Source organism: Falco rusticolus, chromosome 1, assembly GCF_015220075.1.
Source record: "Falco rusticolus isolate bFalRus1 chromosome 1, bFalRus1.pri, whole genome shotgun sequence".
In the NCBI taxonomy this organism is placed as follows: Eukaryota; Metazoa; Chordata; class Aves; order Falconiformes; family Falconidae; genus Falco; species Falco rusticolus.
The window spans coordinates 85,559,344-85,631,432 of record NC_051187.1 but is presented as its reverse complement, the minus strand read 5'-3'; positions in this window follow the sequence as shown (position 1 = coordinate 85,631,432).

Here is a 72,089-nt window from a genome sequence, read left to right as displayed (position 1 = left end):
TGTTGCCACATTTAAAAAACTAAAAAATTAACTCACCCCAAACAGTTTGTTTAAAATCTTGATGATTCAGCTTTGCCTTTTTTTTCTGAAACACCTTGTGTTATTAGTGACTGGGAGTTAGTTTCATACTGTTTCTCTCTAGCTCTGATAGGAAAGACAATAGTACCTGACCTTAATGGTGAACTTGATGGCCCTTGGTTAATGTCACCTGCTCTTTCAGACTGTGCTTCCAAACTCTCTGCAGCAGCATCCCTGACTGCAGTGAGTTTGCTCTCAGAGCAGACAATGAAGTCCACCACTGGATCAGGGTTTGGTTTTTTTTTTAGCAAATATCAAGTGAAGCTTTGAGTTCTTTATGTTCCTCCTCGAGACGAAGGTTTTGATAATCTGCCCACATGTATTTCTTGGTTTCTTGGTGCACAGTTCCTTGCTGTTTTAATACAGGCACCCTTCACAGCTCGGCAGACGCCTGAAATATGCTAGGCATGAAAGTTGCTGTCTATGAATCACTCTAGCATCGTCCTTGCTCGAGACCACCACCACATTCTTGTTAGATTGCAGATCAATTGCCAGGTGGAAAAACAGGGATATTGTGTCTCATTATTTGACCTCAGCTTTAAGATTTACAACTTTGAGATACTTACTTTGAGATTTACTTCTGTACGCTCCTTCCACCAGTCTAGATCAGCCATAACATTTTGATAGGCATCTTCAATGACACTGATTATGTGTTGGTCAAAACCTTTCCTTTCTAACAGCCAGGAGAGACATTCATACGTTAGGAAGTCAAAAACAACACAACCAATAGTTTTTTGTTTTTCCTTGGCATGTTGCTTAGTGTGCTGCAAGATCTTTATTTTCTGATCAACTGGAGAGCCATATAATCCCTCTTTGTCAAAAGTTAATGGGGCATGTCTTTGCTGGCCTAATAGAAAGTATCCGTGCGACTATTTGCAGCATTCTCTATTTAGTGGCGATTGGCTTCTAGTAATTAATATATTTTATTTTTTCAGCACCCTTTGTTTAGGGGATCAGCACCCTTTAGTGTTGTAAGTGTGCACAGTGATTGTAATCGGCATATATTGAATAGACATGCTAACACTGCCTTTAGGGTCCTCTTAACACGGATTCTTTTAAGGTGGCTCTGTCCTGAATGCTTACCAATTTCTCCCATAATTTGCTGTAATTATAGATTTGATTCCTGAATTGTCAACTACATTGTCACTTGAAAACAATTTTTTGCCTTGAAATGTTATTGCTCTCTCTCAATTTTGATTCTATTTTATAAATTTATTTATATGATACTGAAGAAACTCCTTTCAGAGGCAGTGGCATTTGTTGTGTACCCCCCCAGTGGTACTGGGGAATCCACAGCCACCATAGGTGCTGGGTCATTACATGCGCCCTTCCGTCCTCTGGGAGAGCTCTTTGCAACATTTGGCACGAACATGATGAATTTGGCTTGAATAGTTATAGATAGGTGGCTCGGGTTTTTTCCCCCTTTTTATTTTCATGTCAAACCTTCTCCTCGGTGGGGATGCAGCATCAGTATAATTGAAGAGGGGTATATGGCCATGTATTTTTGGTATGAATAAGCTATTTTCTATAGCAACTGAGGCCACCATTTCTGTGCGAGCAGTCTCACTTAAAAATAATGGCAATATGTTTAATCAAAATAGTTGTGGTCTTATGTCCAAGTAATTTACCTGATCCTTCAGCTGAAAATATCTCCATCCCTATCAAAGGTTTAGTTACCTATTTAAGAAGGTACTGGCAAACATTCTTAATTTTAAATTTAGACAGAAATTTATGTGTATTATCTTAAGACTGTGAAAAATACTGCTCTGTCTCAGTGGCCCAGCTGTCTTTGTTCCAGTCTGTCCGGCCACTGCTGACAACACTGGCAAAGACTCCTTTCTTGGAACGTGTGCCAATGGTTTTTGAACAAACAATGTTCTTTTGAACCATTATTTGAATTCAGAATTCTTTGCCCAATTCTGAGCAGCTGCTAAGGCCATTATCAGGGGAAGAAGGGTTATTCTTCATCTACCACAAGATTTGATACACCTACCATACATAATCCAGATTTAATTAAAGTATATACTCATATGCTCACAACTTAACAGTGGCATGCTAACGTGGCACTTTGCCTGGTGCCGTTTATGTCTAAGATGAACCTTAAGCAACTGTTTTGCTGGGCAATACACAAGTTTGTATGTATATGACTGTCTTTGTCCCAGAAAGCTTGCATAAAACAAAGCAAAATATGCTGCAAAATACTCAACGGGAACAGTAAAAGAAAACTCATACTTTTGCTATAATAAAATATAACAATTGTAATGCAGCAATGGACTCACCCCATTGAGTTTGTTTCCTTCTTCTCTGAGCATTTTGAGAGCCGGATTTAGAGGACAGCAAGGTGACTGTGTGGATATTTACTGAGTTCTTCCCACTCTTGAGGGCAGCGTGGGAGAAAGCATGACAGCTGCTGGGAATTTTGAAGAGCAGGTCTGCGAAAGGGCAGCCAACCAAGCCAATTCCACCTATGACTAATCAGCTGTGACTCATCAGACGCTTTGATTTCTTTTATTAAGGCTTTTCAAATCCTCAACATCCTAGGAAACATATAGGCAATACACAGGTACGATTAAATCAGAGCAATCCACAGGTTTACAGGTTATTACAAGAAATAACACCATTAATTCTCCTAAGTGCTTGTATACAGAAATAGCAAAGGAAGATGAGTAACTCCAAGAGCTGCATAACCCCAGGTAGAATGGCATCATGTTGTCTCAAAAAAGCCCTGGTATCCTAGCACCAAGCTCCCTTCCTTGCTAGTAAAGACCATTTTCTGGCAACTCTTAGACCACAGTGCTTCTCATTGGCGTCACTATTGACAGACCAGATTTGAAAGTGAGGACTGAAGAAAGCACACAGGCTTGACCAATGGATGATTTTTTTCTTTCTGCTTTCTACAAAATCACTTTTGAAAGTCCACCCAATAATTTTTAGTTTGATTTCCAAAGTTTTAGACGATCTCATGCTGTAGTTCCAGACTCTGTTGCGTCAGCATATAGAATAAAGCCTTTTTCATCAGAAAACAACAGCTTCTCCCTCATCCCTGTACACATACCTCTCTACTCAGACAAATTCAGCAATTCTTTCACAATTCAGTCCAGTACTGGAAAAGTAAATGTTCAAAGGGACAAAAGCACTCTGACAGGTAACCTGTTGTCCTGGTTTCAGCTGGGATAGAGTTAATTTTCTTCTTAGCATCTAGCACAGTGCTGTGTTTTGGCTGTTTGTCTTATAAACAACGTTTATAGGACACTGATGGTTTTAGTTGTTGCTGGGTGATGTTTATACTAAATCAAGGACTTTTCAGTTCCTTGGGCCCTGCCAGTGAGAGGGCTGGAGGGGCACAGAAAATTGGGAGGGGACACAGCCAGGACAGGTGACCCAAGCTGGCCATAGAGGTATTCCATACCATATGACATCATGCTGAGTATATAAACTGGGGGAAGAAGAAGGAAGGGGGACACATTTGGCATTATGGTGTTTGTCTGCCCGAGTAACCATTACATGTGATGGAGCCCGGCTTTCCTGGGGATGGCCGAACACCTGCCTGCCCTTGGGAAGTGGTGAATGAATTCCTTGCTTTGCTTTGCTTGTGTGCACGGCTTTTGCTTTACCTATTAAATTGTTATTCTCTCAACCCCTGAGTTTTACATTCCTTTCCAATCCTCCTTCCCATCCCTCTGGATGAAGAGTGAGCAACCGGCTGCGTGGTACTTGGTTGCCGGCCAGGGTTAAACCACGACACCTGTGCTTTTTAGAAGTGTGACACTTGGCAGCTTTTATAGCTTCCTACAACCTGCCATCCCCAGCACCTTTTTCTGCTTGCAGCTCCCTTTAGCTCGCAAAAGATTAGCTCCAGCATTTTGAGCTACCATTGCAGACTCTGCAGACCACGCAGTCAGGGAAAGATCAGCCCATGTTCCTCACCTCATTTAGCTATGTGGTTTTGGCAGACTGAGTCTGGTCTCTGAAGACCCCCAATAATTTGCAGGATGAAACTGAGGTTTTTTGCACATCATTTGAAGTTGTGATCATAACTGAGATACTGAAAGAAAAGACACATAACACAGAAGGAAGAAAGCCCTGTTACTGCTGGCTTGAAGCTGCTACTGATCTTTGGATATGAGAAGGTATTGAGCACATCTGCTGGTGTCTGGATTCCTGTATCCTTACCAGAGATAATCCATACAGGACTCAACAGATATCCTTCTGTCTAGTGTCTGCACATGCTAGTTACTCTTCTAAAACTCTGCTTTTGACAAGAAGTCGTCAAGCTCTTGGAGAAATGCCTAATGGAGAAATTCCTAACAGCCGAACATCTGTTTCCATCTGTAGAGCAAGGTGCTCACTCTGCCAGTGAGGGGCTGGAGAAGCCAACCCTAGCATCTGAGGGAGTGACAAGTTGGTGTACCTGGTAATTTGGGATATTTTACCACTAACATTGAACTATGAATCTTAACAACATTTCCCTTTCCAGTATGTGAGACTTATTCATGTAGGATGTGAGAAAAATCTCACATCAAGATGTTTCCTCAGGATTCCCAGAGTCATTCTTTACACTCAGACGCCTTAGAACTGATTAAATGAAGCCTCTTCTTTATTCCTTGTTTGCTCTTGAATGGTAATTAGCGTTAGGTGAAGAATAAGGCCTGACTGTCATGGGTCATTCAAAAAGACACAGTGTGGGCTCTGCCTTCGGGAAGAAGAAATGTAATGGGTTCTTGGCTGTAGGAGGCAGTGCATTAATAATGAGGAATTTTTGGGAAAGAATGTTCCTAATTTCATAACATTAAGTTGTATATGCTTAATGAATAAAATGGATAGTCCCATTGGATTCTAAATTCACTTGAAACACCAAGCAAATATGGCCTTAAAAAGACACCAATTTAGTAGTTTCAAGAATACAGATCTTTTCACTAATATACACAGTGTTCCAAACTGCTGCTTGGATTCAAAGAAAAAACAAGTTGTCTTATATCTTCTTCATGAACCAATCAAATTTTCTTGGGAATGTCTATGCTTTGTTGTGATATTACTGCAGTCTGACTGTACAGTCAACTAATACATATTTTTGACTAGTGGAAGGAATTGCTCTCCTCAGTATATTCCTAATTAATTTTAAACTTCCTTCATTCTTTTATGCTTTGAACAAAACCTGAAGGAGAAATACAAAAAGATACTGGTAAACTATCTTCCTTGGAATTTAAACATCTGCTTGGGTTTTTATCAGATGATGGGTTATCATACGTTTTTGGGAAACATAGGTGTTTCTAGGACTAAGGAATAAAGATGATAGGATGTTTTTTTAGTCTAGAGAACTTGGAATTGAGAAGATCAGCAGTAAATGTGTGAATGTGCTGCTATCACATCAAATTCCTGGTCACAGGTGCCAAGGACTTGAAACAACCCTCAGATTCATTCTGGCATCTGGGGCATCAAAGTGCCTAATCAGTGTTTTGATAGAAGTGCCTATCTTACTGTCATTTGTTAAAGAAGCTTCTATAAAATGAGAAATGCCACCATCTTACATGGTTGTAGTGGAGAAAAGCTCTTTAGTTCAGGACAAATGATTGAGGAGATAACCACTGATCAAAAGGTTTTGTTAAAGCCGTGTTCATGATAACATTTCATTAACTGAGTTATAAGTAGATTAGCTCTTTTGAGGCAGTCTTGCCAATATTTTTTCCTACCCTTAACGATGTGAACTGTCTATCCAATACAAGAACCATCTTCTTGTTTTTCTAGTGTGTTCTAATGTTTTCTCTGTGAAGGTGGAGCTCCCACACACCAATGAAGCTGAGAAAATGTGTAAACACGCTGAAACACCTGCAATCTCAGTTCCAAGCCTTCTAAAGCCAGCATCTGAGTCCCTATGACCAAGCACTCATTGCCGTTTTGGAAATGATTGGATCTAATTTGTTAGAATTTGCTGATAATTCTATAGAAGCCCTGGGTTATTTTTCAGAAACTGTATACTGTGCAGAGTAGATAGGGTCTGCACACTCTCCTGGATCTTCTGCTTGAAGCTTGAGCCAAAAACCAACAAAATAGTATTGATCCTTCTCTACATGCTGCTTAGCCTGCAAAACAGACTTTTTTCACTTCTATATAAATTTCTTATAATCAGATTTTATTTGCTATTGTGGGAGAAGCTTGGTAGTGATAGTCAGCTATCTGAGCTAGCTGATTAAAATCTTGGAGCAAGCCTAAATTGGTGGTGAGTAATTGTTGTTGGCTAGTAAAGTCTCTTTTACTGTTTAAAGCTAATACAACACAAGCTGAAGATTCTGATAACAACCTACTTCCTTTCTGAGTTGGGGAGTTTTAGACTACCTATGCTCAACACCTCCGAGGTGTTGAAACTGGAGAAATCCGTGTCCTACCCATACGTTCAATGGGAACTCAGGGAGCAGACAAGGAAATTCTTCTGTCACAATAAGGAAAATTACTGTGCCTTCCACCCCTCTTCAAAGACAATACTTCAGTGATTTACCACTCAAGGTATTTTCTGTAAACTGGATTGGCTACACAGGAGGGAGAGGAATGCTTCTATGGAGGAACTTTTGCTTAATTTCTGGAAGAAAGAGCTTCTCCTTGCAAGTGACCAGAGAGTAAAATATAAAAAACCCACATGTTTTCCCTCCTCAATAGTCTCACAACTGCCTTCTCTTCAGTCCTTTCCACAAAACATGAACATTTGGGAGGTGAGAATCTCAGCTTTGCGATCAGTCTCCTGCTAAAGGAAGGACACAAACTCTACGTGGACAGGTGAAATGCAAAAGTTTACATCAGAGCTAATGACTGTAGGATTCCTTAGCAGCTGGTGGGAATCAAGTAGGTATACTGAAATGAATCTGGAGGATGAGTCAGTTCATGGTGCAGGTGTGTAAAGTAGGTCTGATGATTCATGATTTAAAATTGCCTAGTTCTCTCCTTTAATTCTTAAGAGCCTTGGGTGACTAGATCATGTATGACTGTCTGGGAAGAAAAAAAAAATTAAAGGTTAAACCAGATTAATTCTGTCTGGAGACCTTGGCTTTTTTTACCGCTCCCCCCCACCCCCACCCTTATTATTTAAACAGAGATTTGTGATGCTGCCTTCAGTAACTTCTCAGTGATCAATGTGTGATGAGAACAGGTTAGACAAACACATTGTTTCCTTGGATGTTTAAAGTCAGTTAACAGAGGCAAAAATAAATTTTTAAAAGGAAAAACAAAAATAGGTTTACAAATGAAAACCATCATGATTTCTGACACTTTTAGTAGATTATAATCACTAATCACACAAAAGGATGCCTCATCTGTGTTGCTGGGCAGGAAGAGTGGTCAACTGTCTCTGCTGCATGTATTCTAGACTTCTACAAATTTATTTTTGTTTTGCGTGAAACCATCCCACGTTATCTTACATTTCAGAAGAAACCTGCCACTGTAGTCTGCAGGTCCTCATTTTGACGTTGAAAAAATAGTCTTTTCTATTAATATAATTATAGGGTGAAGGCACTGGGCTAATTAGGGACACGTTTGGGATTCTCAGATCTTGAAAACCAGCAATTATGAACCCAGGGATCTCTGTTAGCAAGGGAGTGTAAACTGACAATTGCCTGTGAGCACAGAGGAGCCTGTGAATGTTCTGAAGTATTTGCCATGCTTGCCTTTCCTGCTTTAAGCTACCCTGTTATATAGCATTTCCTGTAGTGTATTGCAAATTTTGGTAACAGACTTGCAACCTAGTTCTCCATAGAGACTACCTGTTTAGCATGCTGAATGAAGGAGTTTTGTCAGAAATTCTAGGAAAAGAGCCTCTTTTATGTTGAAGTTTTTCAGCAAGATTTAGAAGCTCTAAGCTTGTAATGTGAGCTTGTGTCTACCTGTATTTGTGAGTCAGTGATTCTGAAAGCACTCAACAAGGAAATCAGTTTCTAAGTCTAGACTCTGAATTCGGTCTTACAGGATCCACAGAAACAGGCAATCTGCTGCAGAAACCTCCAGACATTGTTACAGCAGCTAAAGTCTTGCCGTTTTCATGATGTGGTACTGCCTCCTCTAAATCCTTCTTCCCAGCTCTCTAAGAAAATACATGCTTTGCAAGATTTCCCCACTGCAACCTGGAGCAAACTAGCTGAAGTTTAAACAGGAGAGATCAATTATCTGTGGCTGACACCACCAGTTAGTATTGGCACTGTGTGAAAGAGAACACAATGAAAAAGAATGATCCAAACTGACATTAAGCCAATCGAATATGAAGTACCTAAGCTAAAAACCTACCTTATAAATGTAAATTGGTATGATGGCTGACAAAGCAGTACAGATCTTACTGCTCAGACCCAATATGAACACAGCTTTGGACAGCTACTTGCCTTCTCAAGTCAGATACTCCCTGGCTTCTGTCAAACCCCTCCTTGTCTCAGCTTCTTGGTGTAAGATATCCTTCAGCACTGAAAACTAAACCCTTGATTGGAAAATCAGTACAGACAATGGTGTGCTTACAGAGTTGGGCTGTGGCTTCAGCTCTGAGCTCATCGTTGCCTTCAGTGTCCTTTCACTTCCTAAACAGACTCATCCAACTAATGTGACATCTGCTATCACTCCATTGTTTATTCTATTTGCAATTTCAATCCTTTCTTTTCTCTCTGTGTTACCTTTATTTAGGTATCATCTCTTTGCAATAAGGATTGTACCTACCACAGCGAGACTATGGATGTAGTTGGTCCTTAGGCACTACCATACTGACCGTGGTTAGGATGCCTCTGACCCTCAGGAAATCCATAACCCAACCCCTGCTAAGATTTTTGCCTTTCATATGACCATGGAAGGAGCAATGAAGCTATGGAGGGAAAAATTAATCAGTTTTATTCACTGTAGGGAGGTACGTATTTTTTCCTCAGGATCTCTGAATAATGTATTGGGAATGCATCAAGAAAATAAAAATTTCCTGGTTAGAAGCAGCAGCAGGATTTTGTTCACTAGTTCCCAAGTTATGTCACTTTGAGGCGATACAACCCATGCTGGCCTGCTGTGTGCAGTACTTGCGTTAGTAACAGTTAGTAACTCTACACATGATAGCTAGTAGGGATAGGACAACATCAGGTCAGCCAACATTCACATTCCTAAAAAATCCTGCATGTAGCTCCTAGAAGGGAGGTTACAATGGAGGAAAAATTCAGACTGCCTATATTCATTACCCAAGGAGCAGCTATTCCTGCTTCTATGTGCATCAAAAGTGAGAGGCTCAGTTGAAGGGAGCAGTTGCTTAGCTAATTCAGGAAAAACGGAAATAAAGAAGCTGTAATTCTTTTCTGCAGTTCACAAGGCAGTTTGTCTTGAGAACATTTCACATGCTTGTTAGTAGCAGTTTTGAATACCTTTGCAGTTTAATTAGCAGTACTAGTATGGATCAGCATCTAAAAGAGACATGCAAAATCAGAAGGAAATATTTGTCTCTGTGAGCCTAACAGCTGCACTTGAAGGTGCAAATGGGAAGAAAAAACATGTTTGACATTTTTAACATTTGAAACACCTCCAGCGCCAGGAATCAGGATTCCATACTTCAAGAAGATATTTTCATAACTACTTATAGCTTGATATTATGCAGGTAGGATAAAACCCATTAAACAATTAATTTCTGCATTTAGGGTCATGTTCTTTCTCTTCAGACAAAAGTAAATCAACTGTCTTGAACAACAGCTGAAAGACTTTATCATATTTCTGTAGCTGTTAGATGAGTGTTAAAATCATCAGACTATGCAAGACTGCCCCAAATCATTAGTCGTACAATTAGTGAGCAACATGCTATGAACTCCAAAAGAGATTGCCTAGTTAATACTTAGAGTACAAAATAAATAAATATAATAAAACTAGGGAAAAGCTTGACATTGTGTCTTCATCTGAAATCAGCAGGGCAAGGATAAGGGGAGTTATGACTCCTTGAGTAAGCAACGTCTTAATGTGAAATGAAATATGTTTTGTTCTTCTTAGACTATTCCACACTATGTAAAATTAATTTTGCAGTTTCTTGGTTATTTAAGGTATGAAGAAAGAATGATAATGAAGAAAATGATTCTGTTATTTGCTGGGTTGGACACTAACACTTGCCATCTTCAGGCAATCAGAAAAACTTTATTGTAGGTATGGTGAAATAGCAGTATTTGCTGTTCTGTTAGCACTTGGTCTGTGACTAAAAACCACTGTGTTTTACAAAAAGAGTCTCAGCATCTCACACCTATTCGCATTCTTTCCAAACATCAGGTTCACTCGATATAGTATTCAAAACAATGAGAGAAAATGATGAAAACAATGTGTAAGTTTTTGAACAAGGCAGATGTTTTTTTCATTGTCATGCTTTCACTCATTTTGATTGAGAAGGACAGATCCACCTCAGAAATGGAACATTTCTTCACCTAGATTTCAAAGTGTTTTTCGTCAAGGCTTCCGAATTGCTTTAATACGAATTTTCAGGTCAAAATGTGATCAAAAGATTATTGAAGTTTTGTAGTTTCTCCCCTGTACTTCTACCTTCTTGCAAATCAAATTCCTTTAACCTTGTTCTTCTTAGTTATTTCTCTGTTAGACGTATCCAGCTTTTACAGATCAAAGGCCTGGAAAATACAATGAAAAATCATTATTGATCACAAACTTTCAGAGACTACTCAGTTTAGGATTTAACTTACTTTAATTAGTATTACAGGGTTATAAAAAAATATAGATATATGTGAATATTTTCTTTAAAAAATGGCGTTTCTCATTGTTCAGCAATACTTGTTCCAAATTCTTTTTGTGTATCACAGGACACTGACTTTTGTCACTTTTAAGACTTAAATATTTCTTGGAGCTTTACTTTATTCATAGTAAGTTTACTATAGCACCTGTTTCATGTGCTTTGTACTTGGATTTGCCTGTATTTAAGGGCTGCAAAGCGAATCCATAGAAGCCAGTGAGATACTAACAGGCCTGAAGTTGGACAGCTGCCTTTCGGCAAAACATTTGAGACTGACATTTTCTCTCTGGCTGAAAGGAGTTCTGGAAGACAACGGATTGAAGCCTGGAGGTTTTCATTCTAAATCTGTTTCTGCTGAGCGCTTGTCTAAAGCCCCTATTAATCTCCTTCAGCACTGTAAACCTTAACCAGAAATCTAATTTGAGGTCTTTTTGACTGGGGATTTTGAAATTAATACCATTTTCTTGAAGGAAATCTTTGAATGGTTCCATCATGTTATGTTCCATTGTTTGCTACTGCATTGCTGTTTGAATTAGCTTTTGCTGCTGGAGGAAAGTGCATCACTTCTCCCATTGGTAGAACAGCCAGGGATATAGAAGCCCAAAAACCATTTTGCAGAAAATAGGAAAAAATTGGATGACCCAAATATAGATGTGTCTCTCTACCAAACAAAAGGCAGTCTAAAATTTACAGGGAGCCTACCAGTTTGCAGAGAGGTTTCTGCTATTCACCCATACAAAATCCCACGTTGCTCAGCTACTTAAAATGGACAATTCCCTTATTCTTTGCAAGTCAAAGTTTCAAAGCATCTGTGATGCAGGGGCTGTCCAGGAAAACTCTTTCCTTTGACCTGTGATCAGATTTATTTAACTGTCTGTGATTTTAGTGTTCTTATAGTGATATGAAAAATGATGGAATTATAACTACAGTGTAAGTTCTGACAACCTAATTTCAGTGACGGTTTTTAAAATGTTTGGGGTTCTTTTTTGAGCTTTACAGAGCTGCTCTAATCCTTGTATTACTCATGTGGTTGGTGCTTTTTACTTAGAAGTCTGGTGACCTCTGCAAAAGGTAAGTAAAAGCCCCACTTGATGATCAAAGATGCTAATGCAGCTTTTACACTGATCAGGGCCCAGGTTTGGTTTTTAGAGTGTCATGAAGTCCAGTCCTACTTGGTTCCCTCTGGAATAATTAACACCAGTGAGAGCTCATCCTGTGAAGTCTCCAAGTCCAGAAACTCCATTGTAATGTTAGCTTTCCTCCCAAGCAGGTAGGTTGAAGAGTTGACAAGTGCCATGCCATTCTGTGATAAGGAGCCTTAACCACAGCTGATTGCCCAAGAAGGAGAAAGATACATCCAGAAAGTCTCTGAAAGAGAGATTTCAAGTTAAACTAAATTGTGGAATCATATAATTGCATCAGTGGAACTAGACACCACTTTTTTTTCTGTGAATCTTTACTGTAGAGCATGTTTGTGAGTAGCAGCTGACCGGACCATCATCACAGTGTCTCCTATGAAGATGTTCCCAGGTTTATAATAAATAAAAACATTAATTGTGGCAACTCCCGTCAATACCAAAGAAGTCTAATCATAAGCTACCTCACCTGCCACCAACCCCCCAATGCCAAATTATTAGATTAGAGGCTTTAAAGCTTTTTTTTCTAGAGGATCTAAAGCACCTGGAAAGAGGTGTGTGGTGTTTCAGGTTCCTGTCATCACACTCTTTCAGCGCTGTGTGTTGAGATTGAAACCTTACGTTCATGGCTTTTTTCATCAATTAATTCTCTTCCTTCAGGTGAAAAGTGTTCAGTTCCTAAGAGTTTATGAAATAATCATACAGCCTGGAAAGGGGTTTTTACTGGTAAATGTATTGTGAAAATTGAGGCCAGAAAGCACTTCTTTCTCTTTACTGTCAACAGAGGGAGCCTGGAAGGACTATCTCCTGTGTGAATACCTACTTTGGAGCAAGAGGAGTTTCCTTTCTCCTTTCGTACATCCAGTGTTGGATCTAAAACCTTTGGACTCATTAGTTGCTTATCCCAGTCAATCCCTTGTGCTTCAATGTCACATGCTTCTAATGCTCAAAAGTCAAAAGAAAAAAAAAAAAAGAAAAAAGAAAAAGAGGAATAACAGAATAACAGTGTGGAAATGGAGGATGATCCACTACCAGCATTCATTGGCATACTACTTTGTGACACTACTGGATAGGTTTTATTCAGTCAGTCATGCTGTCACCGCTGACTGCCTTCAACTCAAAACCTAAACAAAACTTCACTGACTGCAAATTCACCAGTGACAGAAAAGACTGACCTGAGAACACGAGGCTGGTGCAACAAATAGTGGGTATGGCTGTTGGCATCTCCAGGCACAGCCTGTCCCCGAGCCTTGCACCCAGGCAAGATGCTGCCTGCCTGTGCATGCTGGGGGTTTCTTGCCCATGGGTGAGGCGGGAGTTGAGCTCTACCATCTGACTGCAGCTCATTCATAAGTTGCCATATGTTGGTTTGGTATCTCCTCTGCCCTGCTGTGCAAAGGCGGGCTATTCTCAGGTCATGAGTTTTGTTATTTTTGTGTCTCTTTTACAACTGACTTGGGAAGTGATGCTGTGAAATAAGTTTAATCTGTTTGTAAAAATATTTCTGGTGCTCAATTGAATCTTTACATCCATTTTGTTTTTTTGAGGTAATAGCCTCTTCCCTTCCTTATCGTCTCAACAGTTCTTAGACATGAAACCCGCATTTAGTTTCTTTGCAGAGCTCCATTTTTCACTCATTTTTACAGTTTTGGCCAACAAATTTGGCATAGTCCTGGTCCTGGAAAACTAGAACACACACAAGTCACCCAGAACTGTGCTGAAGTCCTTTTAGGTGCATAATTTGGTCATTCTTCATCATCAAACTGGAGCTGACTGGAAATGAAAACTTCCAAACTAGGACTGGAAAACACAATTGTAAGTGCTTGAAATAGTGCCCACCTCACAAAGTACATTTGTAACCACAAAACGAAAGTCAACTGCACTATTTAGAAAAGGAAGCCAGATGGAATCGCTCCCTATATTCACATTGTTCCCAGCACACACTGCAATTTCAGAAAGCTAAGCTAGAAGTTCTCCTGTACCATTAGCAAAGGTGCATTCTGCTCACACAAGAACTCAGCAAGAGAAAACATGCCATTAACTTAAACGGATGAATGAATGAAGCTATCACCTGAGATGTCTAAGCATTTGGAGCTCTTTAAAATAATGAAGCATTTTAAGCATGTTACATCCTGTACTTCAGATCTTCAGAACAACACAATTTTATTTTGTGCTATGCCCTGCAATCTGTCAAGCCAAAGGCTTTCTTTCTGACACATTGTTTGCAAATTGTGTCTTATTTTGGTGGTCTATACAGTTAAGAAATGAAGGAATAAATCTAAAATATTCTTGCTTTCCTCCTCCTTCTACAAAAATCTCAGAGTAAGTTGTCAAAAAGTGAAGGCTGGGAGGTTTTCTTAATTTAAATAAGTCAGTTTTATAATGTTCTTAATTAGGAGGTGTGCGTGTTTTGTCAGCCATGGCTGGTACAGCTTGGATAATAGTGGGAAGTTTTGACACAATCTGTACAGTTTTTCTGTAATTAGACAGATACACAGAACATCCTTCAGAGTAGAAAATGACTGGTAAAATATAGAATTTGCTGACAGGCTTTAAAAATCTCATGTCATCTGACAACATCTATTCTGTCTGTCACATAAGCTCACTGTAAAGTCCGTTAAGAGCAACACATCCCTGAAAATGACCTCCCAACATATTGCTTCTTGACAGCATTAGATCGTGGCTGATTCCACAGTCTTTTGTGAGTAAGGAAACTGTTAACAGCATAGATTAAGCAGAATCACAAAGACAGATTGCTGATCCACTTGAATAAGATCCTGTTTCTGGTTTAGAATTGAGAACAAATCGGACTGAGGGTTAACTGCAATTTAAAATATTTTTGAACAGATTTAAAGATGTGTAGCAAATCTGTCAGTTTATTGCTCCAGTATTGAATTCATGGCTCTAGTATGGAGTTCCTGCCTGTGGGGGAAACGATATGTATGTTTGCATGGCTGTCCTCTTTTAAGAAAAGTAAGGAGCAGATGTCCTGTGCCTGGAACAGTGCAGGACTGCTGAAAGTACACTGCAGAAATCTTCTCACTGGCTCAGTCATCTCTGCTGGTAGTCTTCCATGAGATACCACTTCACAGAAGAGGCTGACTTAATTCATGTCCAGTGGCCAGATTCATGACAGCTTGCTGGTGTGGTGTCACACTGCAGACCTATGAGTGTTTAAGAGTTCCTGTCCCTTCTTTGCAGGGATCCAATGGCAGTGTCTTGGTGGTCCCTTGTGTGCTTGCCAGTGCACTGTTCTACAGTTGACTCAGTGGATATTATCTGAATATCCACTTGCTGCACTTTAGGCAAATCAGCAGGGCAGCAAGAAACCTCTCATTGGCAGCTGTAACATCAAATTGCTACCAACGAGTCATAGGTCTAGCCAAAAAAAGTTTAGCTGTTGACTTCATCTTTGATTCTGTATAAACTGTTTAGATCTCCACTTAATTCCAGATGCCCATCTTACTCTAAGATCATCACATACTGCAGCACTCATCAGTTGCCTTAATTGTCTCTTCATTCAGGGAAACTTTTGGATAATCATGAGGGTACATGTGGAAGTCTCACGTGGAAATTTTTACATGTGGAAATATCAGCTCTGAAAATCTCCTGCTCATTCAGTGGGAGAGAACAGAATTAATCACTGCTCCTCTTTTGTACTTTGGGATTGGGATCTGTTGCTTCCTCATTTGAATGTATCTTGCTGAAAGGCTTTGTACAAGACCACGGAGACACAAAAGTAAAGGCATAGTTTGTACACTAGGAATTTAAAAAATATACCCTCATTTATTCTATATTCTTTGGTCTGAAAGCTGTAGTCTTTTAATCTAGTTTTCTGAACAGGGATGTGAAATGTTAAAATTACAATGATGTTGAGTATGTATTTGAAAGAAGAAAATGAAGTATTTGTGATGACAAATTTGTCTCTGAAGCATAGGTCAGACTGAGCTTGCCTGCGTAGGCAATACTGGTTCTCTGTCTCCTTGAGGTCTCTCTAGCAATATTAAAATGAATATGCTTTACATATAAATCTGTAAGAGTTTATCACTGGAGCCAGAGAGGAATTTGAGTCAAAGATTTAAAAAAGGACATTTAATAAGTACTGTTCAAGCCATTTGTACTTATCGACTTACCTCTATGTAAGCCACTGTCTCTGTTTAATTACTTACCCAGCTATGCAGGTCTTTCATTTCAGGACTGTCAGACTTATAGTGGCATCATAACTCCGACACTGTGTGCTGGAAGACAGCTGGTGAAATAGGGGGGCGTGTACCACACCTACACTGAAGAACTCTGCTTCTGCTCATGTTTGGGGAAAAATCAGAGAAAATCAGGCCAACTAGAAGGTTGGTGTGAAATAAGGAGATTCTTATCACTTTCATGAGTTGCACTTCTCAGTTTAAAGGCAATTAAGACCTGAGTATCTTCATTCATACCTTGCTTTGAGTACTCTTTTATTCCCAGCATCCAAACCATTTTTCTTCTTGCAGCTGTACTTGGCTTTAACCATCTCAATGCTCTGCAGGGATTAATGAAACTCATTACACAGTCATGAGTTACTCTGGCAAACCAACAAGGAAAGTGATGCATTTTCCACCTTCATATTTCCAAATACAAAACTAGATGGCTAAATTTGGAAGCTGGTCACCTTTTTTCTCTCTGCTGAATACCCTTCTGGCAGGTGACTGATTTGGCCCTCCTAAGATCTGCCTCAGGAGATGCCTGGCTTCCTCCAGTGATTGTACAGGGAAGCCTAATGTAAATAAACTCACGTACCTCTCAGTTCAGTACATATATCTGGGCTGCAGTAGTAGACTGGCTTATTTTTACATATTTCAGTAAAGAAACTTACACTATCTTAACAAAATGGAGTAACATGGGAGCGTTATTCCAGTTCTCTGCCTGAAATGAGTGCAAAAACGTTTTATATTTCTATATGAACATCCCAGCCAGCAATCATCTAACTCCACTTTGTCAAGCCCGACTAAGTTTATGCTGCATATATAAATTCAAATTTGTTGCTTTTCTTCCAACACAACTTCATGGATTTATAGCCACAAACATTTAAATTACTTCTGTTTAATGGATCATTTGTCCTCATCTGGGCCACAGCAGATGTTTGTGGCCATGTCCTTAGCCCCATTGCAAATGGGAAGGAACACATACTGGCTTAAACTAGCCTCACGCTCTTGTCCTGGCTTCAGCTGGAATAGAGTTATCCCAGTAGCTGGTACAGCGCTGTGTTTTGGGTTTAGCAGGAGAACAACGTTGATAACATGCTGATGTTTCAGTGGTTGCAAAGTCGTACTTACCCTAAGCCAAGGCCTTTTCAGTTCCCCGTGCTCTGCCAGCGAGGGGCTGCACAAGGAGCCGGGAGGGAGCAGAGCCAGGACACTGACCCGAACTAGCCAAAGGGCTATTCCATACCATAGAACGTCATGCCCAGGATATAAACTGGGGGGGGGGGGGGGGGCGGGGGCTGGCTGGGAGGGCCGATCACTGCTGGGGGACTGGCTGGGCACCGGTCAGCGGGTGGTGGGTGATTGTATTGTGCCTCATTTGTCTTTCTTGGGCATTGTGTCTCTCTTTCTGTTATCTCCCTTTTTATTACACTGCCACCACCACCACCACCATCATCATCATAATCATCTTTAATATGTTTATTATTTTACATTTTTCTTTACTCCAATTACTAAACTGTTCTTTTCTCAACTCACAGATTTTACTTTTTTCTAATTCTCCTCCCCATCCCACCGATGGGGCGAGGTGGGGGGTGAGTGAGCAAGCAGCTGTGTGGTATTTCTTTGCTGGCTGAAGCTAAACCATGGCAGCTCTGAAACAACAAAATCTAAGGCTACGTGAACGCTCACTGCAATAACTGATGTGTGTTCAGGAGCAATGCATGTTAATGATGCTCTTACTAATGCATTATGCATCATGACTAAAGTCAATCAATACCACTTTCTGTAACTTATGCCCATTGAGACAAGGTGACTCATTGTCAGGTCTCTGGATGGGTCAGCAGTCTGACACTTTTCCACTGCAGAGAAATACCGCTAAGCTGAGGATTTTTCCTCGTGAAGATCCCCAATTTTTATAAGGATGCTAATATTAATCTCTCTTTTTCCACCATGGAGTTTACAGAGATTACAAAACCAGGTTCAGAAATCATTCATCTCCTGTAAACAAATAAACAAATAGATCATTAAGCCCTTTTATCTTAAGGTTAAAGGTTAATAAGGCAAGAAATAAGAACCTGACTGAGAAGCAGGCAGCTGAGAAAGAGCTGGTAAGTTATAGCTGATGATATTTCCTTCCTTAAGTGAGTGCAAAGAATATATATTAAAAAGACAGACGACTTAGTCTCTTTTCAGTTAGAAAAAGAACATAGTGGAAAATCAGTAATGCAAAACTAGAGAGAAGTATGCAGTGTTGTTGCCATTCTGGGGTCTTTTCTGCATTTCAGGCCAAGTTATGAAACTCCTTTGAAATCAAGTCCAGGGGAGCCATGTCAGTATCACCAAAATAATGTTCAGTATCCAGCCAGCCATGAGTAAAGATGACAGATTTCAGTACACCTCTAGAACTGTGAAGCTTAAATAAGTAGTCATATACTGTGATTTAAGAGGTGGTAGCTCTTCATAAAACATCTGTTGATCAGCCCATTAGCACTGCCTCTTCCTTTCCTCCTCCAGTCACTTTCAGATATACTCCCTTCAGTGTTCAGGCTTAATTTAGTGCCTTTTCCATGGTTTCAGAGAACTGAGCTATGCTTGGTCTCGTGAGAAAACATTATTAGCCAGGAAATGTTCTTTGTTCTTGTGGATTTCTGGGACTTCATGACATAGCCATCGTAAGCAATTTTTTCCTCAGATGGTTGTCTGGCTTAGGAAGGTCTCTGGTGAGCCATGAATTTTACAGAACAGTTTCTGAAGGGAAGGAAGTATTAACAGGTTATGGTCTGTGTTGCTATGTCGGTGTCTACAAAGAAAATACACATTCAGAAACATTTATCTTTGAAAAAAATTACTTTTGTAAAGAGTAGTTCCTAAAAAAACATGCCCAATGAGGAAAGTTGGAAAGAACTGAACCATTTTGTTTTAAGCAAGAGAAGACTGAAGATGAATATCCGTGGTAGTCAAATACAGAAGAAAGTGTGTATCTAAGTGGGAAATGGGAGAATGGGAAAATGTTTGGAGCCTGAGATTAAAAGATGGGGAAGAAGAAGGCTGTAAAAGGTCAGGGAGAACCTTTGCACTTTTCCCAGTACACTGTCTTACCATGGAGACTGTCTGCACGGGTCAGGTGGACCTGGCTCAAAGAAATGCAGCCATCTTTTGACCTTTTTTTCTTTCTTTCTTTCTTTTTTTTTAAAATAAAGCTCCATTCTGTCCATTTAATATATTTTCCATTATCTTACGTATAGACACAACTTAAGAAATGGCACTCTAGTCCTCCCCTAAGTGCATCAGTAGCATGTGTCCATCAGTGAGAGGTATCTCTATGTAGCTTTGGGGAACTTTAATGTACTGCGAACATTTCAGTAACCAGAGGTTCTTCTTTGATGTGGTACTACTATCACCTCCTTCCTGATCTTTCCTGTGCAGCCTTCAGCAAAGCTTCGAGGGCATTCAGTAGCTTAAACAGATGTGTCCTGGCTGCATATCTGCTCATCCATAAGCCAGAAGGCTTTGTGATCTTCAGCTTTTATGATGCTGCAGCAGTTATAGGGCAAAAAGAAGAGTCTCTGGGGCTGTAAAATAGTCCCCTTTCCTCACATGAAAATGCCTGATGTGGAGCCGGCCAACGACTGCATGAGTGATTTACACATGGCACTCCAGTGTCTACATCGTTATAGACAGGTTTGCTGCTACGAGAACAGCAAACTCTGAACTACAACCTGTAGCTGTATTATATTGTAAAAGATGTCCATAGTCACGGTGAAAGGCTTGGGGACACAGAGCTGGTGTCCCCATGTATGTGAGCAGGATGCCCATGTTCTTCTTTTAGTAAAACAGGGCAGCCTTCTATGTATGGGCTGTGTGTCTGAATCAGGAGCTGAAGGCAGTCTCTAGTTCATGTATAAATTTTGCTTTTAAAAATTGACATAGAATAAAACCAAAGAATACTTGAAATTCTCCAGGGAAATTTTTTGGAAGTAACAGAGTTCCTGCTTTCAGGCTGGTTTATCTTCAATTTGTTGTCCAATCTCCTTCCTTCCAGCCTCAGGCCAGCTTCCTTTGAAACCCTTTTACCAGTATAAGATTCTATTAAAATGCTGCTGTTTTCTCCAGTGCTAAGCAGTGACTTTTATCCTCATTAGGAAAAGGTACCTTTGCTTCAGGATTGTCTTCCCTCATTGCCGTATCTTGCCAGCTGAATGGGTTTGGGAAGGGGAGGTCCCTATTTCTGTGACAGTCAGTCTGGCATGCTGGACACAGAGATTTAAATGCTGTAAACAGCCAGTTCCCCAGCTTAAAGTCCAGTTCCAAATTCATCCAAATGCAAAGTTCCTCAACTTAGAAGGAGGAAAAAAGAAAAGGAAAGAAGGAGACTGTAATGATGTTCATTTGAAACTAAGAGGTTCCAGGTGGAATACTGCAGAATCAACAAACCTGAGTTGTTTGCATATATATTTTTTGTTATCAGAAAATTTGCCAGATTTTCTCTGGCCCTCAAGGCCATTTCCCACTGCCCAGTGCCAAGCTCAGTGCTGAGTGGGAGATATTTTTGCTAGTGATATTGCAGAGAATGTCCGTGCTGATATGGGACTCTGCAAATCTGTCTGATTAACTTCATCTGCCAGTTCCAAAGGCTAGCACTTCAAAAAGGTCCTTCTTCCAAGGCTGCCCGATTAGGGTCCTCATTCAAATGCAGAAAACATCCACATGTCCCTCATCTGCCCCAGGCCGGGGCATCATTAAACTCTCCCTTAGGCTTGAAGTCAGCTTTACTGGAGACATGGGCATGAAGCCTTAATGCCAACTGGAGTGACACTTTTGGTTATGAATTTACAGACTAATACAATTGATGAAAGGCAAAGCTGAAAGGGGGTTATAGTTTTTAATATTACTTCCAGAGGCAAAGCTACTAAGGAGATAGAACTAATGCAATTTTTAATGCTGTTTGCTACAGAGGAGAATGTGAAAAATAAGTGGATTTGTGTGCTTTGACCTTGTCTATAAGGGGTTTGGGTATTTTAAAAGAACAAAGTTAAAAAGGTTCCCACTAGCTGTGCCCAGTGAAGACAGCCTCTCCTCCAGGAACTTCTTCCTGTCCTCCAGGACACCAGTGGATAAAAAGAAATATTTTGTGATATGAAGAATAAATCTTGCTGTTTGCTTTCTTAAGCAATTTTACAAATCTTTTAAAAGAATGTTTTAGCTCTTCTCTCCCATGACAACTCTGAACACTTGGAAGATATTGGAGGCTGAACATAATGATAATAAAATAGCTTTGACCTTGTCTTTAAAATTTGCTAAGGTGACAATGAGGAACATGAATCAATTAAAAATTGTACATAGATTTGTACATAACCACCAAAGTTGGTTAATGTTGTAAGAATCCAAGGCAAAACACTAAAAAATATTGCCAGTAATCACAAATAGCCCACTTCACAGCTGTGTGTCAGCTTCCTTTTTCGGTACACTGATTAAAAAAAAAATAATGTACAAGCTCAGAATTGCTGAATAACCCTCTGCTGGTATCCAAAATTTGCTGGCATCGAACGGCAATTGGGAAGCCTTCACTTGGGGGATTCAAGGCAAGTCATCACAGCTGAAAGGGAACTGTGGGCAGGGTAACGACCTCCTTTGTCAGAGGGAAATTCCTGGGGTTTTCTTCCAGAGCTTTTTAGTTTTCAGAGTTATTATCATTCCCATTTGACAAGTTTGCACCCCAGCTAGGTAGAAAGGACTTGGGACTTTTGTTTCTCACTATAAACAGAACAAAGCACGAAGGCAGACAAGCGGTGCCACCATTGTAGTGACAATGACAAAACAGTTTTTTCCTGAGCTGATTTTACAAGTTAATATAAAGCTTTCAAAACAAAGCTTTGTAAGGACTCCTGGAATACAAACATAAATGGTTTATAACCTCTCTAGTCCTGCAAAAGTGATTCTTGTGATTTAAAATATGACTATGCTTAATGTTGCATGTTTTCAGATCACACATCATGATTTGCTTTAAATGGATGCTGCATTCAGTCCCCTTCTGTTACACAGAGGACAATGTATTCGATTTATTAACTTTTCAATCCGACTCTGATAGGGATATTTATATAACATTCAAAAGAGTGCTTGATGCTACATATAGCTCTGAAGAGACCTAGCCCAGGCATTGAAGAGGTCTATTTTTAATGAGATCCTAGAGGTGACATTAAAAACAGGCTTGGGGCAACTAATCACAAAGATGACAAAGTGCTTGGATAAAATGTGCTTTCTAGAGGTTTGACTAATGTGTTTTGACTCTGTGTGCCCTCCCAAGGCAGAAATTCTTTCTATCTTACTCCTGTGCCTGGAGGGGAGCTGCAAGAGTGAGCAGGTGATGACAACTGCCCTGCCCTACAGCATTTTGCGAAAGCTTTTCTGACATGTGGGCTGTGCATGTCCATCACCCTCTGCTCTCTGCTCTGCTCCCAGGCTGGCGCAAACAGCTGCTCACCAGCACCTCAGGCAATTTAAAGGTCCTTCTCAAAAGGGAAGCTGGCACCAGGCTTGTCTTGGAGGCCAGGTGAGCTCGACTTCATACTGAATAATTACATGAGTTTGGGTGGGAAGGATCTCTGGAGCTCTCTAGTTCCACCTGCTCAAAACGGGGTAAATTTCAAATATACCGTTGGTTGCGCAGGGTGATGCCCACTTGCATTTTGAGGATCTTCAAGGATGGAGGTTCTCCCAGAACCTATTGTAGTGTTTCACCACTGTCATGGTGGTGTCAAAACTTCCTTATGCACCGTTTACTCAGCATTTAATTCCTCTGAATAGGCAATGGGACTTGCTTGGACATTTTCCTTCACTGTAAGTAACACCCACAAATATCAATAAGGTTGTAAAGTAAAAGAACCCCAACCACTTTTATTAGAATATGAATTAGAAAATTAAGATCATCTGAAATAATTAAAAAAAAAAGTAAAAGATTACAACAGAAGGATTCAAATACAAATCACCTCTTGTTACTCTCCCTTGCAGAGCAAGTACTTCATTCCAGGGTATGATTCAGTCAACTCAGTGTTGAGCTTGTGGTGTAACCCTGACTGTCGACTCGCCAGCTGTTGTATGGGGCCTGCGTGTCGGGGCCTGTCGTTGTGGGCTGCCGGGCGGCTCCTGTGAGCAGGTGCCAGCAGGTTCCCCCGTGCCCGATGGCGCCAACGCCAGCCGGCTCCCAGCCGGGCCCGCCGCTGGCCACGGCCCAGCCCAGCGGCCACGCTGGCACCGCCTGGGGGGCGCCGCTTACACCGGGGACAAGGGACAGATCCTGCGGCAGCGCCAGGCGCCGGAGCAGAGGTGCCCCCCACCCGCGGGGCAGCCCCCGGCCAGGCAGCCCGTGCCCCCCGGCCCGGCCCGGGGAGCCCCGGGGGAGCAGCTGCCCCCCGCAGCCCGGGGAGGGCCCCGGGCAGGAGCGGGCCGTGCCTGAGGGCCGGCACCCCGCGGGGGGGTGAGGAGCCGCCCCTGAGGGGGCAGGAGCGGCAGCGGCAGCGAGTGCGGGACGGGCCGCAGCCCCGCGCCGGCAGGCAGAGCCGGCTGGGGGGAAGGGGTGGCGGCACTGGGGGTTGTTTCTCCTGCCCCGCTCTGGGCTGGCTGGCAATCAGTGCCGCCGGTGTCCCCGAGCGGGGCCGGTGCTGGCCGTGAGGGCACCCGCTGAGCGATCTCCCCCTGCCCTCACCCCCAGCCTGTCGGTGCATTTTCTCTGCCCGACCCAGCTGAGGAGGGAGGGACCGAGCGGCTGGGGGGGCACCCGGCGCCCAGCCATGGTCAGCCCAGCACTTTAAGGGAAGAACTTGTCAGTCTCCAGATGCACCACCTCTTCTCTGATTGCCAATTAGTCTCCTCACAGGGTCTGTGTCCTTGTGGGAGGACAGTAACTTGCCACCGAAAACAAGAGAAATGAGAGAAACTGTTCACTTGAGTGTGTTTGAGGACATATTAAAATTAGTTTTAGGATTCCTACTGCAAGCAAAAGATGCCGTAGTAAAATCAGTGGAACCATCTGCTGCTCACTGGGTCTATGCCTCAAAGTTTGTTACTGTCACAGTATCTATGCATCGGGGCTGCAGCACTCAGCCAGAATTAGGCCAGTATAGGTCACACTAGGAAATGGCTTAAAGGAACGTTGGAAAATGCTCAAGTCCTCCAGGTGAAGGTTGAAAATGTGTATGTCCTCGCAGGGTTAAATTGCACAGGATGACCTGACCCAGTAGTTTTTGTCACTTTTTAGGTGGCTTTTGTTGGGATAGCAGCTGATTTCACAAGCAGCAGGTCCAGCTTCTCCAGCAGGCTGACCAACTGTCGGACAGATGCATTGCATAGAAGAGGCAAGTGAAGGGTTGGATTCTTTGCATAACTATTCTCCATGAATTCACAATCAGGAGGTCTGAATAATTCAGTGGTGTTTGCCTGAAATGTGCTCTCGACCTTAATCTGGCTCAGATACTTTGTGCTGAGTAAGCTGACATTTATTTTTATTTTAGCTACAGTAAATAAAAAGGAAAAAATGAAAAAAATATTTTCTTTTTGTATAAGCAGTTAAAATATTTTGAAGACTTATCTTGACTTCCCTGAATCTTGTCTTTCTAGACTAAGCAGTCTCTAATCTTTTCCACCTCTGAATTTTGGAACAAAATCACCCATCGCACAGAAGCTCACTTTTGGGTTACTGAAGAAATCCCAATTGTCTTTGCACTGGAAATCAACACAGTCAGAAAAACTTTCTGGTTAATAAAATAATTTGAAGAGCACTTCAGTGAAAATGTTCATTTTATGAGACAAGTGAGAATCTGGTGCTGAAGCACACTTGAGAAAAAGAGCTATATAGTGGGGTTTTTTTAAATGTTCTGCATCTGTTGCATCAGATTCATTTTTGAAAATAAAGGAGATGAGAATAAATTAATACACCTTCTGACCATTTATTTCTGTCTATACAAAGAAGGAAACCCACTTTTTGGGCTAAACATTTTTTGGCTGTCTGAAGAATGTCTTCTGTCTTCTTTACAAAGATAAATTTCTGGAACAAGTTTTATGATGACTTTTGGTTTATGGCTAAATTTTTAAAGTGAACTCTGGCTGAGCAAGTATATTTGTTATGAATTGTTCTCCTGCAGTTTTTCAGCTACCCTTGTAGTTAGCAGATTTGTCTGAAGTCACTGTAGGGAATATTTATTGCAAAATTACTGTGCAACTTTAAAAACATTTATCATGGCAATAGCTCTGGAAGACAGAAGAGCGTTGGTTTTCTCTATTGGTTTGAAGAAAGTAATAAGACTGGTGCTTTTTAACTTTTCAGATGCTCTACAGAAAAACAATGATTAAGAATGTAGGATTCCCATGTCCCAGGTAAAAATCCTAATGGCAACACTTTACTCTGTGTATCAGAGATGTCTCTGCCCTCCAGTGTGTCTCACCATGGTAAGGCTGATTAAGCCTTATAGCCTACTACTTTGGGACAGTGCTGTTATCCAGAAATGTCAGGAATTTCAAGTATCTTTCTTTTTGTGTTCATTAAAGTACTGATGGCATATTTTGGTTGGTTTTTAGAGGAGTACTCTTTTCTGCAATCTGAAAATTCAAATTTGGGTCTTTGTGTATTTCACCTACAGACATATATACCCAGCATATATTTAAATGGCAGATACAGATTCATCTTCACATCTTGCCTGTATCTTCTGTTGTGACACAAGTGTTTCACTTCCATGGTAGCTATGCATCTTTTTTTTTTTCTTCTTTTATTTTCCAGTGAAACAACAGTGAAATTCTCATTAGTCTATAGGTTTAAAGGTTTTTAAAATGTTAAAAAAGCAAGTTCATGCTGGTAATTGATCTGAGGCAGCGCAAGGCTGTACCCTCAAATACTGAATGTTTAGTGGATTTAAAGCTGTTCTTTAGTCTCTAAGTTCTCTATTCACTAAGGATAGAGTTAAATCCAAAATTTCCTTTGGAGTTAATTGGCACTTACTCAGATATTTTTCTTCACAGAGAAGAATACTATTTGAAAATTAATGACAAATACACTAAATATGTTAGTTGTATAACTATTGCAGCTAGTCTGACATAAATGTTTTAAATAAGGAGACACATCCAATGGTTTTTGCTCATGAGTTAACCCACCAAGGCATTAAGTACCAAATCTGTAGCCTAGAAGAGCTATTTTATGTAAAAATCATCTGCACTGCGGATGTGCATGAATTAAAGGAACAGTGACACATACTTTCAGCAACCCACTCACAATTTAGTAACATATGTTCCAGTCGGGCAAGGGAAGAGTCCTGGAGGGAAACCAAAGTCCTTGGAGATACTGGCTCTTCTCCCTGTTTTGTGATGAAATCCCAACAGGAAGAACTGAAAGAACACCAGAACCACCGCCTGAGACATTCTGTGGTGTCTCTGAGATTAGGCAAAATGGCAAGGAGACTGCTGTCATGTGCAAACATTAATTCCCTACCGGGTTGAAATGTTTAGGCACCGCAGAGGTGCCCACAGGGGTGGACTTTCTTTTTCTTGCAGTATTAGAGAATTGCCAAAACTAACTGAAATTCAACAGGAATAGCTATTTAGGATAGTATAAACTTTATTGGGTAAATCATTTACATAGCTGCAAAACCTAATAATGATGTTAGATGTTAATCTGACTCAAAGCTGATGTTGATTGGATGATCATTAATATAATCTGTAACAAATTTTTCATGCAAATCAAACTTATGTTCCCTGATTTTGGTCTTTATGACTAAGAATAGATGCAGCTCTGTATATACACTGGAAAGAGATGCAGGATCTGACCTGAAAATCACAAGGGGATTGAAAACCATTCTAGAAAAGCCATTAATACCCACAGGCACAACAGCTGTGGGAAAGGGAAGAAACCCAGTCAAACAAGAGCAGTCTTTGTATAATAGCACATGGACACAACACTCCCCTCCTCTTACTTTTCAAAGAACACCATTGTAGGTGCAAATTTGCAATTGGAAAAAGTCAAAGGGAGGTTTCCCTGGTCATCTAATTCTGGCATCCGTTATGTGCCTGAGTTTTGAGGTTAGAGAATCACATCTTGCTTTTCTTTTTACAGGAGCTGTACCTCCTTCATGGCCTTGGTTGGACTACACTCCCTAAAAGAAAAGTTATTCATTATTTATCTTCCTCCTTCCACCATAAGTGATCCTCCTGCCTTATGTACAACACATGGTTCAAAGTCATTAACTTTCTCCTGTATTTTACTGTAAGCCTTATTGATACAATGCTCTGCCTTCTGAATACGGATGTATTTCATTTTCACATCACCTAACTGAGGTGAACGCAGGATCTCTTATTACTGGACTTGTTTTGCAGATGAGACACTGAAACATAGGGAGATGAAGGTCAAATGTATCTACTAACTTGGCATCCTTGTTTTAGGACTTGTAATATAAAGGAGGTCAGAATAAATGTCATGGTCTCCCCTGGCCTTGAACTGCATGAAAGGCTGGGGCTGGTTATTAAAACCTACCTGGATGTCTCTATGTATAGAGAATAGATGTCAGGCAGGTGTAAAATTGCTTTCCAGTTAGCAGGATACAAGCCAGCTCCACACCAGACTGTGTAACAATGTACTCAGGTTATGCTAATTTGATTACAGAAGTCATGTACAAGTGGGATTAAGGCCTGGCCTCGTCTGGCTAGCCTGAAAAAAAAGCAAGTTTGCATATGCGTACTATGTGCCATGATATGAGCATCCTATTAGTATGATAGCTTAAGAGCAAGATGATCTTCATTTCTCAGAAGGCTTACCTGTAACATGCTGCATGCGCAGGGAAAGCCAGGGCTGCTGCTGAAAAGGAGTAGCTGGGGAATGCTAGCAAGATCTGAGCAAAAAAAAAGGTGCAAAGGGTGGATGGAAGAAATCCCTGTGATTTCTTCTTGAACACCAGCCTGGTGTATGCTGTAAACACAGACATGTAAAGTCTCTAAGAATATATGTTCTCTGTCTACTTTGGTGCATGCTGACCTGCACTGTTCTCTACCCTGTCTCCAGCTGCAGACAAGGAAGCCAAGCCAAAGCAAATCACACATGCATGAATATGTCTGCCCAATTTTGTACCAAGGGGAATTTAAATCCTGCTCAACTCACCGAGGAGATACAAAATTCTGAAACAATAATATTTATTATTATAATTATCTTAATGTTCAACAGAAAGTGCCCTGAGCATTTTAATGGTGATGCAAGCATGTTTTGTTCCATCCTCTAAAGAACTTAGCTTATAGCTGAGATAATTTAAAAATACGGATTGAAGTAATTACTCTTTGACTCAGTATTGATTGGGCAGTGTTAGGCTTAAGCTGAGATGTGTGCTGGAAGGGTCTCAAACTCAATGTAAAACAATTATTTTCAGTGACCTTTTTTCGTAATTCAGTCTCAACTTGAAGATCCCAAATCAGTGGGATGAATGTTTTAATTGGTGTACTGCATCTGCATGGCAAAGTTTGGGGGTGGGGGGTGTAGATGCAGGGGCAGATTCTGTGAGTAGGAGCCAGAAGGTTCTCCCATGCCCGATGAAGTCAACACCAGCTGGCTCCTAGCCGGGCCCGCCCTTAAAGGGAATTATTTCTTCTCCTAACCTTCCCACTAATCGAACTACTGGATTAAACACCGTCTCCATTTAGGGCATGCTTTCCTCACCTTGAACCATTTGTGTGACTTTCCTGATTGTTAAATTATGAATGTCAACTGAATGCAGCATTCCAACCATGGCAATGTGCTCCTCAAAGGTAATAGCACCTCTTTGGTATTTAATCAGTATCCTTTGTTACCAATATATATTTCTATCTGTGCATTCTTCCGTAAAACATGTCTCTACCTAAATCACAAGGGAGACTTAAAAGCCAAAATATGTGGGTAGACAGGTTGTTTATCTGCATTTTGCTAACAGACTGACCTGTTAATTATCTGCTCCTATTCAGTCTGGTCTGTGAAGAACAATTGTTTTCCCATTATCTTCCAGTGAAAATGGGATTGTCTTTAATATATGCTGCATTATCTTTCTTTCTGCTCCTGAATTATACCTTACTGAGCAGAAATGCTGGCAGACTTAATGTGCAATGTGGGTTGCAGTGAGGAGAGGCAGGAGCAGACACTGAGATGAGGGCAGAGGCACTTACCACCGGGACTCAGAAGGGTAAAGACGGGGCTCAGTGACTCTGTGGGGATGCTCCAGTTATTAGGCAGCTGAAGGAAGGAAGCAGGAAGGATTGGATTCCTCCGCAGAGGACTGTTGCGAGTGAAGGAAGAGGACTTCATGAAGCTGGATCTGAAGAGAGTGCTGGTCTCTGCCTGTACTAGCTTTGTCACACCTGCCCTGTTGTGGCTTTGTCCGCCTGAACATCCAGCAGACTCATTCCAGAGTTAAGGCCCACAGTAAATCAACACACCGCAAAGGATTAGAGAGCTCAGCCTCCTATCTGTGAATTCAAATCCTTACCTCACACTGAAGGTGCAACTTCATCTATGTTAGTAGAGTAATGGACATAGCTACCTAAGCTAGCTTTCACATTAGTTATTGGAGATGTAGTGGTACAGTTGGTAGAGCAACAAGCTGGTTGCTCCAGGCTATAAAAGTTCAACATATACCTGCATAAATGCCTTGAGAGCTCATTGAAAGCAAGCAGCAACCTCCATGGCTAGGATAACGGTGGTTAGTATCATATTAGGCTAGGATCCTAGCTCCTCCAATCCATGCTACAGTTGTGTCATTGCAGGATCAGATATGCTTCTAAGGTAATCTTAAGACCACTGAGAGGTGAGATGGGAATTTTGTAAGGTCTCCAAGAGAGGCCTTATGAAGATCTACCAGTGATGTGACTTCTTCAAATGCTTCGGGTCTTGCCAAGCTGCTGGAACATAGCTAAGAGATCTGAAAGACACCACAGAGCCCACGTTTCTCCTTTAACAAGGGGCCACTCTGCTTCTATGTCTGGATCATTTTTTCCACCACTGAAACAAATAAATAATTTGTTTGTACAAGCCTCATACAGCCATCCAGGTTTTCCCATTTAATAATAGAGTTTGGTGGGAAAAGATACTTCCTAGTTTTAGAAAACTTCAGAGTCAGTGAGGAAACTCTTTTTCCTCACACAGTTTTAAGACCAAATCTGCCATGTTATATTTGTGTCTCTGTTCTTAAAATTGAATTTAAAAAAGTATAACAAGCCACTAAACAATTTATTCTTGGTGCTGACTGAAACAATTAAAGACTACTATTTATAACATGAATAGCCTAGAGTGAAAAATGTTTAGTTTTCTTTTTTAGTTCTGTCCCCAGCATTTGCATTTGCCTGCTTTACTGGTATATTTTGGCTCCTACTTTATTTTTGTCAGAGAAATCAGTTATTTCTGACATCATTTCAGTGGCTTCAGGGCAGAATGCTAGTAACTAAACTGCTGGTCCTCTCCATGACATTTTCCAAGCCCGTATCATGTTCCCTTGCTTCTAACCAGAGAAGTTATGGACCTCTTGCATCTTTTAAGGTTCCCTCTTCCTGATACCCCCTAGAAAGCAAGGCAAACTAGCCAGCCAGGTGATCTCAGGCATCATTTTTCTTACGAATAATCTCTGCAGTCCTAGACATCAACAGCCTGAGGTATCAGTCCAAGACATCCTTCTCCTTGTGTCCACCCTGACCCCTAATGGGAATGTCAATGGTTGTGAAAGTTTCCAGGGGAACTTACTTACTTTTTTCCCCTGTAACACTATTGGAACAGTAATGATGTTTATCTAGCAGCATTTGCAAAGAACACTGATAGTTGACTCTTGCTTTTGTATCCACATTTAGAGACAACCTCTTAATTGTTGTCTGGAACAATGGTTATGCTTCCCATCAGTAAACCAAAAGAGGGAGTTTTGCTTCAGGGATAATCACCATGTGCTGATTCATGGCAATAGGTAGCTCTGCTAATAGAAGCCTTCTCAGAAAAGGATCTGCAGCCTAAGATTTCCAAGATTGTCCCAGTTTGAGGTTTCATTGCTGTTTGAAACTCCAAACTTTATTTTTGCTCTATAGAAATACTCCAAACTTGTTAATTCCTTTCAGATACAAAGAAGGAACAAACCCTATTTTTATTTTGCAGGGTAAGGCTTAACTTACCTCCTTACTTCTTGCAACCACCAGCTGAACTGTAGGTTTTTTCTTTAAATGGGTCTGTTTCTTTAGTCTTGTTGTTTCTCCATCCTGAAGATGAGTCATTCTTAGTCGTGAGTATAAATACAACTGAGATCCTGAAGCTGGCTTTTTGTCTGCAGTTTCCCAATTTGTGTACTTAATCGTAGCAATTATTTGAGCAAACCACAAGAATGGGTCTGAAAATAGGTACGTGGCAATGTTGACTGGAAAGAAAGGTCTTCATTTCTCATTTGAAGGTGTTGGTGCCAAGAGATATTGAACTCCCTCAACTTTACTTAACCCCATTGAGAATCAATGTAACTTGGCACTTTGCTGCAGTGCACCTACCCAGGCGGGCAGCATTGACTGGTGCTCATTTGCACATTGATATTCATGGGAGGCCTGACAAGAGTGAGGGTAGAAGGACTGGGGGTTGATTTCTCCTTTGAACTCCAGTGCATTTTTCACTCCAGATAAATTTGCCAATTACCATTTGGATATCTTGTAATGTTTTCTCTCTGCTCAAGGCAATCAGTGGACAGAACAGAGAGAACTAAAGCTGAACAGAGCATTTATCTTGATAACATCCAGTGTGCCAGCATTCAAGTTATAAAAATGTCTTTCCAATTACTTTAATCTCTTTTAATTTGTTTCAGCAAAACGAGGAGAGTTAATGTTTATAATACTGCAGATGGCCAAGTACAATAGTACGTTCCTGATTCTGGAATATTTTGTATATATGTAATGATTCTTGAACATTGGAATCGAGGACGCTTGACCTTTTATGGCATCATGTAGATCAGTATATAACATTTTATCTGAACTAGTTTGCCTTATATTCTGCTGCCAGTCAAATTATTTTATTAATTTATTTTAAGCTGTCGTCACATTGCTTGGTATTCACATAACAGAGCTCTTCATCTTACAACAGTAGCGTGCTTTCTCCAAATGCTGTTTCTGTGGATAATAACTAGATGAAATAAGTTTATTATTTTCCCTTTTACCTCTGTAAAGTTTATGCATCCTGGCTTTCCTATTTAGAATGTTAGATCCCAGCACTGTCGAAGGCTGCAGTCTTGGTTTCATCATCCCTCAGTCGCATATATTGGGTCTCTTATCAAAGTTATGACTCCTGCTGTGGATAGCTCTGATATGGGGCAATTAATCTGTGATCTCAGGATAGAAAAATAGGTAGCAATAAATTTCCCTTTAGGGGAATCCTTTAGGACTTAAGAAACTTAGAAGATCTAGGGACTGTTCCCACATACATATTTTATATTACTTAAGTAGTACATATGTATTAAGTTAATAAATATTAATGATTAGCATTATCAATATCAGCAACAATATAAATGATTGTTAATATAATATTAATGCATAATTTAAGAATAAAAGAAATAATATTAATACTAATTTGAGTTGTAAATATTTATTGATTTAGTAGTACAAAGAGATAAGTTGCATGAGCGTTGCTGTAGTAATCTCCTGATTTGCAGGATGTGATTCATCTCATTGAACAATTCATGTCTGTAATATATATGGATGTATCAGAGCATAGGTTGTGATTATGTGGTGGAGAGAAATGGACACTTCCAGAGCACAATTCATTTCTGCCCAAGGTAGGATTTAACACTATAAGTTTAGGTCTTTCCCAGTGGTTAGAAAGAAAGTCTAGGTCTAAGGCTCAAACCCTGACATTTGCAGCTAGCATAAATGAAGCCCGTCACAGTCTCCTGGAAGACACAAACCAAATAATTTTCTTGTTGTATGTCTGTACAACAATTCTGCAAAATACTTTCCATGTGGAAACTTTTCCAAGCATTTCAATATATTATTCACTGTAATTGATGTTAGTAGTAAACTACATGAACATGCTCAGAATTGCTTAATGCAAATAATCTCCTAAACTGTTTTCACAAAATCATTTTGTCTATTCATTGCTGGAAAAGCTGTGCATTAAGTTTAGAAGTGCAGGGTTTAACTTGCTATTGTCATGCAATACCTCCCCAAAATGTTGCAAATATGTGAAATTAGTCTTGTTGATCATTGTGTTTCGAAAACATCCAGTATAGGGGCTTCGATTCTAAAGAGTGGGAGGGTGTGGGGATGGGTGTGTGATGGGGGGGAGTGTGTGCATGTGTACATCCTTGCAAGAGGGAGGTATTACTCTATAATGAAACCATTAACCCCTCTTGGCAGATTCATATCAGTCAAGTGCTCCTTAATTTAATCTGAAAGACCAGCTACCCCATACCAAGGTCTTGCAAGTACATGTATATTAATACTATAAAAACCATGGGTCTCTGGCAATTGCTGCAAATTTAGAGGCTAGTCCAATGGGAAGTTGTTAGACCACCCCTGAATAATTTGAATTATTATATATGCCAGCGTTAATTCTCATGAGCTGCATATGCACACTGAGAAATATTTGGCTTCTAAGGATAGAAAAAAAGAGTTACAGATCTATCTTTCCTTAAATCTATCTTTATCACTGTGGTTTGCTGTAATAATGCTTTCCAGAACTTTGAAGTTTAAAAATTTCCAAGAAGTACAAAAATTTCATGAAGCATAAAGTGATGTAGGCTCATTTCCAACAGGGAGTCACCACAGAGAACATGGTAATGCAATGGCCTCAGCTTGGAACTAGATGTATGTCCTGCAAGCAACGGATGTAAATGCAATAGAAACCTCTGCACATCACGTGAGAAGCTGAAACTGCAACCTAATTTCTCAGTTCCATAAACACACACTTCCATCATGAGGTAAAGAAATTCTTTTATTTCTAGTTAAATCTTTTTGTTGGCTTGAAAGTAGATGACCTCATCTGTTGGATGTATTTTCTGCTGTCACACATTGCAGTTCTTGTGTGCGATCAGCTTGGCCTACAGTAAAATGTTAACCCCAGAGCAGGACTGCAGCAACCTTGAATTTTATTATTCTTTTTGTTATACCTTTATTAGTTTGAAATTGAATGCCTTTCTGTTGTTTGCTTTTTGAGCTCTGCCAAAAATTAAAAGAAGAAAATATCTCATTCTTTAAAAAAGGAAAAATTAATCATTGCTGCATCTGTTGGGCTTCATCTTAAGAAATTGGCAAAAAAATATCTGTGCTGAATTAATGTCTCCAAGGCAGGCAGCACAGCAAAGGAGAAGTCTAATTGTTATAGAAATGTAAGGAGCTTAGATCTTGCAGGCTTTGGTCATAAAATTTGCACAATGAAAATATGTATCAGAGGGTAAAGGATTAAGATGAGGATAAACTGGAAATAGTTCAGCATTGACCTGGTGGCACCCTCTATTATGGCTTCACACAGTCATGCCTCAGAGTATTGTAGGAAGAAGAGTGACTGGCTGCCTAGAGCTGTCTAGGTATTACAATGAGACCTGACAATTCATTAAGTATTCCTATTTTCTATCCCTCATGTAAATCCATAGCAGCTCCATGATGTTAAATTCCACTGAAGATGTAGCCTTATAAACATTTAAAATTTGTTTTCAAGATTCTTAAAATGCTGTAAGTCTTTGATAGCACCAATGTGTGGTGTTTTTTCTTGAACACATGTAAGTAGAATAACACTTTTACTTGTCAAAAGAAAAGAAAAACAATAAAGTAATGAGGCAGTTGGAATATGCAGTTTTCATATTCTTCTCTTGCTTTTTTTGCTGTTGATATGCCTTGCTCAACTAGTCTGCCATGTTGCACTCCAAATGGTGGTTGCATTTGGAGCGAGGAGGAAAAAACACCAAGACTTCCTTCACTCCAGGGCAGCTGCCCCCATTCCCCTGTGTGCCATGGTAGGGCTGGTGTTGAGCCCACATTAACAGCATTAGTGAATTGTGGTCTGGCAGCTAAAAGCCCCAGCACCTTGGGTACCCCTGTGCTGTGTGCAGCCCTGGGAGCTTAGACCTGGGAGGGCTGAAGGCTTCAGGGTATGAAACACGTGAAAGCCTCCAGACACAATCTGGCTGTGGATGAAAGGACGTCTGAGCAGTGGTACAGACAGTCCAGCTATGGACCACGGAGCTGGCTGTACCCAATAAATGCCACTCTTGATTACTCAAGTTCGCTGAGAAGACTGTGAGGCGGCACTAAGCTACGGATGTGAAAACACATTATTGAAAAAATGATCTACATCTTGAACTTTCCCAAGACTTGTAACCATTAATATTTACCATGCTGGAGTTTTATTGTAAAGGCTGTGCCTATAATTAACATGACAAGCGGTTGCAATCACCTCGTGTAATGAAAAGAGATGTCCTCCTGGCTTTGGAAGAGAGTTATGATGCAGAAAACATCTTTGGGCTGATGCACCGTGCCAAGGGGTCTAAGTCAGCAAAGGTGACAGAGCTGCAAAGAGGTAGCTTGTGACTTACCATGGATGCTTTGAACTGCCCTGCCTTTCTGTGAAGGTTGCCTAGAGGTAGAATGTGCCATGAGGAACGATGACCCTCAGTCCTGCTCCAGGAATCCCAGCTCCCACAGGCTCCTGATACAGGTCTGCTGGGTAGGAAAATGATCATTGGTCAGGAGTTCTTAAAATAGACCATGTATATATGATCTTCTTCTGTTTATACTCTATCTTTCCTGCTCTTCAGCTGAAGCCTTGGTATTTATATATGTGTAGTACAGAGCTGGGGTTTCTCCCTCCATTTATTTCATCTTGCATACACTTAAGACTGTTTTTGAAACTTCTCATTTTGGCTCCTGACTGTGAAAATAAGACATGTTTCTTGTATTATCCCTTGTGAAGGCTGATTGATATCGAAAGAGTCATATTTATTACTTCATTACTATTTTCCATAAATATTACAGGTGATATTAATGTAATAATGTTAAACAGGCAGTGAATTGACTTTGACTTGAAAAATAATAATTCTGAGATCATAACCAAAAATAGCTGGTTTTAGAGCAAGCTCATAACAACCACGTTCTCCTTTTAGCATGATACATAATCCCATTATATTAAACAAATAACAAAAAAACTCCACATAAAAATAGAAGGTACAAGGCATAATTATTGACTTGGTTTGGCCTGAAGGAATAGGACTCTGTTTCAGCCAAACAAGATAGCATCAAATATTTATGCCTTGCATTTTGTTACTTATGACTCATCTCTAGACAATTTGATTATCATACTAAATACTGCAACTGTTTTCAAAACTTCTTTCACATTATTTCAGACAACTTCCCCTGTACTATTTACCAAAATCAAATAAATAGTAAATTAAAGCAAGATGGACTACCAATGCATTAAGGAAGTTAGGACTAAAAGCTAGTTTACCCAGGAAAAAATAAAAAAAAAAAAAAAAAAGGAAAAGCTAAAATAAAGAAGATGGTGCTGGAATCTGAATTAAAAATCAGGTGTCAGCAACAGCCACATGGAAACAGAACATACTCTTTTCCTGCACAGAGAGCTATAGGGAGCTTAGTGTTCCTTTTTCAGAAGAAGGGAATGAAAATATAATAGACAAGACTGGAAATGGATTCAGTACTATGTCATAAGATTTAAAGTATTGGACACTTTTGAAAAACCTGTTATTTTGGTTTGGTCTGAGGTACTTTAGTTTGCAGTAGCTGTAAAGCCACCGCTGTAAAGCTGTCTGCAAGTATGGAAGTCTCACTCCATAAGCAAAGGTGGACATGATGGCACATGGAACCTGGAGCTTTGGCAGAGGCGCTCCTGGACTCCACTTTTCTTCTCAGTAAATGTCCTAATCTTTCATTTCACACATGTCCTTAAACCTCATGCAACTCTTTTTCAGCTGTTTGGGTAGGAGGGGAAGGACATTTGGGCTGCCATTACCCAAGCTTCAGCTACTCCAACATTTCTGCTCTGGACTGCTTGGAGAGAGACCTGCAACTCATGTCAGGACTACCCTGCTTTCTTCTTAAAGCTATTTTCTAAAGAAACCCATCAGCAAGTTCTTTAAAGATGAATATACTAACCATATGGTTATAATTTAGTCTATTTTTTTTGTTATCTATTTGGCCTTTCTTTGCTTTTCCAGCTCCTAATCTTCTTTAACCAGCATAACTCAGAGTTGAATATATAAAATATTTTCATCTTCCTTGCCGGTATGAAGAATTAGTGGGTTTTTTTATTTTAGTTTTTGCCCCAAGACACAAAATTCTCAGCTTCTGTTTTCCACAGAAGAAGCCCAGAGCAGTTAGCCATGATGAATATATAAAAAAGGTATGAACTGCTTGGTTGCACTGGGAACAGTGTTGTGGTTCATTGATGTGTATCCCTCAAATTCAGCAAAGAGTGTAAGTATTCAGAAGGAGCAGAATCCTCTTGCAACTAAACAGTACAGAGCCTCTGGTGATAATATGACTCAAGCTGTTGTTTAGTCCTAGAAGCTTATAGAAAGCTAAGCAAGTTGCGAATAGAAAGTTTTTGTCTGGATGAAGTTTTAAAGCTTTTTGAAGGGTGCTGCAGGGATGCTTGAGCCAGGTCCAGACTTTCCAAGAATGCAGACAGAATCATGTCTAGGCTTGCAGTTTCATTTTGCTTTATACAGCAGAGTTTTTTTTTTCCACAGAACAAGCTCTATAGGATGTGGATTTACAGCTCTTCAACTCCCTTTGCCTTTGTTCTAGTGCTTAGGCAAACTCAAGCCAAATTTGTCCTGGTCCTGTAGAACATGGTAACCTGCCCCAAATTATGGTACACCTTTTTTGATTAAAACCTGTGCATGAGAACAGATATATCAAGGTAACTAACAGATGAAAAATTCGTACCTGATTGCTTTATAGTAACTTGTTTCTGTGGCTTGACCCCATCTCATGATACTTATTTGAAATAGTGTCTTGCGTAGGTAGTGACTGAGAATTGGAAGCACTGATTTACTAGCCACATCCCTGTTGGTTTAAATAAAGTCCTCTCAAACACATCATATTTCAAGCAACTGTATTAACCCCTCCCCCAAACAAAAAGAAAAAGAGAAAAGTAGCCCTGAGCTGTGTCTCTTATTCATTACCTGAAAAGTTACAACCCAGGATTCTCATAAAGCCAAATGACATTTTGAGAGGAGACATGTACCATAAAATAACATAGAAATATTTTCCAGGCAGCCGTTTTAATGGCTACAAATGCTACCCCATACCAACTTTATGCTCTGCTTGGCACCACAAAGACAATTAAATGTATTGTTTACCCAACTTGCACAAGAATATTTCTGCAGAAAGAGCTGCAAAGGAACAAACAGCATTTTTAGCAACACAAAACTGGGAAAGAGTAAAATCTGATTCTTTACATAAGTAGATGGCCTTTTAAATGACACAAGTCTTTATGGCAGGAACATTTCACAGCTGAAAAAAATCAAGTGCAGATTTAAAGATCCTGGTTTTAAAAATTATGTTTTTCTGTACAGTTCAATTGCTGTAGAAGCTGGAAACTTATTGGGAAGGGCCATAAAGGTTAATAAATACATTTTCAGTGATAACAGCTTTAAATGCTTTCCATTGGCAATGACCATAGATAATTAAATCCCTCTAAGAATGAAGTCTAAATAAGATCAAAAAGGAAAATTACACTGGGAAGGTGCACAAAACAAGGCCAATGTTAGCCTGCAGCTCCTGATGCTCCATCCTCCTTGCCTGTCAGTTTTTGGAGGACTAGGACTGGAAAGTGGGTGGTTGTCAGGAGGAAACATCTCCACATTTGCACCAAGCTCCTCCTAATGAGGGTCTGTGATCAAAGTAAATCACACATCTTCCTGCAGCGTAGTGACCAGTGACCCCCTTCTCTCTTCTGAAACACTTTGCTTTTTTCTTGGAAGCAGTTGGTTTTGGCTTCCTTTATTTTTTTTAAATACTCTTTAAAGAGGTGTAATGGTTGTATTACGAGCTCTAAGAATGCCCCTGAACAACTGATCACCAGTGAAAAACAAACCAACAAACAGTTGTTCTGTTAATTAATAGCTTAAAAGATTAGTCTTCCTGACCAGCTGATTGCTAACAGGTTACTATGTGGTCTGGCCTCTGAAATCAGAAAAAGACATCTCTACTTCCAATGTACTGGTGGATAGTTATTTAAACTAAATTATTCACAAAGACTTTATGATATGGTGGGTAGTGGAGAGGCTATGTTCTATTGACTTTTTTTTTTTTTTTTTTAATAAGGAAAGCTTAAACCCAGTAGGTCAGAGAAGAATCAGTAATACCCTTCTCTCTAAGGCACTCTACATTATCTGAATATAATACTTTACTGTTAACGATTTTAGTAGAAAATGCATTTTTATTCCAGGAACATGCTAATGTACTTTTAATTAATTTTTGTTTTTCATAGAAGCATGGATATTTTGAAAGAAATCTGCCCAGAGTCTTCAGTTTGGGTGACTCATGTTAGCTACCAATATATCTGTACTTTATGGTGGCTTTAATAACCAATAATCTGTTTAGCATTTAAATTTAATTCATATATTTCATAGGACAAAATCCTTTTTGTACTACACTAAGTTAAAAATCAAATTTCCATAATGCTTAAATACTATATTAAGAAGCTTAGCTGAAGTTTATATAACCTTTAGATTGCTGCAGTAACTTAAAAATCTGTTTAAGGTGAGGTTTTTTGGATTATCTGTTGATTACAATGTATTTTGTGATGCCTTTTGCTGTTTTTCTCTCCCTACATTTTAAAGCTCCAGAAATCCCCAGAATATTAGTTTCTTATATCTTGCTTTATGTTAAACAGAGGGCAGTTAGTTTATTGCTTAAAACTGTGTGTTGCAAACATATACACAGTGTGAAATGTTACACTCATTTTGCTTAAATACTGTGGGACCTCAGCAAGCTAAACCCCTACTTTTACATTATCTATGGATGTTTATAGAAACGAGTAGTAGAGCACCTAAATTGTATTTAATCTTTTGGGATTCAGTGGTGGTCATGTAGCTGTAGAGAGACTGTAGTGCTGTGAGACTGTAATGCCAGCAGATAATATGTTAGGAAAAGGTCGATGGGCAGTTGTCTTGACCAGTACATGTAGAAAAGACAGTTGTAAACAAACCCTTCTGCAATTGCAGAAATGGCCATGTAGCATCGTCCTTTCCACACAGTTAAGGTATTTAGGAAGTGTTTTTGCATGCATTTTAAAATAAACAATACTAATGAATCATGCATGTGCGGGACTGGATGCATAGGAGCACCACCCAGCTGTATCTAAGACCTGAGCAAAGATCCCCAGGCAAAGACATCCTATATAAAGATTCCAATAAAGTACAGTTGGGTTTTCAACAGACACAGAATGCGAGTGCCTATGGAACAAACTGAAGAATAGTACTATTAACCTAATGATAATACATTCAATTAATTTGCTTTCGGGAAGGCAGGGTAAAGCTGGGGGGAAAAAAATCCTGTTTCTTAAACAGTGGTCTAAAATACAGGTTACTGCACTTCTCTTTCTCACTTTTGCGGTGCTTCTTAGGAACTCCATACAAATTTCATTCTAGGCAATCCTTTTCAGCAATCTTCACAATTATTTGCAAACTTGGAATAGGCAGTTTTAAGGCAGGGAAATGTTTTCCTGTGTGAAAAAGTGTTTACAATAATCAAGATATTTAGCATTAAGCTAGACATCAGGTTTGAGTCAAATTAAGTTTTAAGCTGCTCTCCCCTTGGTGTAAAATGACTGCCACATGGCATATATTAATTCGCTATTTACTGCAAAGCTTTTATGCTGCAAGAAACTTTTTTTCCTTCTTTTGTTGTACTTTTTATTTTTTATTTTTTTTTAATGCTATGCTTATGTTAGCAGTAGTGTCGGACTGGCCCAGCCCAGCCCATGACATAAGTTTGTCAACATGATCTGAACCACACCAAAATCTACCCATGTAGCACCTAAAAATATCCATCAACATCATCTAGCTCTTGGGATGATGTAACTTAACATTCGCAACTGAACTGGTTGTCCAAGTAGAGATGGGCTTGGAAGTGATTTGCGTTATTTCTCTCTCCAGGATATCTTAATTCACCATAAATCAAAGCTGATGTGATTACCTGGGTCTCAGGTGAGAAGAAATCTGATTGTGAAAGCATGCAAAATTCTTCATTACAAGATTTGTCTGAGCTAGAAATGACTCATCATCTTGCAAGTTTTTTATGCTTTCCCTTCACTGCAGGATATTAATTGGCAGAATACTTCAGTGCTTAATGATTTCAAATACTAGGTGTTAGTTCTGTTTTCCCCACCTCTTGAGCTAAACGTATCATCACAGTCTTAATTACTTCCCGTCCAAGCAATATTTGTTATTTATCATTAGGATTTAAGACTTTTCTACTTGAATCTACCTGCTAATTTTTTCTGTCAAATAAATCACTGCAGAGCAGGAATATGCCAGCCTATGGCAAGGAAAGGGAAATATTAGTGTTTTGACTGCTGTATTAAAAAGTCACTGGGTAAAATGTAAAACAGATGCTGGGGCCAGCATCTAAGTGTCCCTCGAGAGTTGAGTTTTTCAGTAATTGCAATACAGAGGTATGTCTACAAATCTCAGTAAATCTCATTTTTTATTTATTTATTTTGTGTGCCTAGGTTGTTGAATTGCTCTCCAGAGTCCAGCCTGCAGGTTACAGATTTTTCAGGGACCAAAAGGACTGAAGGTAGGCTTCCCATTCCCTAGGCATTCTACATTCTCACATATTGCTGAAAAAGTGAGCTCAGCCCCTGTCCTAAAAGAAAATAATGACCACCACCATATTTTGCGTGAAGCCTAATTTTGCTGTAGATTAGCTGTATTTTTTAATAATGCCTCAGCACTCTAGATGTCAGCTAGAGGTTGACTCAGATGGGTAAGGTGCTGCAATCTACCTTTTACCATCCCCTAAGGCACCTGTATCTGGATTCTGCCTAGCCTGGATTGAGAAAAGGGCTGCAGTACCAGGTCAGTGTTTCACTACAATTTTCTTGGCATGATTTAGCCAGATAGCAGTATGCAAAACTCACCTCTCCTCACTGCAGTGTATATGCTGAATACAGATATGGTTGTGCTGTTCAGCAGTTGCTTTTGCTGGCTCATGTAGTGTCACAGGCAGGATGGAGTAACAACTGTGATGGGAAACCTTCTTCTACAGGCTTGTTTTTACTAGTTGCCTTCGTAGCCCCCACTCCCAGTTATAGCCCTGTCACTGTGGCTATTTGGACTTGCCTGGCTTGGGCAGGTCATTGGACTGGACAATTCCCCATATGCATGGGTGTAGGAAATACTGCAGCAAAAGAAATGGAGCTCTGGATTTAGGCACTGTTAGGACTGGCCAGCGTTGCTTTCATATTTACCTCTGATTTGTTGGAATTGTGATAAGTCAGTCATCTGAAAAGCTGAACCTGATTTTCCACTCTAGAAATCATTAATCAGTATTTTTTTAGCAGAAATCCCAAGGAACCCCATCTTGAGACAGGAATCCCACAGTACCTGGTGCTGTTCAAAATCAGAACAAGGAGGCCCTACCACTAGCAACATTATTACTTTAGCAACACCATCTTCTGCCATAAGGAAAATGAAAAAAAAAAACCCAACAAAAAAAACCCCAAACAAACCAACAACCCCAGTCAGGAGCAGGGAACTACTTTACTTTTATGCATTTACTTCCCAGATAGTTTCATAAGCAAATTGAGGATTATTCCAAAGTATGAAATAAGCATAATGCTCTCATTTTTTAGTAATATCTGATTGATTCTCATTCAAGCTGTGACATAACAGAGAAATTAATTAAACCAAATGTCACTGTAGCTGTATCTATAATGAATCTCAGTTCCCTAAAACACTGCAGAAATTGACACAGGAGCACCAGAAATAGTATTAAAAGGCTACGGCATTTAGTAAGTACTTGATAAAGGGTAATGATATACGCCACACCAACAGTTTTAGGTACTTGAAATAACCTTTTATTTACACATAGCGGTACTGCCTGGGGGCCTTGGCTGGGACTGTGGTCTGCTCTCTCTCTGCTGTGCACACATGGTAGGATGGGCACTCTCCCACAGAGTTCCCAGTATGAATAAGCAGGTCAGCAGAGTAAGTACCGAGGTACAAAAATCCTAACTTCAAAAATTGTTGCTAAAATCCTCAGCTGGTCACCAGCACCTAACTACAAGGGAACGGGGGATGCTAGGTGCTGCTCAGCAATGGGAGTTGGTGGGAGCTGAGGAGTCCCCCACTTCTCTGAGGATGAAGAGATTCATAGAGTGACTTGGAAGGCCATTATGGCTCATTTTCCTCTATACCCATATTCAGCCCTTGGAGAGGAAAAATTATAGGGAACCACCTGGTTTATTAGCCCCACTCTCTGATGGGTACGGGCCACAGAGTAACAGACACTAAGTCCTGTAACATCCCTGGAGCATTGACTTCATATGCCACAGACTACAAAACACTTCTCCGCACATGACTAGCTTGCAAACTTCTGTGATTAATGAAAAGAAAATGGATGGCCAAAAAGGCCAGAATTTATAGAAAGAGCTTAGCATCTGTTACCTCTGCAAAACCCAGTTGTTATTCACTGGCTGCTTGCAGAACAAGTATTTGAGGTCACATTGTAACCTGATATGGACAGAAAGGAGTAGATACGGTAGTCCATTTCAGCCCTTCTAGCATCACCTCTCTGCTGTCCCCAGGCTCAATGTTTTTCACCGCTAATGCCATGCATACCTACATCCACTTCTGTTACCTTTGACCATACAACAACAACCAAGCCTGAAAATTTTCTCTTGTTCTTAGACCAGTCCAATCATCTCTTTTTTCAATTCATCTCTTCCTTCCTTGCTTGCTTGCTTCCTTCCTTCCTTCCTCCCCCCCCCCTCCCCTGCCCTCCCCTCCTCTCCTCTCCTTAGTGTCTATGCCTCAGTGTCTCATACTACTCCCAGATCAGATGTTGATTGATAACCTTATCCTACCACGATCAAAGGACTAATAATGAAAGAATGCAAGCCACAGCTGTGATATGATTTCCCTTGCAGCTGCAGATTTAGATGTGCCCTATGACCTAGTTCTTTTTCTGGAGAGGGTCTAGGTGCCTGGGGTAACCACAGAGGTCACCCTCATAGGACTAATCAACATCCGAACATCAGCCTTTTCCCAGTCATTATCTCCCTTTCTGAAAACAAATAGGTCTCTGCCAACTCCTGCCAAATCCATTGGAGTCACCTTGCTTTCTCCGTCTTTTCCTGTCTAATTATTAATACAATCATTTGTGTTTATTACTTCTGCAAGGCAGCCTCTGTAAAGCATGGTCCCCTCTGTCTGTAAAGGTTGTTTGGTGCAATGCACCTCAATAGGTTGCTTATGTTTCTTCTTGTACTATTCAGCAATTGGTGATGCCAATATACCTTAGGAAGCTTTGATCTTTTCTTGCAGCTGAACAAACCAAATGGAGCAGGCTTAGCACACTCTTTCACACACCCTGGTTCACATCCACTTGTTTATAGCTCTACAGAATTCAGCTAAACTCCATCTGTCTATTTTAAAAGCAGATGTACAAAAATACCTAAGCACCAGACACAAGTTATCATAGCTGGTATCCATATGGCAATTGTAAAAAGAGAAATGTAAAAAGTTCATGGCAAACAACTCATAAAATATTCACTAGAAACTTAAAAATTTTTTTTTTGCAAAAGTTCTTACAAAATGTAGCTAGTCTTTTAGACACAAATTATCATGAAAATTTACTTTCCAGCTTAGCATAAGATAGAAAAGTCCTTTAACCATCCTTTTTAAAATAGCCTTCAAATATATTCATTGGCTAATACAGAACAACATTCATTACATAGAATTAGCAGAAATTCTTCTCTTTTCCAGCCTGAACATATTCCAAGTTGGTTTATATCCAATTGGTCTGCTGCCAAAATTGTCCTTGAATTATTGGTACGTACACAGGTCTTCAGAGCCAGGACACTGTAGTTGCATTCAGGACTGTGAAAGTAAGATACTTTGGGTCAATGTGAGAAGAGGAAGTCAGATAATAAGTTGGAATGGAAATGTCAAGCCACAAAAGTGGATCATATTTTCCTTTCAAATTACTCAACTTGGAGAGTGACAGGAGAAGTTTCCCATTTAAAAGACATTTTGTTTTCTGAAAGTTTTCAGCATCTAGCAGTCATGGGTTATATTGGAAACTCTTGCTTCTTTTAGCTATGCTGTAATTTTGATGAGACGTAGACTAACAATAATACTTACCATGTCATGCAGTTCTTCAAAGTCTTGCACAAATACTAAGGAACTCTCTGGAAGATTAGGAAGAAAATCATAGTTAAACACAGCTGCATCTCAGTTAATATTTTTAAATATATGTATTTACAAGAGACATGTAATTAAAACTAGGAGGAGAGAATTCTGCTCTTGCTGCTGAGTACAGTTGTCAGTCAAACCATTTTTAGACCTTGGTCTGAGGCTGTGTCTATGTATAATACTTCAGATTGACAGGCAAGTTCCATCTCTATGCATGCAACAACCTATTTTTGTATAATAATGTGGGTTTTGATTGGCAACTCAACAATGGCAGAATTCTGCCATCCATGTACCCTTTTTATACCTTGGTTATCTGCTGCTATACCGCTCTATTGTTGTTCACATCCAAGCTGTCAATAAAAATGGGTCTAGCGCTCAACTGAACATCAAAATAAAAATATTACAAAACAAGAAAAAAATTACATAAAAAATTAATATTCTACCCTCCATGACTGATTTGTTGCATCCTGAGTGGTGTGACTGGTGTTTCCAAGTCTTCTACAAAGTGTAACTTCAGCAGTATAACCCTGACATTGATTACTACTCCAAGGATCGCACAAATGAAGCCCAGAGAGAGACAGGAGTGAGAGTTTGAAGCATTTAGAAATTACCCAGTTCAATGTGTCTTACTACTAACATCACCTTTGTATGCTGAATGCAACATATTGGATGACTACAACAAACCCAAACAACTCTGAGTTCCACACCATGATCTTCACTGCTCAGTTTCCTCACAGCAAAATATTGCTTTGGTTTACCAGGCAGGTTTTTCTCAGATGTTTTAAAGCATAGAGAAATCAAGGTTGTGGTGCAGTTTTGCCCTACCACTGACAGAACATCTTTGTTCTTGACTTAATAGATCTTAGCTTGTATTGTGATAACAGAGGTGTTTGCATGCTGAGCCACTTCATGTATTTTGAAAAGCATTTTGTCAATTATTAGGCTTTATCTCTTTGCCAGGTATTAATACTACAATTCATTTACTCATGGCTTTTAACAGTAGGTGAGCAGAGCTGTCCCATCTTGAAATTCTGTCATCTGGTACAAGTTTTGATAGAGAGAAAGAGAGAGGCAGAATTCAAAATTCATCCCATCCATCCATCCAACTTCCTAGGAGGGCAAGTCACCCTGTGTCTCTGAATATTGGGTAATAGTGTCCTGCGTACACACTTGGTGTTTCTTGTGATTTTTCTTCTTCAGTGTCATGAGCAGCTGATGAAAAGAGGAGATTTTTAAACCAACTGCTGGATCTCAAACTGCTTGATCTCAACCCTGCTTTAAAACTTTGCCATATATGTTTGTAGGAACAATTAAATATAAACAAATATGTCTATTGTGACTTCAGGAGGCAGATGTATCTTACCTGATTCAGACCCTCATCTTAATGTTACCCCTCTCAGGTAAACAGTTCCCTGACGGCTGCCAGTAAAAGAACATTTAGGAGCTTTCTCAGGCACTACCTCCTAACCTCTTCCATTCTCTTTTATCCTCAGAAAAGTTTGATTTTTCTGCTTAGTAACTATCTTTACAAGAAGTTAAGGCAACTTTTGTCTATATGGACTCAGAAAAACTAATCCAACTTAAGGTTGCTTGAGAACTTCAGTTATTCTTTTACCCAAGACCAACCTTCACATCACTCAGGTCAATCCTGATGTTCCCAGTCCAAACCTTGTCTCAGTCCTTAATCTGCACACACTTTTTGAGTTGCTGAGAGGACAAAAGGAACAAAAAGAGGATGAAAAGTTTACTTTATCAGTAGGCTCCTGTGGGGAAATGATGATTCCCCAGGGAGTCATTTGGGTGAAAAACCCGTTATCAACATTACCTTGAAAAAATAATTTGAGGCAAGGGAAGAATGAAGAGAAAAAAGTCCAAACACCACTAGGAAAGGCTTGTGCTGGTAGCACATTACCAAAGACCATGAGTGAGAGACATAGTTTAGTTGTTTTGCTAAAACTTGCAAGGGCACCAGCTGCAAATACTAGTAGGGATGTGGCTTGGAGGAGATGGCCTTAGCAAATTACCCCTGGCTCTTGGTCACACTTAGCTGTCAAGATAATCCCTAACAGGGAGTCTGACTTCTCTTCCCCTGGTGAATGAACGTATTGGTGCTGAAAGGAGGCTGACGGACTGTCAACAGAATAGCAGTACATAACAGGATGGCTAACTGCTAAGCGACTGGTATTTCTGGCTGGGAGTGACTTATGAAACCAAAAGAAGAAATGCATAAACATCAAGTCCTGGAACTACATTGCCAAGTGCAGGTATGTTAAGTGAAGAAACAAAGCCAATACCTGAATTTTTAAATCAGTTGTTTAGTTTTCAATTGGAACAGAAAATTTGAACTGCGGAGCTGAAAATTCTCAGGTTTATATCTTTTCAGTGGATGGAGATTAAAATTGTTTTGTTTTGTGCTAGGATTTTAGTGCCTTGTGGGTAAGATGATTCTGTGGCCAAAGAAGACATGTAATTTTGCTTATATCACATTGTTCATAAATGTCAGAGACAATATTCCATCCTATCACATGCCTATTAAATGACATGGTATCTTAAAAAGTTGAGTTCCACCACAGGTGGTGGAAGACATCCACTATCTTTTCTAGAAAGTGTTCAGCTTGTAAGAGCATTGACCGTTTTCTTTAATTCATTACCTGTTTTCTTCTACAATAAATCTTGATTTATGTTTTCTGGGAAGACTGCAAAGTTCTGTTCAAAATGCAGAAAGCACTTTGATAACTTTAGTAAGCACCCAGCACAGCTGAAAAAAAAAATCTTACTGGAATAAAGTGCTTGTACATTTATATTCAAAATTTCAATCTGTTCAAGCAAAGAGGTTTTCTTTTATTCTTTTATTCATTTTAATTAATATATTCAGTATAAATTACTGATTTATATCTTGGTAATAAATTTTTAAGCTTAAGAAAGCTAATGCAAGCAAAATAATGAAATTTGGCAAGTGTCAAGCAACTCAAAATTGCACTGGGAGGTAGTTAAATTTGGTAATATTCCCTCAAGACATTCAGAATTTAAAGTGGGAATATTTTTTTTCCTAAATACTGCAAGAGTTTAAGTAGAAGAAAAAGCATTTCAGCAAATAGATCTGGGACAGTTTTGTGATTATGTTATATAAAAAGCTGTTCCGTCTTTTCATTCCCTAGCATTGCTCAGATTATGAAATGAAAACAAAATAACTTAATCACATCAGATTTGATGTATGATGGACATACAGGTTTACAGTATGTACAAGGGCTTTTACTCATCTAAAAAAATGAACTACCTGGCTTAAAGTAAATGAACAGATTAAAAATTTTCACAAATACTAATGAAACTGACTATGCTTACATGATAAATATTACTGAAAAAATAACATGAACTCAGTCTAGCAATTGGTCTGAATGCAGATTAAAAATTTATAATTTCTGACAGAAAAAACCCAAATTATTATGTTAGCTCAAATAGTAGAATTTATGCTTGAATTACAAGGTTTTATCCCTCTGTAAAATCCATGAAGCAGAAAGTATTTTTTTCCATAAAATACTGTTTGAATTGAATTGTTTACCAAAAAATCTGTGAGACTGAATCTTTTTTTCCAAAGGTGCTCTTGTTCCAGTCAAAATTATGAAGTTTCATGCACAAGTTATTTGGTGAAAAGTTTTTTCTGGGGGCATCAGAGTAGATGACTATGAAACTTCCTCTGCTGGTGCAGATTTTGACTGGTTTTATTGTTTGCCCTCTTGGTATAAACCCAAACACTTTTAACCATAAGACAATATTCACAGTGAAGCCTACTTACACTCTGTTTTAAGTAGCGTGTTATTGGCCATCACTCCAGCTGAACAGGAGAGGCAGGTTTTGAGCAGGTGTTATGCACAGGGTTTTAAGACACAGTAAATCCCTGTGTGGTAAAAATAAAAACTGGTCAGCAAGCAAAGAATGTGTACTCAAATTTCTGTGAGCTTAAAGTAGTTGAGAACAAAAGAAATTATACCTAGTTTTCACAGAAGACTGTATTAACGGAGCAGGAAGAAGCAGTGCAATGCAGCCAATGCCTAGTACAGGGGTTCTCAAACTTTTTAACCAGGGGGCCGGCGCGCGGATGCAGTGGCAGGCAGTCATCTGCGGCTGCTTGGTTTCCCCTCCCAACCCCCAGCGGGGGCAGGGGGGTTCTGTAAATACCAGGGGCTGGATTGAGGATGCTGGGGGGCCGTATCCGGCCCACGGGCCGTAGTATGTCAGAAACTCACTTAAGATGTCATATAGAAAGAGTGGCATTAATTAATCACGAGGTAGTATGTGCTGCAACATAGTGGCTAATTTGGACCAAGGCACAAGTTTGAAACAAACTGCTGAGCTGCCTCTTGGTTTTGCCTAGAAAACTTGTATCATGTCTATTGCTATATGTTTTTAAGAACAGTCTAGACAAATATTGTAGAATTACACCTAATCTTATGTTGGGTGAGCGGATGCATTATGCAGCTGCTCCAGCCCTTTCTTCTGCTTTTCAGACCAGTCTGTGAATCTGCACCAGAAGGCTTTGAGTGGGATCTGGACAGCGTGCATGCTCAAGCACTTCAAGAATTTGTCTACATTTATCCTATCATGAGCAAGCAGGGGTAGGTTTTCATATGGATTAATGATGCAAGCATTTCTGATCCAAACTAGTTGAAAAATGAGTTGAAACCGCTTTCCTGGAGGTGCTGTTTAACTTTACAGGTTGTAAGTAATTGCAGAAAAGGGTCTGTGCTGGGCTAGAGAAAGCTTGCAAATGAGCACCGTTGAAACTCCATGATCTTGTTACTGGCTGGGAGATTCAGTGTGTTTTACCTGCACATGCTGGTGAAGCTGGGAAGTAATCACCAAGTACATGCTAGCCATATTATTGTTCTGGTTTTCTGATTATTTATTTTATCTCCATCTGTCCCTATTTGTTCTTCTGCTGGAAAAACAATGTTCCTCTGGGCTATATTGAAACCTATTATGTTCAGATGGGGAAGGCAAAAGAGAAGAGGCAGTAGGTGGTTTGCCCCCTCAGGCTGCCACTTTGATATTTTTAATACATTTTTTTTTTCTTTTAGAAGAAAATAGGGAAATTCTTGTGTAGATTCCCTGCTGGCCTGCCATCGTGCTTGTTTCTGTTGCAAGCTTGGAAAAGAAGAATAACTAGGAGTGAACTGTTGTAAGCACCTAGTGTTGCAGAATAAGATATTGTAAGGATCATCCGCACTCTGCCTGGAGAACATAGGGAGCTATAACTTATTTTTCTTTCCGCCAACATGGTGCAGTGTTCAAGCTCATGATTCACTCTGATCCATACGGAAAGATGTTTATTTCTACACAGAATTGTTAGGGTAAAGGGTACAATATGTGCATTTATATCAACTGCACTTTTCACTTCTAAATGCTGTTGTTGTTTTCACTCAGCATTCGAGTGTTTGCAAGAGAGATGGGGTTTCCTTCTTGAAAGATGACTCTGCACAGAAGCTGTGGTGCTTGCAGAATTGCAGGCTAAGGCCTACAATAAAAAGCTATAAGGATAACACATGTAACTAGCAAAAATATTGGTAAAGGAATTGGAATGGAAAGCCAGACTTAATTGTCTAGTTCAGCAAATATAATTTAGAAAAAAAGAAATGATGCTAAGATAGCATTGGGACACTTATGCAAGGATAAAAATAGACTGCAAATAAGATCTAAAATTCCAAAGCAAAACTGTCAGTGTCTGAAAGAAGTGCCTAGTGATGCTAACTCAACTGAAAAGTTTGAAGACTTGAATATAGAAGATTTCTAGATTTTCTTTAAGCCAAGAATGCAAAAATAATAAGGAATTTGTATATTAAGCAAAAAGAAGCACAGAAAGGAAGAATTCCAGGCTTTTCTCTCTGAATAATTAGTTCTAAAAAAATGAACAAAGAGCTTAATGGGAATAGAAAAAAAGGACTGATCAGCAAAGAATTATAAGCTCTTAGGGTCAAGAAGGATACAATTGTAATGTAAACTGCTAAAAGTCCAGTGGATGTTTATGAAACAATTAGCAAAGGTTCTTCGGTCTTAAAAATAAAAGAAAGTGAGGATGGAATAAAAGAGATTGCTATGCGGAGAGACTCATGAATTATGATGAACATATAGAAGACAAAATAAATATTCTGCCTTACTTTGCAACAAAAACATATAAGGAAATGAGAGAATTGATAACAGGAATGACAATACAGAAAATGGCACAACAGTGATAGAAGGAAAGTTTGATACGCTCCACATACGTGGCCCACATCAATTATAGCATGATAGTTGTATTAACAAGAAGTGGGAAGCACGGTTATTAATGAAGACTGAGAGAAAATGTTGCAAGAGTTTTCCACTGAGTTAAAAGTAGCAGATATAGAAACCTGCTCCTCTTGTTCAGTGTATGTGGGGAAAGAGCAATGGTTTAAAATACAGCAAGAGTGATTTGTATTAGCCACCCAAGACACTTTCCTCAGAGTAAGGAGAGTTACGCCCTAGAACAGTGTGTTGGGGGAAACTGCACCGCTTCCCACAAAAAGCAGTCTAGGGAATAGTGTGGAAGCGTTTCTCTCAGGATCAGCTAGATACCAGGTTGGCAGTTTTCAGGCAGTAGTTTGGACAATCTCTTGAATCCCTGCTAGCACTATTTTCTACTGTTTCTGTAGTTAAAATCATATCAGAGATAAAAATAATTGTTAAACATATTGCTCCATTTTTTTCTGTGGTCTTTGAAAGGTTGTGTAGCTTATTCCCTCAGAACCTTACATATTTTTATGTCCCCAAACATTTTAAGTGAGGTAAAAACAGACTAACAATGAAGGCAGCACATATCTCTTCTTACCTGTTTTGAATTCGTAGCCAATACTTTCTTCCCCAGAATCCCTAACACCTTTGATTTTGACTGATCACACACCAAAAGCTTTTCATTTCCCCAGAAATTCCTACTTAGATTATTCAAGCTACTTCCAATGTAATAGCTCCCATCTATTCTCTTCTGCACTTTCTGTAGTTGTCACCTGTTGTGACTGCACTTAACTGCCTTCAGCACTGCCAATTACAAAACCAGCCTTCTCTTCACTCAGGTTTTCTCAAGGGTTTTTAACACAAAACCATGAATGTTGGACAGATTTCTACTGAGAAGGCAGATTTTCGTTTTCATTTATGTTTGCAAGCAGTTATGTTACAGAGCAGCCTGAGGATTTTACTCAACTTGTTATGTTTTGTGAAAACTCTACACTGCATATCTTCACCTCATTTAGATTTTACATTGTTACATAACTCAAACTTAGAAGCTTGAGTGAAGACCATTTTATTTTCCATAGTAAAGATGAAAAGTGGTGGAAAAAAGTATTCGGCTAGCTTTCTTTAAAACTACGCCCTTTGCTCTTTGTTAATAAAGGCAATGGTGCTTCCAGAAGTGTTAGCTGCTCAAGGTTGGATCCTTCATCATGCAAAGTGGTGGGAGCATGTTCATCCAACCTTTTAACTAGATTGCAGCCACACAGTGGTATTCTTGCAGTTCAGTTGGAGGAACGATACGAGGGCTGGTACCCTAGCCTAGACTTGCTCTTTGAGGTAAAACACCAAGGTATGGAGTCAGAAGAGGAGCAGTGAATGTTTAATTGAGCAGGCTTGTTCAGGTCTGCACCCCAAGGATGGCTCATCCTCCTCCATGACGTGCAAAACATTGGGCAATACTTTCATCATACCTCTACATTACCCAATTACCCATCTGTGAGTATTTTAGAGTTAACAGTGGCTCCAGCGATGCGGATGGGGTTTGCTGGTCATATATTTACACTAAATGCGTAACTGCTGCTTGTCTGTAAGCCATGTTGGTACCTGGTGCAGGCTTCTTTCGGACTGCCACCACATGCTGTCTGTTTGACTTGTCACCTTGGGTTTTTTCAGCTTTGGGGAAGGCTTGGTGTCTTTGTGCCTGTTTGTACTTAGGCACACAAAGATCCTGGCATTGACTGAAGCCTTTGTGTGGCCTCTAAGTCATATCTTATGAATTTTGAGAATTTTCGAAGAGCATCACATTTCAGCCCCTCTTTCCGCTCCGCTCCGTATTCCTGGTTTTTGAAGTCTGTAGTGCTCTTATAGGTTTGAGTATTCAATCCTGTGAATAATGGCTTTCAATTGACACTTGAGTTACGGCATTTTCTCTTGCAGTGGCTGCGTGTACTCACAAACCTTGGGGAAAGCAGCAGCAATATGACATGATTGTGAAAGCTCGTATATTTTCAAAAGGCTGGTTCCAAAAGCTGTTGTGGGCTGTCACGCTGAATTATTGCAATAAGTTTTGCATGCTCCCTAGTATTTCTTTATGTCCTATTTGAAAAGGTTGTAAACTTTTTTGGATGTCATTATCTCTTTTTAAATTAAATGTCAGCAGATCTGAATATGACCACCTTGTGAATTCTCAGCTCATATGTCCAAAGGGAAGTTATTGTCATTTCTGCACACACCTGTAAAAGACGCATCTGGTCTCAGGATCTAGCAACCAACAGACAGGACAGAAGAACAAACAATTTTTATTTCTTCCAAGGATGGTAAGAGATGGTGAAAGCTGTAACATGGAGCTATACAGAAAAACATGCTAATCTTTGCTGCACAGAAACTGGTAAGCTGTTTCTGAGACAAGGCAATTTAGGAGGATGAGATAGATGTAGCTGATCTTAACTCTGGACAATGGATTTTATAACCTTTAAGGGCCCCGCTCATACTTCTTCCCTCTGTATTTTCAGTATTTTTCCTGTTTGCAGTATCTATATGAGCTTCTAGTCCTTCTTGGAATTCTGCAAAGATTTGGGAGCTGAAGATACTGTGAAGTCTTCTAAAGAAACATTTCCACTTATCTGTTGTCTTCTGACTGCTTTGCTTTCCTTCCTTTTCCTTGTTGTAAGAAAGGGGCGTGTAGGAGTATCTTGCCTTAATTAGCTAAATAATTTCTTAGTTTGTGTACGTCGTTCTTATGCCACGCTTCTCTCAAAACCAAATACTGTCCATGTTAACAAAGATAATGACAGCATTTAAGGATTGGAAAGTTCCTCTCATTTCATTTGCCCTTCAAAATTAGCTTAATCACTTTCTAATCCATCCTCTTTTGGCTGTCTATGATTTAGTTATCCAAATCCAATTGCATTTATTTCCACTTAATCAGTTATTTTATGGTCCAACCCAAGACTGTCGCATATGATAGCTGAATTTTCAAAGTGTTTTAAATCAATTTAATTAATTTCTGTGTAATCTCTCCAAGAACTTTTGGGATGTTGCTTCCTACACCAATTAGCCTCTCAAATTACTGGCATGTGCTTGTTAAGAAATTTCCTCTTATCTTTCAGTTCCTATGCATGTAGCTGTTGAGTTCATGACCCCTTTGATAGTCCAGTGAGCTTGCAAATTGTGGCCCAAGCACTGCTGCTCTCCTTTTCTATTAATGGTTTCTCCTCTAAAGGTTTGCAGAACAAGATCAAAAAGAGGAGGTCAAAAATCAATCTGGCATGGTAGGCATCTAATTTGAGATAAATATCTGCTTCACCCTGACTTTTAGCCAAGCATCAGGTTAAGACAGGCAACACGCACTGAAACCTATCCTCAGTCTTAACGAGTTTATGGTTTTTTGGGTACTGTTTGGATATTTTAGGTGTTAATGCATGTATGTGTGTGTATATATATATATATATAAAACCAGACTTAGAAACACATGTATATAAAATGTATTTAATTAAATGTATATACAATCATCTTTTCTTAATATTTGCAATACTATTACTTGCCCTCTGTAACTAATAAGTTACAAACTTTGCATCTTTACCAGTTTATGATCTGTTAATTTAAAGATTTATTTTAGATTATCAGCTAACCTGACTGACCAGGCGAATATGCTACCAACTCAGTTTCTTATTACGATTATGTAAGGCATAAAGAGGCATTTAGTACAGCACAGAAGAGTGAGAACAAGGCAGTGCTGCCCCAGCCAGGTTACAATCCTACCTGGGGATGGAAAACAAGGGAAAGAAGAGAACCACACACTGGATGTGGGAGAAGGAACAGCGCAGCAGACCAGAGGTCATGGTGATATATCAATGTGATGACTCAGTGTTGGTTTTATACACCTGAAATGATCCTCTGTGATTAAATATGAATTGCATTTAACTCACTGCTTGCAGGAAATTATTCCCCTTTAGCCTTCTTAGAAGTCTTTGGCAGGAAAAGGACAGACACTCCCCCTAGTGTCCTACTATTTAGAGCAGAAAAAAGTTCAGTCTCTCTTTTTTGGACATTGGCTGTCATCTTCCTTGATTTGCCTCATGCATGCTGATTCCAACCTGCCTTTTAAAATCCTTTCCACCCCAACTGCTCCAAACTGATTGCACTGAAATGAAAGAGGAACTTCCCTGCAAAAGTCCCCTTTGAATCAGGAATGGGACTAATGGTAACAATCGCCTCTGAAGTTGTAGGACTTCAGCAGCCTACTCAGAAGCCTGGGGTGCCCAGCACTACAAAAAACAGGAACAAAAAGACTGATGCTGCTGGAAGAAGCTTACATTTGATATGTGAAGATGAAGGAAAATTTCCCAGAATCCAAGGGAAATGAAACCAGTGTTTGACTACACACTCATACTGGGATCTGAAATACTCCAGGAGTGTTAATAAACACACGTTTACAGGGCTAAGGAGAACGGATGTCCCTTGCTGTCCCTGTTAGTGCCAGTTGGCAGCATGTGCATGATGCTTTGCACCCTGCGTAATGCCCTGGGCTCAGGAAAAAGCTATTTTATTTTGTACTGTACAGTGGAGCTCCAGGGTTAGTTTTGATTTGCTTTTAACATTGTCTACTTCTGTGGAAAAGCTAAGCAAGTACTTTAGCCATAAATCCAACCCCCATGTCACTGGAAATGTTTTTGAATCTCCCAGTAAAGCCTGCTTGAGTTTCTCTTTGACACAAAATCTGGGACAAAAACAGAGAGTTTTGCATGCCTTTGTTGCAAATATCCAAAATTAACAATACCCCAATTCTTAACAGCTGTTCAGGTCAAACTTGCTTGTTTTTAGTATTCTGTTGCTGTAATTCTTTGTGTATCTGCAATTTTTGTTTAAGTCATGGGGTTAAGGAACAATTCTTTTTCGTACAAATACTCTTGTTCAGCTGTGGATGGACTGGTTTAGCTGTGGAAGTCTTTGTCCATTGCTGACTATTCACTGTGTTTCCATGTAGAAGTGCAAGGAACAGAAACATAACATAGGTGACTAATATCCAATTATCTAGGACAGGCTGGTGAAATACTGTAGCTGAGCGATTTATGGAATTGGACACTTCTGCCTTTGTTTGTCTCTGAGTGGGTGAGAACATAAGAGAAGTTTAGAGAATAGAAAAGCCCTGAACAAATGGCTTATTGACACCAACCTACAACTTCAAAAATTATAGGATAACTCTCAGAGGAATAAAAGAGAAGTAACTACAGACACTATCATGTAAGTGACAGCTAACTATCCTTGTTCTGGGAGATGTTTGCAGAACCCAGCTGAAAGTCTGCAAAATGATAATAAACATGAAATGGTGGACGTTTAACTGTCTCCAAAGTGTTTCAAACAGTAGCAAGTTTTAGCTTTCAGATCACCTTTGTGTCAGGGTTTTTTTCCTTGCTTTAGTGAAGATGGCAACACCTTCCCTCTCCTGCACGCTCTGGAAAGCTTTTCTTTCACCCTCGTCCTTTGCTCATCTGCTTAGCCCTGTAGGGAAGAGGGATAGATAGTGATTTCCAGAGCAGCCTTTTAACATCATTGAGCACCAACAGAGGTCAAGAAGTCAGTCTCCAGAAGTGGCTTTCAAGTAGCAGCAGCTCTCTGGCCCTTTGCAAAAATGTGCTCATGTCTCTACTCACACAGTGGAGTAGCAATGCTGTGGTGATGTTTGGGTCACCCAACTCACAAGCTGCTATGGCAACTGACTGAGCATAGTCCATCCCATCACGTGAGATACGGCAGTTTCTTCTGCTTTTTAGACAGCACTGAGCCACATAGGGATCAAATAAACCCAAAACTGGAAAGCGGGGTGAGCAAAAGGAATACTTAGAGCGGATTAGAGGCTTTTTGTTTCAAGAATTTCTGTTAATAAAGTCAGTATGTGATGGAAAAAACATTGCATGCTGCTTCAGTTGTAGATAAAAAAAGCAAGGAAACAGAAGTAGTATGACTGACAAGGTAAAAATGGTAGGCCTAAAAGAACTGGGAGGGGGATGCAGGAAGAGAAAAGGTAAAAGGAGCACATGAAATAGAGAAGGAATGAAGAAATGGAATATAGCAGAGAAGAGGTGGGTGTTAAGACGGATTAAATATTTAGTTCCAGTAAATATTTAACTTTGTATCTTCCTGGCTAACTTTCCAGAACATAGAGTGCTGGAAGGAGGGTTACATTCTGCATGAATGAGGAGCTTTGCTGTCAGGAGTCAATCAGCCTTCCCATGCTTTCTTTTTTCAGCCACAGAATAAAATAAAAAACCACTTCCTTGTGAGGGCATGGAGATGTTCAGTGTGAATAAATGCTTTGAATAACCTCAGGTGAGAAGAACAGCAAGTCCTTGCCAGGAGAAGGAGGCTGATGGAGCCACTCTCTTCCATCTCCCTGGGAAAGTGGTTCACTGCCTGTAGTGAAGCTCACAGTCCTGAGCAGGAGTCTGCTCCCAGGTTCATCTGCTTTCAGTTTGCTTTGAAGACAAGCAGGCATGAAGAAGTAGGACTGTTGTATTGCCATGAGGCTTTCATCTTCCAATTTTGCTGGCTTTCATTTGTTGCTGTTCTGCTCTCATCTGGCTGCAACTATTTCTCGATGCTTTGTATGCAGCCTCTCTGGATAAAATCTTACAGTGAGAACGCACTCTGACTGTAGCCATAATAACTGTGTCATTTACTTACCCAAATATATTCAGGAATGACACTGTTTTGTTTAGCAGATATCCACTGCTGCAAACCACTTGAAATCCATGTCATGCAGAGGCCCAGCAGTGTGTTATTTTAAAGGGGCACAATCACCTTTTCTGATTCTTCAGTTTAAATTTGCAGTATCCTTTCTTTCCTGCGCTTCCCCAGAGGGGACTCTTTGGGCACACTGTCACTTATGAGATATTGTCATTTAGGTACAGCAGAGACTTTCCAGGCCAGGCAACCTCATTATACTGCCCCTTGTGTAATGTGATTAAACTCTATTTTGAAAGTATTTAAGGCTTTCAGGTTTATAATTTGGAGCTATATTTAAACTGACACAAACTGCCACCAATTTTTTCTCACAAGTCACTGATGTGTGAAATACTTACTTCAGTCTTGTGTACTTGTTCTTCGTTTGGATCATCTACTCAAACTCTCCCAACTGTGAACGAGTGCCATCTCCCACATGTCTAGTTCATCATCCCATACCTCCTCCATACATCCCTTCCCACCTCTACTGGTGTAAACAGCACAGTAACGTCTTTTCCCATCATTTACCATGTTCATTGAAGGCTTTGAGAAAATATAATAGAGAGAGGCAGTTTTCAGCCCCAATTTTAACTTTGCAACAAACATATAGGTAAGAGATTTGGTCAATGTGTTTAAACTGTCTTCTGCTGGACTGTATATTTTAACTCTTTGCATAAGAACTGATAAGGGTATTGTCATGGTTTAACCCCAGCAGGCAACTGAGCCCCGCACAGCCGCTTTCTCACTCCCCTATGCCAGGATGGGGGAGAAAATCAGAAAAGTGAGAAAATTCATGGGTTGAAGTAAAGATGTTTAGTTAAATGGATAAAGCAAAAGCCATGCAAGAGAAAAGCAGAACAAGGAATTCATTCCCCACGCCACACGGGCAGGCAGGCTCAGCCATCCCTAGGACAGCCGGGCTCCAGCACATGGAACAGGGACTTAGGAAGACAAATGACATCACTCCCAATGTCCCCCTGGCTCCTTCCTCCTTCTTCCCACAGCTTTTTCTTTCTGAGCATAACATGATATGATACAGGATGTCCTTGGGGTCAGCTGTCCCAGCTGTTCCCCCTTCCAACTCCTTGTGCCCCCCAGCCTTCTTGCTGGTAGAGTGAGGAGCAGAAAGGCCTTGACTCTGTGTGTAAGCGCTGCTCAGCAGTAACTAAACATCTCTGAATTATCAACACTGTTTCCAGCACAAATCCAAAACACAGCCTATACTAGGTACTATGAAGAAAATTAACTCTTTCCTAGCCAAAACCAGCACAGGTATCCTCTAGAAATGAAGGTGGCCCACAGACTCCTTGTCCAACATGAGATATGAAAATAAAGCCAAAAATACCTGTTGAAACCTCTCTGAATTTGTCCTTATTTATCTTTGAAGTAAATTAAAGTTTAGAACTTCTCGTAGTGCTTATTGAAGACAGAGCCACCAAGCATGCACATGGGACACTGCACCTACAACATGCCAAAGCAAACAAGTGTCATACTGGGAAAAGATGTTGCCTCTGAGAAATCGAGTCTGTCCCTCTTGGTTTGCACTGAAGCTTTAATGCAGGATCCTTGTCTCTTGTGACTCATTTCCCAACACCTCTTCCCCTGCTGGAGAGGCAGTGGGGACGCAGTGAGACAAACAGTACCATCTCTGACTGCATCTCCTGGCCCTGCACCAGTTGTCCCTGAGCTTCTCTCCTCTGTCAGTTGCTTTGGTGCCTCTCATGTCAGCCTGCCAAAAAATGGATGGTGCCCCAGTGGAAACAATCCTGCATGCAAAGTAAGTCTCCAGGAAATGCGTTTTCTAAGCTGCAGGCTTAATATCTCAGTTTACTGTGTGTGACTAAACCACCTGTTGGCAGTGGGTACCTGCACCTTTTTCACATTACCAATTATCACTCCCCACCCCACCCCAAAACACATATACAAGCCTCCTTGAAGGGGGAAGAAAGTAAATTTTTTTGCAGATGATACTCTGAAGTCCTGTCCCTCTGAGGGGCTTGGGATCTTTAAATCCTGGTAAGCTTCCTTTTCTATGATGCTAAGGGTAAGACTTTTCACCTGCAGCCTACTTTTTCATTTCTGAAGCCACTAGCTGAGGTGCTTCTGTGCCACGGTATAGTTTACAGCAGCAAGTTATTTTTTGCTGATGATTTTTCTGACAATTATTTCCCGCCCCCCCCCCCCCAAGGTTTTTTCCCTTTCATGATGCTTTTATGTCCTTTCTTCTGTTTTTTCTTTTGGCAGTTGCATTTTGCTGTGAGGCTTCATTAGCATAAAGATAGTTTTGATGTTTGTTAGATATTTGGTTTGTGCTTCTGTTAGCCATCACAATAGGACCCTGGGAAAAGCTGGGAAAGGGATCTCTAGCACTCATGTTACGGGGACAGTCTTTATATAAACTTGAAATTAATTTTAAAAAAGGAACCAAGTGGCAGGAGGTAAGTGTTGTTATCCAAATGAAAGCCCAGGGAACCATTCAAGGAATCTTGCAGCAAGGTTGGGAGCTCAAGTGGGTACTTGTGGGCCCTGGGGTGTTTTCTTGTGAAGACCAAGTTCCTGCATGTCAGCTGAGCCATGGGAACTGGCCACACACCAGCACGGTTGTACAGCTTGGAGGGAGCTTTAAAAGGGGAGAGCAGCTTTGGGTGACTCCAGCACTAGTATTACAGAAAGGAATGGATTTCTGTTTGAATCGGATAACTTTACAGATAGCTTTCCCATGCACTTTGAGAGAAGACAATGGGTACTTGTCTACATAACCTTCCTTTGGGCTTCATCTGGCTTCTCCCCTGAGCTCAGGGCTTGCTGGGCACTAAAAGACCCCAAATCACAGCCTGACCCTTTTACAGTTCTTGACCAGGAAGAAGGACTTCCCATATAGGTACTAGGCTCAGCCAGTGCTTGTCAAGGGGCTATGAGGATGGCAATCGACTATTTGTGTCTTTAAGTCAAAATCTGTCCTTCCTCCTCATTACTCCTCAGTCTTACTGGGATTCCACCTGGCATCTGGGCATTGTTTTAAGCAAAAGTTTGGGATTGGACAAAATTACTGGCAAAAGAGCATCACTGATTTGGGGTAAATTTTATTCACGCACTCTCACTCTCCCTCCTCAATCGTCATTGCCACCAGTATTGCAAGAGCAGCAGCCCAAAATTTACATGTATCTTGTGAACTGTACCACAAAAAACAAGTGACTGTGAGTGATTAAAGTGCTCTGGAAATAAATAGTGTTCAGGGTTGTCAAACTGGGACTATTCAGGACAACCATATAAGCATTAATGAAGAAAAATAAATCTGCTTTTCTCAAAAGCCTATGAATTCTATTTATTTTCCATCATGAGGAGGGAGAGAAAAAGGATCACAAATCGGTCTCATTCAGCTGGAAATTTTGCCTTAGTTTCTGTATTTCTGTGTTTTTCTTTTTTCTTTTTTTTTTTGTCCAGAAATTGAAATTGTCAGGCCAACAATTTAAAGAGTTTCTAGTTAATCTTCCTAGATTTACTGTACCAGGAGAGGATTTTTCTGCAACTTTTGTTACAATCTGGCAACATCACAGTTTATTAACATTTTAGATATGGTGAAGACACATGAGCCAAGTTTTTATCAGGAGGGTTATGATGGATTTATGGTGGGATAACAGAAAACAGAGTTTAGACCATTTATTTCTAAACTGGGATTTCACTCAAAACACTCCAAAGCATTTCGCTGTAATCATAAGGCTCCTTCTAGGGGTGCTAAGCAATCCCCAGAGAGACTCTCATTTTGATTTACTTTGAGTGTAAAGTCTTCAGGGCAGGTGGCAGATCTTGATCTGTGGCCTCTTGAGATAAATCCGCATTTTCCACTTCGAACTTCAGTTTGAAGCCAACTTGCAACATTAAGGTCCTTTATTTTTGCTTTATCTTTTCACTTTAGATTTTTATTCTGTTAGCTGTTGGGTACCATATGTTCTGTAGTTTTTTATTTCTTCATATGGCTGATTTGGCTGTTTCATTAAAAAAAATTAAATAAAATGTAAACCTATCTTGCAGCTTAGGGCGCTGCGAGATTGTGTTATTATTACTCATTTTCTTTTTTCATCTGGAATCTTATGGCTGTCAGCAAAACCAACAGCCTTTCCCAGCATTAAATCTATTTTCACTGAGTACTTTTGTATTGTATTTACAGAAATCTGTCTTGTATATTTTCCTTTAGAAAACAACTTAATGCTTTCTTAATTTGGCTCTAAACACTGAACTGACTTTCTTACTGCTACTGCCTTTGACAGTTCTGTGATATGTGGCTTCTCTGCATCAGAAAGTTGATGACAGATGATTCTGAAGAGTCACAAAGATTATTTTAAAGGTCTCAGTGAGAAGGGGATGGGGGGAAATCAGACCTTTAAGTTTATCAGAGGAGAAGATGGAGACTTGCTTTGGTTACAGTATGTAAGTACCCACACAGAGATGTAACACAAGGGAATAAAATCTTTTTCAAATAACCAGAGAAAAAAGGCTAAACTATAGAAAAATACAAAAGAGAATTACAGCATCTATTGTAATAGCAGTGGGAACCATCTACCCAGGAAAACAGTAGCCGCATCAACTTTAGATGAGGACTGACTGTGTTTTGGAAAGAAAACTACTAATTAAGAGCAATACACAAGAAAAGACAGTGTCATGGTTTAACCCTAGCTGGTAAGTCATTGGATCTGTTTATGCAGATGCGTCCAAGTGGTATCTCCTGCTGGTTTCATCAGGATGAGGCTTTCAAGCAGTTTGGAGCACAGCCTCTATGTCAGGACTGTGTAGGTCAATGTTGACAAGTGGCTTTTGCCTAATTACTTTCTGAGAAAAGCACTAAATCCTGGAGGAGCTCCTAGGACCATGTAAATCCAGCCCCACTAGTTAATGGGCACTCTCCTTCCCCTCAGCCCTCTGAAATACTTACTGTATGTCTTGTCACAGGAAAAATTCAGTACTGAAAAGTTGGGCAGCTTCTGATCTAGGTGATGAAATGGTCCTTTTGAAACTGTTTGTTAACCACAAATGCACACAGGTCACTTGAAATCCTTCATGTTTTCACCACCTTCAGGGCATTCATTAATAATAGTTGTTATTCCCATCAGTAAGGATTATCTATTCTGATCTGGTTCAGAGAAGAATAGATAGAGATTTTGTTTGGGTGAAGTACCTCCCTGGTAGGGCTATATTACAATGGCATGGTTGTACCAAATAAAAAGGTTCATTGCAGTTCTTTATCCTGTCTGTAGTCTGGCCCTGAGTTCCTACTGAAGATGCAGCTGAAGAGCAATGCTGGTTCCCCTTCCCTTGATCAAAATACAGCAGCGTTTGCTAACCTTAAACAGATGCATGAGCCAAAGTGTATGGATCTAACTCCTGAGCTGAATGAGTTGGTTACTGCTGTAATCAGGTTCCCGGTGTGAAATCTGTGTTTTGTGGTAGTTGGTTGTCTTCCTGGACTGGAAGCTGGCCCTGGGATAAGATTAGGACTGTTCTTCAGCTGAAAAGAAGAAAATGGAAAAAAAAAAAACAAAACCAACAAACCATCAAACCCCCAAAACTGGAGATGCAAGTGGAATGTCACTTGCATTTACAGTGCATCCAGACTTACATAGTAGAAAAGTAGGGGTAGACCTTCAAAGCAGCTTTGGTACTGTTGTTTTAGGATCTTCTTTTGCCTCACACACACATAATCAAAATCATTACCTAAAATCCTAACCTTGATTAAACCTATATCCTGGATTGTTTTAAGCAGTTATAAAGCAGCAAAATCATTCAATTTTATTTAATCTTTCTGGTCCAGCCAACTTTAAATCTTCAGAAATCATGACCAGTTGGATTGAATTTATATTGCCATTCTGAGTTGTACTAAGGTTTGCAGAATCATGTTTTTCAGCTTTTCTTTCCAACTTTTCAACTTCTACAGTTGATATTTCATATAAGGAAATACACTTTCCTTATTCTTATCAGCAATCTTTAGAACTGGGGCATTTAACTGGGTTTATAACACTAAGAAATTTCTAATCAAATCTGGAGAGCAGGCGATTTTGCCACTTGACTACTTTTCAGTGCGTTACAAGTAGCAGAATAGCCTATGGTCCAGAAAGTGATCTAAAGCCAGAGGATATTGTAACTTACTTTATGCTCCTAAGTATTGATCTAAAAAACTTGCTTAGAAAGACATATTTAGTTTGGATTTACAACACATCTTGTATCACTGATATAAACACTCTTTAACCTTCGTGAAATAAGCAGTGTTCATTCACATCTTTAGCCTCAGTTGTCAAGGTTCATAAAAAAGAAGAAATATGGTTTACATACATATAGGTCTTATTGAAAAACAGGAATCACCAAGCCTGTATTTTGTAAATATATTCTTCAAAAAAATCTGTTTTGTTTTTTCCCTGAGCCAGATATTGTAAGTGTGAGAAGCAATGGCAGAAATACACCCAAATATTAGAAACACTGAAGATCCATATACTCTTTATTCCCAGTTCCTGTATCAGTTTGTCCCAACGCATGTCTAGGAAATCCTGTTATTGGATTATTTGATAGAGAAACAGAATCTCATTTCAATTCCATAAGTTTCCAAGTATCACTGGATAAGTACTTCCAAAGCTGAAAGCCAAAGAGGAGAAGAGGAATTAAATATTACTTGGAAGAGACAAAGATATGAAAAAATGGACTCTGTAGTCCATTAAAGTTAATAGTCAGGGCTAACTGTTTGGGATGCAGGTAAAGATAAACACTGCAATCTTAATATGGAAAACTACCAAGAATAACTGGGGGGAAACATACTGCTGGGAGAGGTATGTGAAATACTATGCTTCGATAGTCAACCACAAATGATCTGTTTGTTCAAGTAGTGGAAACTGGGATAGAAAAACTCAGGATGAAGGAGCTGCTACATGAGTAGTTCTAATGAAACACAGCAGATGTTTCCCCAGATGTTTATGCACAAAATAGTGTTTTCATGCTGTTTTCATATGATGAAAGAACATACACAGCATTTCCTAGTTATTAATTTTTCAATCTGAGAATGCATTTTCAAGGAGCCATTTTTTGCTCTTCAAAGCAAATGACAGTAGGCATTAAGGAAAATAGACCTGTTGGGGAAAACACACTTCCATGTTTTGTTCCTTAAAAGGTAGTTATTTCAGCTGTTCTTCTACGGCACATTAAGTTTCCATTCTTGCAAAAACGTACACAGGTGGTCCCCTTGCATTTGTCTGTAAAGTTAAGCACTGGTCTATGTCTCCCCAGAATCAGACCTTATACATGTCTTAGTCTACATATCTACTGAAACATTTAAGGGGAAAAAATGTATCTTTAAGTATTTTAAAATTAATGTAATATTTATGATAAGAGGGTTTTTAGCTCTGTGCTATATTACAAAGAAAAAAGTATCATCATTTGTACAACATGGCAAGAGACAGAAAATATCCATGGAAATAAAGAAGCTTGCAGTAAAAATAAATATGTATAGAAATTAACACAATTGTGTCTGAAAGATGATATGCAGGAGGGAGAACCTGAGTATATCTTTAGGGTAAAAGGTGATGATCTTCTCTAGAGAACTTCAATGGGTCAGACAGTGTGATAATAGTGCAATCATTATAGTTGTCTGGTCATGTACAAGTAGCAATGTTTAGGGTTCTTTCTGTTCTTTAGGTGAGTTTTACTTCAAAATTGACAATACAATCCACACTATCCTAACTGGTAAAATAGGAAATATTAATGGATTCATAGTCGAGGCCAAAACAATTGTAAGAAGCAGTATCTCAATCTCCTGCTTTGTGAAAGAAAACCGATAAAATTGCATCAAATACCCAGAAATTTACTGAATTAGCTTTGGACATACTAATAACTACAAATAAATAATTTTGCTTCAGAAGTCACTATTTTGTCAGTGAAGCTGCTTTGCATACTGCTACACCTGAGTTGATGTTTTCATTGAATGCAACTTCTTTCAAATAAACCTTAGACTGCATTTTTCATGTCCAGTCAGCAGAGCAATTTCTGTACTTCTGGTTCCATTTGGATGGGGTCATGTAAAGTCTTTCAGATTTAACTTGTTTCAACCACTTGACTTCGATCTGCTAGTGTACTTGCCAATTTGAAAAAAAAGGAGATTAAAAGAAAAAGCAATTAACAACTGTGTACCAGTAGTACTTTAGAGTCAATGTCCAGCTTCAACAATGCATTATGCTAGATATTATTCAGTGGACATTTAGACAGCTGAATGAGTTGAGCAAATGTGTCTCGGTGAAGGACATCAAAGATATAGTCATGTATATGTGTGTACATATGTATGGGGGCTCTCCTGCACTTGGTTATAACAATGCAACATGAAAATAATTATAGGAAAAAATCCATCTAACCCTATCTTCTATTTTGCAATGTGTCCAAGGGTATATACCTAGAGGTATATATTGACATATGGTGATACTAGTTTCATCGTCCAGGCTTTAGCCCTCTGCCTGTGTTACCTTCTTCTCTACAGCTGATGGTCTGTCTCTGTGATGCTCATCTTGCTTCCAAGTTTTGAAAATGAGGATGGATCAATTGTTTTGTACAGTTTCTGGAACAGCTATGATAAGTGATCATTTTCCTTCCTCCGAATATTGCAGACTGCCTAAGAACTGTCTACTTTTCACAGATGACAAATAATGTTCCATTTTATTTGCAATCATTGCAGGACATGCCCTTTTTCAATGTTTCATAAGTGAAACACAGAATTTCTGGGCTTAGATTTGGTCTGTCCTGGAATGCCAGCTGACCTTTATCTGGTGCGATTTGTGCTCCAGCTATCATTCTGTTCTTTTGCCTTTGCACTTTGCTCTCTCTTCTGGCCACTGAAAGTGAAGAAACAGGTCTCTATATCCTTTTCTGATTTCGAAGTATCTTTCACTAGCAAGAAGTCAAACCCCATGTTAACTAAAGCCCTGAAGGCCAACAGAGCTATGCAGTCTATTCAAAGAGGACAAATTAAATAGTAATTAGAGATGAAAGCCTTGTTATGCTTATGTAACCCATAATAGCACAATTTTCCCATGACTTGCTGCTTACAAGATAGCTGACCTTCTAACAGTTACCCACTTTACAAATCTGCACAATGTGCTTTTAATTAAAAATTTGCCTTTGAAACTAGGTCCAAATGAGTTATCCTTCAAAACAAAACAATGAAATAGGACCCATCTTTCTGATTTTACTCTGAACCAGATCCTGCATATTTTTTTCCCATCGTAAACAACATTCCCTTCGGTGTCAACCCGCTAAAACAAAGCGGTAAGCTGAAAGTTGGTCTCACCTGAAATAACAGTGACAAGAAAGGCTGCTTCCTTGCTTAAAGTCAATTAGCAATCATGTAAGGCCTTCCTTCAAAGATGGAGAGAAAGATGGAAACATGATAGTGATTTGTAAGATTTTTTTTTACTTTCTCAACCTGCCTCGAAAGATTCTGATTTTTTCCAATTGCTGATCACCAGGAGATATGGGCATGGGAGTGGGGATTCGAGTTTGTCAAATAGGGAAATAATGATGGAAAAAAAGAAAAGGGATGAAGTTTGAGAAGAGCATCCCAGCAGCCTCTGGTAAGGGTACATTGCACTTTTCAGAGGTATTTGCAACACTAAGAGCCATCTTAAAAAGTAGATAACGAGACACAAGCAGGTCCAGAAAAATGAAGGAGGTGCAAAAGATACAAAGTAACTTTTGAGTGAACAGCTATCAAAGTGCATTAGATTTATAAGGTTTTTTCCAACTGAGAAGAAAATAGGCTAGATTAGTTATACATTTCATGTTGTATACATTTAGAAGTAGTAATGAGAGAGCATCTGCATAGGCCATATGAGAATCTCCAATATTTGTCCCAAATGAACAGTGCCTTAGAAAACAGCAGGTTTTCTTCCTTGTTATAAGTGAAACTTCAAGGTCACATCGCAAAGCACCTTTCTGTACTGCACACTAAAAACCTATTGTGATAATTGTAATTTAAGCAGAGAAGAAGTAGGAGTTAGGTGGAGTAGCATTATAAGGAGCAATAAGCAGTGTCAAAAGAAATTTAAGGCAATGTACTTAAATCCTTTTCCCTTTTCAATTAATTTAATCTAAATTCAATTAACTGAATTGGAAAAAACAAAATTTTAGGAATAAAACCCAGTTTGCAAGATTAGGCTGTGGAATCACTGCCTACACTCAGAAACAACTAGGACCTGAGCATAAATTAATTTCTGCCCTGCCCCCCCCCCCCCCCCCCCCAGTGGCTAAGAGGTCCTATGTAGCAAATATTTTTTTTTTTTCCATGAAAAAAGTGTCTGAAATTGCAAAATTCTAACAGTAGAGCAGCACTTTTAGTGCTGGTCAGTGGTATAAACATCTGAACTTCTTGAGCAGTTTAGAGAGATCTCAATCAGGGAGCATCGATCAGGCTGAGTCACATAGGAATTCATAACGATATGCAACCACCTCCTACGCTCATGAGAAGGGTCTTTTCTCATCATGCCCTACTATAAGAGGGTAAAAGAAAAGTTGTAGAGGTGTTACTATTTTCCGTTCTGTAATATGCCAAAATGGAAATATCAAAATATCATTGTGACATTTTTCTACAGATTCAGAGATCAGTATTTAGCTGAAGTTCCTAAAAAAAAAAAAAAAACCCAAAAAAAAACCCCCAAAAAAAACCCCAAAAAACAACAACAAAAAACCCCAAACAAACCAAAAAAAACTTCCTGTGTTCTTCTGAGAGATGGAAACTACAAAAACTACAGTTGAATCCCACATGGCAGTTGTTACACCACCATTTTCTTTCTTTCCTGTTAAAATACTACTCCAAAACTTAATCAGTCTTATCGTATGAAATATTTTGTTATCAGCTCAAAGGCAGATATGGACAGTTAAATCCAGTTGTTCTTGTTCCAAGTTTGGTTTTTTAGCTTCAAAAAGTTTCTTTCCCTGGATTTTTTTCTGCTGAGGTAGTGATAAGAGGACAATCACATCTCTTCTTGGCCTTCCTTTTTGTTGTCGTACCAAGGCTGGTTTTCCCTCACTCCTTCATCCCACAAGAGGGTTCTCAGTCCCTCTGATCAAAACAGTCTTTTCTTACACCTCTTCAAGATGCAGTCTTTCTTGACCATGAATGAAGACATTTGAACACTGCATTATATAAATTATATATATATTATATAGAGCCCCTTATACCAGGGCTTTAAGTTTTCTTGAGTCTACTAGAAATAGGTTTTGGTTATTGCATTCAGCTTCCTTGTTGCTGGCATCACACCAGCATTTCACAGTCACCCTGCTATCAGCTGCACTACACCACTGTTCTTTCTCACTCATTTCCAACTGGTAAACCCACATCTTGCCACAGAAACACCTATGGTCAGTCTCTAAGTATGCAATCTTACATTTTCTTCTATTAAATTCCTTTGAGCTTTCTTTTAATTCCAGTCTTCAAGGTCATGCACCTTTTAGGATATGGTCCTGGTTTTTCTGTTAATAGAAGATGGCCTCTAGCTGCATGTCATTGAAAAACTGAATTTAAAGTCTCATTTTGTGCCAGCTCATAAAAACCATGACATTAGATGAGACTTGATGACATTAGGAGACTCCATCAGTAACTTCTTTACTAGCTGTCTGTTGCCATCTCCCCTTTACCTGGTGTCTTCTCACTACAGAGTTCTGGTAGTGTCTTGATGTCATAGCATGAGATGCTATACCCACACTCAGCTAAACTAAATTGGAACACTTTTCCTGAAATATCTCTTACTTTTCCAGAGAAAGGTATCAAGTTATTCTGGCATAATCTACCCATGATAAATTCAGCTTGCATTTTATCTTATTTTTCATGTATTTCTATTTCTTCACTTACCATACATACATTCCAAAGACTTCCAAAGTTTCACACAGTCTAAAAGCCAGCTTTTCTATCATAATAAAACTTTCTGTTTAGGGAAGATTTAGTATCAGATGCATCATCAGCCACAAATTTAGTGAAAATCCTTGCTCGCAGAGCTTTGGGTATTTTTCAGAAGACTAGAACAGAGATTATTTGAATCTTCAGCTTTACATGAAATTTTCATATTCCTCAGGATGCTAATTTACTCCTTCTGTCTGGGTCTTCTGTGTTTTCCAAGCTGTGCAGTAAACACTTCAAACAGATTAGTCACTTAGCTCATGACATAAAGTAGGCTGGAAAATGACAGTTCTCCACTGATTGTGAGGTGCTTAAGGATACAATAAAAAGAGCTTTAGACATGGAAATTGTTCTGTTCATTGGTGAATCATAGTCCTTTGAAAGGGTTCTGGCTGAAGTGAGTATATGATGGCTCTGCAGCATATCTGCTTTTAAATTTGTACTGTGCTCCATCTTTATTGATATGGGCAAGCAAATATTTTGTGAAATAACTTCATATTATTGTGGTCCACACAGTAAAGCATTTAATAATACTTTTTTAAAAAGCCTGTATGTGGATGTCCAAATTGGGTTTCTAAGTAAAAATAACAAATTCATACCCAGGCAAGTAAAAGAATCTGTATTACTATTTCTAAATATCTGCATAATTCCCACAACATGACAGTACCAACTGTTTTACATGATTATGAGCAGATCCCTACTTTTCATCAGGTGACTCAGCAGCAACAGTGTGTACTTTTAGCAAGTACACATGCAAGTACATGCAAGGTTTCCAACTCATCAGAGTATGTATCTGCTGCTATAGCATTTGCATAGCTGAAACTTGCCATTAGAGCTTTTGGTGACTTTTTTTTTTTTTCTCCCCTTTTTTCTTCCTTCTGAGAGGCTCCAGTTGACTTTGGGAGACCCTGAGGACCAGATGCACTGAGGCAGCATAGGTGGCAGATACTTCATTAGGTACTGCAAAAACTAAAGATCAAATTCTTTATTCACTACCTGTTTTCTACTGCATCCCAGCTGCAGCAAGTGACGCAAAACCAGCAGCTATGAATGCTAGTTTACTCAAGTATGAAAGTAGCTTTCTGCCAAAATTGTTTCCCAGTTCAAAGCCTTTTTTGGGGGGTGGGAGGTGGAGGGCTGCCTGTAGAAACAGGTGTTATTCTACATGCATTGGTGGTTCTCTACAGTTTTATGGCAGCTTTTACCATCTTTGAAAGCTCAATCATCATCCATAGGCAGTCAGAAACAACTTCTAATGTCTCGTAGTTCTCTAAGTGTCCTAGAGTGAAGTTAATTTAGCCCAGGCCATTTGAAGACATTTAATGTACAAAAGAACAGCTGAGTCTCTTCCTTTCTTATCGCGGGCTGAATCTTTCCTGTATGTTATAATGCTCCAGTACAGGAAAATACTATTTAATGGCAAAATGTTTCTGAAAGTTTTCTCAGAACATTTTGTCCCACAACTTTTACAAAATATTTAAACTTTTTTTATTTCCACAAAGTTTGAAATATTTGAATTTCCTGTCTAACATGAGAACTTGTTCAACTCTGTGCAGTGCTGAGCATGACTAACTGACGTCCATCCATTTTCCTGTGTCAGGAATGTATGAAAAACCCAAAGATGTGAAGACAACTATGAGAACAGGCCTCAAAAAGTCAGTGTCTCAGCTGTTCCATGACCGGTCAGTGTACACAGGTCTTTGTTCTCAGTCATGTCCAACC